This window comes from Callospermophilus lateralis, chromosome 3 (assembly GCF_048772815.1).
Source record: "Callospermophilus lateralis isolate mCalLat2 chromosome 3, mCalLat2.hap1, whole genome shotgun sequence".
In the NCBI taxonomy this organism is placed as follows: domain Eukaryota; kingdom Metazoa; phylum Chordata; class Mammalia; order Rodentia; family Sciuridae; genus Callospermophilus; species Callospermophilus lateralis.
This window is the reverse complement of record NC_135307.1, coordinates 176,632,368-176,693,315: the sequence shown is the minus strand read 5'-3', so window position 1 is coordinate 176,693,315 and position 60,948 is coordinate 176,632,368. Positions and strand designations below refer to the sequence as shown.

Sequence of the window (60,948 nt, the reverse complement as noted above, 5' to 3'; positions counted from 1 at the left end):
TGTTCCTCTCAACTGGTCTCCCTGTACACACACACACCCAGTACTGCAGGCCAGAGTTGGAGTCAAGGGTTCCCACTGCCCAGACACCCAGCACACAATATATCTGTGCACAGACGTGTTCACAGTTACACACAATGGCATGTGACCAGATAGTTAAAGTCAGAAATGCAGGCATACAATGTCCCAGACAGTATGCTATGTGTACATACACACAGGTACAGTCATGCATAGGTATTTGTGTATATATTTTGTTGAACCATATGGAATTGCCAATATTCAATGACTTTTTACTTACAAATATGGAATGTAGTACCAACTTTGTCCTGAAGGGAATACACAGAAATACAGAGCCAAATTTGTAAACCCATTTTCTCTCTTTTTTTTCTTTTTTTTTTTTTTTTTCTGGTACTGGGAATTGAACCCAGAGGGGCTTAACCACTGAGCCACATCCCCAGCACTTTATATTTTATTAGAGACAGGGTCTCACCAAGTTGCTTAGGGCCTCTCTAAGTTGCTGAGGCTGGCTTTGAACTTGCAATCCTCCTGCCTTCAGCCTCCTGAGCCGCTGGGATTAAGGCATGAGCCACAGCATCCACCTGTACACCCTTTTCCAAGTAGTATTTTTCGCAATAGCCAAACGGTGGAAGCAATTCAAGTGTCCACCTGTGGGTGAATGGATATGCAAAATGGGCACAATCATACAATGGGATGTTATTCAGCCCTAGAAGGACAGTTTGACATGCTACAACATGGATGAAACTTGAGGACATCATGCTAAGTGAAATAAGCCAATTGCCAAAAGACAAATTCTGCATAATTCCACCAAAATGAGGCTCCTAGAGCAGTCAAATTCATAGACACAAAATAGAATGGTGGTTGCCAGGGGTTGGGGTGGGAGGGAGAAATGAGGAACTATTGTTTTGTGGGTATAGAGTTTTAGTTTTGAAAAAAAAAATTCTGGAGTCCCACCATACCCTGGGACTCTGGCCCTTACTGGGGAAGAGGTGCCTACCCTATTTTCTTCCCACCCTTCCAACAGTGTGAATGTACTTAATGCCACTGAAGTACACTTCAAAATGGTTAAAATGGAAAACTTTAGTCAGCGTGGTAATGCACACCTCAGCTCTGGAGGCCGAGGCAGGAAGATCACAAGTTCAAAGCTAGCCTCAGCAATTTAGTAAGACTCTGTCTTAAAATTTAAAAAAAGGGGGTCGGGGGTGGGGATGTGGGTCAATCCTCAGTATCAAAAAAAAAAGTAGATTTTTTTGTTTATTTTTACCACTATTAAAAGTAATAAGGGGGCTGGGGATGTGGCTCAAGCGGTAGCACGCTCGCCTGGCATGCGTGCGGCCCGGGTTCGATCCTCAGCACCACATACAAACAAAGATGTTGTGTCCGCCAAGAACTAAAAAATAAATATTAAAAAAATTCTCTCTCTCTCTCTCTCTCTCTCCTCACTCTCTCTTTAAAAAAAAAAAAAAAAAAGTAATAAGGGCCGGGGTTGTAGCTCAGTGGTAGAGTGCTTGCCTAGCATGTGTGAGGCACTGGGTTTGATTTCAGCACCGCATATAAATGAATAAATAAAAAAATAAAGGTCCATCAACAACTTAAAAATTTTTTTAAAGTAATAAGAAAAAAAAGTAATAAGATTCAGAGCCCAAATCATATGCATACTAGGGACAAACACAATTAACTCAGTAACACACTACATGCCTGCCTCCCTCCCAGGAGTCCTTCTATTATCCAGATAAGGTGCTGGTTCTCCCTTTCCAACAAATCTGGAGATAAGGCCCTAATGAGGGCCCTGCCACTTCAGCAGCCCCCACAGCTCATCATCCTCCCACAGTCTGACTTTGTTTACCCAACTACCTGCCACTCACGCATCCTCCCCACCCCTGGGGAAAAGCCTCCTTAGGGGGTCTGGTGCTTCAATTTCTGCCCCTGAACTTGGGATAGGAAGAAAGCATTTCAGCTTCTGGCCTATGGCTTGCCTAGGTCCCCCCTGAACCTCTCGCCTCTAGGCCCCATGTCCCAACTCCCCATGCAAGTTTCTGTTCTCACAAAGCAGAAAAAGCAAGTGCAGTCAGTACTGCATAGGGTGGAGCCCCGGCTTTAGGTCTCCTGCTCTCCCGCCATCCTCATTAGACTTTACCCCTCTGTGGAAAGTGACCCCTTGTGCCTGGCCCACTCCTCGCTATCTGCAGCTACCAGAGGCTGACCCCTCTCTGGAGGGAAGCCTCTAACCATCCTTCTGAGGACAAGGGTACATACCCTGGGACTCTGGCCCTTGCCGGGGAAGAGGTGCCTACCCTATTTTCTTCCCACCCTTCCTGTGTGTCCACACCCTCTGAAACAACCTTTTACACTCTAACCATTTAATACTCAACTCCAAGCCAAGTATCATGGCCCATTCCTGTAATCGCAGCCACTTGGGAGGCTGAAGCAGGAGTATAACAAGTTCAAGACAAACCTCAGAAACTTAGTGAGATCCTGTCTCAAAAGAAATAATAAAGGACTGGGGTTGTGGCTCAGTGGTAGAGCGCTTGCCTAGCACGTGTGAGACCCTGGGTTCGATCCTCAGCACCACATATAAATAAATAAAGGTATTATTTCCAACTACAACTAAAAAATAAATATTTAAAAGAAAAGAAATAATAAAAGGACTAGGGATGCAGCTCAATTGTAGAGCACTTGCTTAGCATGTGTCAGGCCCTGGGTTCAATTTCCAGTGCTGCAAAACAAACCAACAAACGAAAACTTAATTCATCCCAGAGGAGAAGTGGAGGGCTGGATCCTGACTCCCACCAGACCAAGAGCATCCCTGGAATTGAGGATGCTGGAAACATGGCCATCTGGAACAGCATGTCTTGGGTTGACAGACCCTGCTGCACCAGAGCACTTGTTAAGGCAACCTGTAGACCTTCTCAGGATTTCAGGCCTTCTAACTCAGAATTTCAGGGTAGGTGGAACCGGAAAGACTCCATTTAAACATTTCCGGCCATTTTTGGCACGGGTGAGGCTTCTATTCCATATTCTTGGATGGATGGGCTCAGAGCCAGAGTGAGGGTGGGGCAGGGAGCTATGGGCACCACGATTATGGGAGCAAAGAGGCCTAAATGGGGGACAGATGAGTGTTGATGTCTTTGGCTGTTCTCTGTGACACTCTGTTCAGCCCTTATCTGGGGTGTGTGTACATGTGGGCCATGGCATGCACTATCCATGGTGGTGTATTTGGGATTATGGCCAGGGTTTAAATTAGTATTTGGGTCTGGAAACATGAGTGAGTTGGATCAAAATGTGTGGTCTGTGGGTCAGCCTGTCGTCTATGTAATTGGTCAGTTGTGAGTGTTATTTATTGTGTATTCATATCTTTATCTGGGTGTCTTTGAGTCATACATCCATCATAGAGTGTGTGTGTGTGTGTGTGTGTTTGTGTGTGTGTGTGTGTGTGTGTGTGTGTGTGTGTCCCTGAGCAAACCCAGCCTCTCTGGACCATAACCCAACCTCCCTGTGTCCTTAAGTTAGGGTTGGAGACTTGCTAGGAGCTGGTGGGATGGCATTGCTGGGGAGGGGAGGGAGGCAGCAGCATGCACTAAGGGCCTGGCACTGCCGCTTCCTTAGGCAGGCGAGTCCCAACAGTAGGCAGACAGGTGGGGCTGACCTGACAGGTTCCAGAGGCCAGGGGCAACAGGGCGGAGCGTGGCTCTGACTTAGTATGGAAACGGGCTGGGGGGCCCCCACCACACACAGGGCAGGCAGGCAGGAGGTGGTTCTGCCAGTATCTGCTTCCTGCTGCAGCCAACCTAGGTGCAGACCATGGAGCCTGGTGCTGGGTGAGGCAGCCAGCTGGGCAGGCATGTTGGGAGGCCTAGGGCCTGGAGGGACCCAGGACATGGCGGGATACCTGCGGGGCCGGGTGGAGGAGCTGAAGCGGCCGTGGTGGCGGGAGAGCTCACCCTTGGTGCTGCAGCACAGTGAAGCAGCCCGGCTGGCTGCCGACGCTCTCCTGGAGCAGGGTGAGGCGGCTTACCTACGGGTCATCTCTGAGGAGCGGGAACTGCCTTTCCTGAGCACCCTGGACATGGACTACATGACAAGCCATGTGCGTGGGAGCCCTGAGGTCAGCGAGGCTCAGGGTCCTGAGGCCTCAGGACCTGACCGCCTCAGCATGCTTTCTGAAGTCACTTCTGGCACCTACTTCCCCATGGCTTCTGACGTAGACCCCCCAGACCTGGACCTGGGTTGGCCTGAGGTTCCACAGGCCACAGGCTTCAGCCCCACCCAGGCCGTGGTCCACTTCCAGAGGGACAAGGCCAAGAACATCAAGGATTTGCTTCGTTTCCTCTTCAGCCAGGCCCGCACGGTAAGGAATACATCTCTTCATTCATTTCACAAATGTGGAAACTGAGGCCCAAGGAGGGAAGGGACCAGTACAAGCCCATGCAGCAACTAAGGAGAGGACTGGAACTAGATCTCCTGACTTCTATTAGATCCCAATGTATCAGAAGGTGGGCATGTGTTTTATTTCCTTTGATAGCCCTTTGGCACTCAAGAACTTTATGGATAAGCATAGAACAGGGCATGGGCCTCTGGGACTCCCACCCACCCTGAAAATACATGAGGTTGTACATATTGCAGGGAGGGGCCCTTATGGCATTTTTCTTGGGAGAGAGTCCAGGGCCTTCACCAGATTCTCAGAAAGTTTAATGATCCCCAAACTAAAAGCCCAACCTCAAAGAACATCTGAGACACTCCCTTGACTAACAGAGAAAGAGACTAAGGCCAGGGAAAAGCTGGGACTTGCCCAGGGACTTGTCAGGTTAAGGGAAAGAGAAGGGGTCTCTGACTCAGGCCCTTGTCCCCGGCTACCTCTCACCCTCCTGTGCTCTTTCCAACTGGGCCTGAAGCAAGGGAGGGGGGCACTGCGTGAGGACCTCAGCATGCACTAGAGGGCTGGGCATTTAGCTCCGCACCAAGGAGGAACAAGAAGTGGAGGCCTCTGGGCTCAGAGGAAAGACAATGGGAGAGCAGGTGGAGGCGGTCATGCCTGGTAAGTCTCCAGCCACACAGCAGCACAGCTTTACTCCGCAGACCTGGCCTCTACTCAGGAGACAGGAGAATGAACACAATGACCTTGGAAGGATTTGAGGTGGGGATAGACTCCTGCTGCAGAGATCAGAAGCCAGGATGCCAGGATCCTCCGGTACCTCCACAGCCCAACTGGCAAGCCTGTCTGTGCCCCAGGCAGGGGAGGGCCAGGCCTGATTGGCATCAGGAATGGGGTTATTAGTGAGGTTGTTGTCATCACTATCCCCCTTTGATCTTTCCTGCCTGTCCTTGTTCTCTACTTCTGGCCAGGTCTGTGATGTAGACTAGGGCAACCCCAGTGCTTTTCCTATTCACCCCCATTTATACCCTTCCACCCTGGGCCAGAAGCCAGGTTCCTGCACTGGGCTGTCACTGTCTCCCAGAGTGACCTTGGGTAGTACTTCCTTTTCCCAAGGACTCATTTGTTAAGAAGGCAGCAGGAAAGGCACATTTATTGAGCTTCTGTTGTGTGTCCATCATTTTCATATTTAATTTCCCATAACTCAGAATGCAGCTATCATTATCTCCCTTTAGCAGCTGAGGCAGCTGAGGCTTTTGGAGGTGAAGTGATTCACCCAAGGCCCTATCTATCTCTAGGAAGTGGCAGAGTCCAGGTTTTTATCCAGTTCTTCTGGCTCCAGACTCATAATACTGGGATCTTGACTTCCTGCCTCTCAGCCAGCCTTGTACCTACTGTCTCTCAGCCCTGCCCAGAAAAGGAAAATCTCACAGTAAATACATGCAAAGGGAAGAAGGCATGGGAGACTTGGGAGTACCAGAGAGGTTTCAGGGCTTCTCGAGGTAGCCCTTTATATGGGAGAGGGGCACAAGCCCCAGCCCTCAACTAGGCAGAAACTCCATTCCACTTGGCATGAGTGGACGTAAGGGAAACTGTGAGTATAAGGTGTTACATAAGACATATGTAGCTTCACAGAGAAACTGAGGCAGGTTTAGCAAAGGACTTTGGGAAGCCCAGCAACTGACTTATAGCTCTTAGGAGGGGAGCCTTAGTCTTCCAGCCCCTGAGCCAGAGACAGGGCTGGAGTTAGTAGGAAGAGTAAGAGGAACTAGGCTGGGAATCAGGATTTGGGATCTGTTTCTGATTCCTGCCCTCTCTGGGCCTCAACACAGAGTGGGACTTTGGATTAATATAGTTGATCCACAAGCACCTTTGAGTATCTGATGACAGATAAACACAAAGACCTTCATACAACCAAGGTTCAAGACAGTCAATCTCCCTGTTGCCAAGTTAAAAACTCCACGTTAGGGATTGCTGAAAGCCCTTCCTATTCAGATATTCTCACAGGCTCTGGTGGCCTCTGAGTTTCCATAACATTATTCCTTCTTGGAACAGGGCTGGACTGGATAGGATGCAGGCAGTGCTCTGGGCAAGGCTGAGCTTCCCTTTCTTCTCCTAGGTGATAGCTGTGGTGATGGACATATTCACTGACATGGAGCTTCTGTGTGACCTCATGGAGGTTTCCAGCCGGCGTGGTGTCCCTGTTTACCTGCTCCTGGCCCAGGAGCACCTGAGGCACTTCCTGGAGATGTGCTATAAAATGGACCTCAATGGGGGGCACCTGCCGGTCAGTGTAAGCCAAGGATTGTAGTCAGGGGAGGCGGTGGGGAGTCAGGAAGGTAGAAGATCCAGTGGGTGGTCAATGAACACGAGGGGAATCAATGGAAGTGGGGAACTGGGTTACCATAGCTGTTACCTTGGGACATAGATATGGCTTGAGTCCCACTCTCTTAAGGTCACCCTCTACCCTTGGTCCAGAAAATGCGTGTGCGGAGCACGTGTGGGGACACATACTGCAGCAAGGCAGGCCGCCGCTTCACAGGACAGGCCCTGGAGAAATTTGTCATCATCGACTGTGAGCAGGTGGTGGTGGGCAGCTACAGGTGAGCAAGTCAAGTGGGGAGGGGCCTGAAGCTTCGCCGTGGGCTGGAGAGGGCACCTCAGATGACCACTTTGAACTTCCCTCCATCCATGCATACACCCATCCATCCCTTCAGAGTCATACTGAGCACCTTCTGTGTGCTAGGCACCGTGCAGAACTCAGGCCTGTGTGGGAGAGGCAGCCATGGAGGAGTCTCCCCTAAGGGAAGGATTACTTTAATGCCCTTGTAATAGAAAACAACTACTGCACAAGGGAGAGATTTCAAGGAAACCTTCCCCTGATCCATTTTATATATGGGAAAGTTGAGGCCCTGGGGTGGACAGCCATGTGCCCAAGTCTTCCAGCCAGGGCTGAGATGAGCACAAATCTGGAATCACAGCTCTGCCCCTTCACTATGAGCCCTCATGAGGATGGAGTCTTGGTCCCTTGCAAGGCGTGCTCCCCTGATTATGACTCCTGTCAAGTCCTGGGCCCTGTACTTTGACAACTGACTTTGACCCTCTGTCCCCAGCTTTACCTGGCTCTGCAGCCAGGCCCATACCAGCATGGTGCTGCAACTGAGGGGCCGCATTGTGGAAGACTTTGATCGGGAGTTCCGCTGTCTGTACGCTGAGTCACGGCCCGTGGAGGGCTTCTGTGGGGGTGAGGATCCACTGTCTCCCCGGGCACCACGTCCTCCCCCAGTGACCTTGGCCTTTGGGCCTGGTATCCCAAGCCCCACCTGCTCCTCACCCACCAGCACCAGTCTCAGCAGTATCAAGCACTCACCTCTCATGGGCCGTTCTTCCTACCTTGCTCTACCGGGAGGCGGTGGCTGCAGTGACACAGGCATGGGGTCTTCATCCCCAAGTCTTGCCCTCCACGAAGCCAATGGCCAACCTTCTCTGCATCGCCAGCTGTCAGACCCTAACCATGGCTGCCTTCCAGGGTCCTACAGGGTCAACCTGGGCAAGCTGGGGACGGCCCCATGGTCCCAGTCTTCCCCTGCCCTCAACCACAGTAGCAATGGTCCCTTGACCCCAACAGTGGGGTCACCCCTGCTCCCTTGCCCCCGCCCCCTCCTACACTTCCCCCGAGGGGTCCGAGCTCTGTCCCGGCTCCCAGAGAATGGGCTCCCAGGATGCCTAGAACCCAACCCTCCACGAGGTCGCTGGGTACCTGGGATAGCCCTGGAGACAGTGGAGGAGAAGAAGCCATCATTGAGTCAGAGCCATGGCCAGCTGGACCTCCTTGTCCCCTTCCCTAAAGCCCGAGAAGCAGGAGGCCCTGACTCTGGGGTTACACCAAACTCAGCCTCCCTTCGGCCAGGAGAACAGGCCCCAGAGGATAGGAGGTTGTCCCTCAGTCAGAGCTATAGCCAGTTGGATCTCCTGCCCCAGACCCAGAGTCCTAAGGGGGCTCCTGATTCGAGCTCCCTCAGACCTAGTGCCCCAGAGGACAGGAAGCTATCCCTAAACCATAGCTGTGGTCAACTGGACCTCCTGGTACAGTACCCCAAGGCCCAGGACTCCAGAGTGCCCCCTGAAACCAACTCCTTGGCCAGGCCTGGCAAACAGGGTCTAGATGAGCGACGGCAGACCCTGGGCCACAGTCAGCTGGACCTTATCACCAAGTTTGGCCCATTCCGAAGTGAGGGGCCTGGGCCCAATGTCCTCCCAGGACCAAGACCTTCTTGTGTGGCTGGAATGGGCTCTAGGGATCCCCCACCCCGCCTTATTGTGAATTAGCATCCGCATATTAGAGAAAACATTGGGCCTTTGGTTTTGTGGGATTGGCTTATTTTGCTTAGCAGGATGATAGCTGCTTTCTTATATGACTACCTTCTTTTTTTTTTTTTTTTTTTTTTTAAACAGCAAAAATTTAGCCAGGCAAACCTCTGTTGCAATTTTTGTTAATAGGATAAATATGTTGCGTTTGCTTGAATCCTCAAATGATGGATCTGTGCAGATGTAGTGAAGGATCCGCAGTTCTGCTGACCACAGCAGTTCTAAAGCAGCTTGTCAGCAGTGTCCGGCCACCTTGGTAGGAAAGTTGGGCCAAGGACAGAAGTGTGCCAGTAAGTTCTAGTCCATTCTCATTCTCTCTCTCTCTCTCCCTCTCTCTCTCTCTCTCTCTCTCTCTCTCTCTCTCTCTCTCTCTCACACACACACACACACACACACACACACACACACACAGGGTTGCCTACTATATGCTAGAGTCCTGGGCATGTTATATCAGTGATTCTTCTTATCCTTCCACCTCACAACATCCTACAAGATGGACCTCTTGTTGTTAAATAGTTATTAATAGGTATTATTCCCCCTTTTTCACAAATGTGGGAGCAGAGGGCCAGATTTTGGAAGATTTATTTGTGGTCAGGTCCAAGTAAATGGCAGAATATGGCTCTCTGTCAGATCTTATCCTCTTGGTCTAAAGCTTCTGTTTTCTTCTCAGACATGACATTCAATTCACATGTCTCCATGCGCACAAAATATAAACACTAAGAGTTGCCTCAAATGTCCATACAAGGGCTGGGGATGTGGCTCAAGCGGTAGCACGCTCGCCTGGCACGTGCGGGGCGCTGGGTTTGATCCTCAGCACCATATAAAAATAAAGATGTTGTGCCCACCGAAAACTAAAATATAAATATTAAAAAATTCTCTCTCTCTCTTTAAAAAAATGTCCATATAATAGACTCAGCACACTGACTGAATACACACCCACAAGTTGCACACCCATAGATGCATAAAGTAAGTACACATAGGTCCATGTGATAAACCCACTCAGAACTTTAGAGATACTCAATGTCATCTGGCTAAATGAATGGCTACACAAAAATATACACATTCAGCGCACACTGGAGAACTCCTCAGGATCCAAAACTATAAATATGCATACAACCCAAAACACAGACACACACACACCCCAACTTGTATCTGCTTGCACCTAAGCTATATTCCCAGCCCTGCGCTGGGCATGGCATAGGACTGACAGATAAATCAGACTCAGACCCTAGGGGATAAGAATTACATTCAGAAGCCACTGGAGGACAAGGCAGGGATGAACTGAACAAAAGATTAATTAGCAACAGAGAGCGAAAGGACATAGAGTCAGAGAAGTTTCTTGGAGCAGGTAGCCTTTAAGCCAGTCCTTGAAGTATGGGGAGGTTTGGGACAGAAAAGAGGAATTCTTGGTAGAGCGAGCCAAGTGAAGAGAGGCCCAAGAGAGGACTGGGTGAGTGGGTCTGAGGTGAAATGGAGAGGACAAATAGAGCATGTGGATACCCAGACATATACACATGCCATCTCGCTGAGTGTCTCTTGAAGTACTGATTGACAGGTTGTAGGCCTTTTTCCTGAGCTCACTACTTTCCTGGGACAGTGTATATGATACAAATCAATAAAGACAGATATGGCTAGACCCAGCAGCAGCCTGGTGTATGTACCCTGAGGAATGTCAAGCTATAGAATTGCAGGTTGGGGATGGGAAAGGGCACCATTCAGGAGGATTATGGGGTTGGCCTGTGAAGGCTTGAGGTGAGGGGTTCCAAGCCCCTTCTGCCTGCAGTGTAACTTTCTAAGAAATTCTGAGGCTTTTCTAGATTCTAAAGTATGTGAGCCATGTTCATTTTGTCTATGAGAATAGGGCCCTTGTCTGACCACTATCCCAGGAACAGGTGGTGCCAAGAGTGAGGGACAGAGGCCCTGTGAGAGGCACTTTGTTGAAGTCAGCCCCCACATGAATTGCCCACCTTGGACCTCTTCCCCTCTGACCTCTGCCTAAGATCCAGCTTCTTCCATCTTCCCTTTTCTCCAATACCTCCTCCAGCCTGTTTTCTTTGCTTCTCTGGCCACGCCTCCTTCTCCAGACTATATTGGTCTGGATTTTCCCCACTGGATACCCTCTCCTGGGTGACTTCATCTACTCCAGGCTTCAGCCCCAAACCTCATTCATCAGTCTTTCACTCTCGCCTAAGCTCCGAATCTGGATTTTCGTCCGTATGGCCGAAGTAGATTCATCACCTTTCTCAAACCTGCCCTTCCTCCTTCGGCTTCATTTCAGCAAATACCTATCTTCTAGGGTTGGGGATGTAGCTCAGTAATAAAGCTCTTGCCCAGCTCGTGCCAGGAGCTGGGTTCAATTCTTAGTACTGCATACAAACAAAAAAATCGGGGCATCTCTGGCTCTTCCTGTCCTTCAAGCCACACAAGCGACCTGCAGCAGGTTTTGATCGACGGTACTTCATATAAAGCTTCAGAATGAACCAACGAGTAGGCGTGCTGGGGGCGGAGCCGCGGTCAGGTTGGGTCTTTTGCAATCATAGAGCCCGCCCAGAGGGTGGAGCTAGAGTGGCCGCATGCGTGGCGGGGGAGCGCGTGGCTCTCCCGGAAATCTGCCCGAGCCGAGGCGGAAACGGAGAGAAGGAGTTGTCGTGTGAAGGAGTTTTCTTGTGGAGGTTGCCGTCGCTTGGTGAGCTAGTGTGAAGGGCAGCCGTAAGGGTCAGCTCCGGGCCCCGAGTCGGGAGAAGTTGGGGCTGGAGACCCTGGCGTGACCCACTGGGCGGGACCCGAGGTTGCGAGGGGGCCGAGAGGGGGCGGGGTCGCGGCTGGGAGTGCCGGAGGCCGGGAGATCTGCCGGTCCTGAACTCTCCCGTTCTGTAGCCCCCAGGCCTCCCTCATGGCGGTCCGAGCGTCCTTCGAGAACAACTGTGAGATCGGTTGCTTTGCCAAACTTACCAACACTTACTGCCTGGTGGCCATCGGAGGATCAGAGAACTTCTACAGGTGTGGCGGGAGCCCGGGGCCGATGGTGGCGGCAAGGGGGGGATACCGGGAGTTCCAGGCCCCCAGCCCGTGACCATCAAGTCCATGTCCCTACAGTGTGTTCGAGGGCGAGCTCGCCGATACCATCCCCGTGGTGCACGCGTCCATCGCCGGCTGTCGCATCATCGGGCGCATGTGTGTGGGTAAGGCAGGTGGAGGACGCCGAGGGAGAGAGTAGAGCCTCCAAACACCATTAATCACTAATCATATCCCTCAGGAGGACCTGGAATGACCTAGGAATTTTCAGGCTTCGTTCATTATCTGCATATACTATGTAATCTCCCAGGCTGAGTGGGACCTAGTCTGTGTGTCACCAGATCAAGGACAACCTGTGGCAAAGCCTTGTCAAGAATAGTCATATAACAAATAGCAGTAAGTGCTTTCACTCATGTTCACACTCCATCTTCACAACGACACTGGGAAGTATCAGTTACTGTCCTATTTGATGATGAAACTGAGGCTCAGAGAACCTATGTGACTCACCAAGTTCTACATCTAGGTGGAGGAGGATTTGAATCTCTTCTTTTCTCCACCAATTATTATGGGAACGTTGTTTTTTCTTTCTGAGCATCCATTTCTGCCTCTGTAAAATGACTGGCTAATATTCTGGATCATCCTGTTCAGCTATATTTAAATCTTTTAATTTCCTTCACCACATCTCTGAATGGGATTCCTTAATCTCTCAGCACTGTTGATTGTTGACTCTGTCCATCAGTCCTTTTTTTTTTTTTTTTAAAGCGGGCTCTGTATCCCATTACTATCACCTCTTATGTTTTAGTTCTGCACATGTGGGTCATACACTAGTCTATTCCTTGTATTTCTTTACTTGTATTTTAATTTTTTAAAAATCTTAAGTGCTTTCTGATTCAGTTAAAATACCCCGACCTCAAAATAATAAAACACTGATTTATAATTATGGCAGTAGAACTTGAAGCAAATTTTGACATAACAAGAGAATTTAGCCCAGTCTTTGGTATTTTAATGAGAGTAACTTATTAAACTTCAGAATTTTGAAGTTTAGAGTTGTGGCCTTTCAGGGATAGGGAGAGATTTAGCCATAGTTGTCACAGTGTAATTATATTTTGTTAATTCTTCTTGTCCTATAATTACTTTTAGGATGTATTCCTCCATGTATTCTAATGACAGTGGTTATTTGATCAGTTTTTGGCTTGATCTATTAGGAATAATTTTGTATGTAAATATTAACATGTACATATTTCTATTGGATATATTACTACCTAAGAGTAGAATGGCAGAGTTACAGGCTATGATATTCAGCTTAGTAGGTGATGCCAGATAAATTTATGAAGCAGTTAGCCAGTATATACTCCTGTCAAAGGATATGAGTGTTTGAGTTGAAATTCTACACATATTTGATAATCCTTGGTACTGATGGTGTTTTACATTTTTTAGCTATTCTGATAGGTATGTAGTGTTAGCTGAATTTTTCTCCCCCTGGTGCTACAGATCAAACCCAGAGGCACACTCATGCTAGGTGAGAGCTCCACCACTGAATTACATCTCTGGGCCAGCAAAATGAACAACTCATGCCCAAGGCCTTTCCTACTAGTCCTGCTTCCCCCAATAGATGATGATGATGAAGTGGGCAGGGTTTGTTGGGATAGATTTCTGGGCCATCTTGGGACTGCCCAGGGGACCATGGATCCCCTTGAGTGACATATAGATTATTGGGTTGGAGGGCTGGAGTCTGAGACTCCACTCAACCTTGGAAAGCTAATCAGACTGGGCTTGGTTGTATCCTGAGCCCTCAGGGTACAAGAAACATCTCCTATATTCATGGTTCATCTTTGCCCTACCCTTCATTTGGGGTCTTCCAGGGAACAGGCATGGGCTCCTGGTGCCCAACAACACTACTGATCAGGAGCTGCAACACATTCGCAACTGCCTCCCAGACTCAGTGCAGATCCGTCGGGTAGAGGAGCGGCTCTCAGCTCTGGGCAATGTTACTACCTGCAATGACTATGTAGCCTTGGTCCACCCAGACCTGGATAGGGTAAGTCAGCCCAGCTTGGCCCAAGAATCACAGAACCAGCCTTCTTTGGTTAGCCACTGTTCTTGTCCCACAGGTTAGAGGTATCATAGATGATATCTCCTTATATCTGGGCTCTCAAATTTTAGACATTCAGGAATAGTGACACAGCTCATACATGGTATGCTCAATGTCAGAAGCTTTGGAAGGCATTAATCCTTCAGGATCACAAAGATTGGCCCATCCAGTACAGTGGCCTGAATCGAGATAAATGATTGACAGTTGAAATTGAGTGTGGTTTAGAGGAAAAAAGGTGATATGGAGACTGGCCTTCAGCAGTTCAGGGCATGCATGGGTATTAAGTGCTCGGCAGCTGGCCTAGACTCTGCTGTAAGCTCTACCTTCTCTTTTCTCTGAGTGAGGCTTCCATAGCAGAGAAATGAAGTAGTCAGAGCTGAACCCAGAATAGTTCTGGCTTGGAGAACCCCTGGTTCTTGAGCCTTAAGTTCTGGACCCTAATCACAGTACCTTTGGCTAATAGGAAACAGAAGAAATCTTGGCTGATGTGCTCAAGGTGGAAGTCTTCAGACAGACAGTGGCTGACCAGGTGCTAGTAGGAAGCTACTGTGTCTTTAGCAATCAGGGAGGGCTGGTGCATCCCAAGACTTCAATTGAAGACCAGGATGAGCTGTCTTCTCTTCTTCAGGTCCCTCTTGTGGTAAGGATTCCTGCTCTCTAACCTCTGTCTCGTGCTGAGGCAGATCCCTCCCAGTGTTTGGGAATCTGAGTCATTACCTGCACTAGTTTGGAATTGGGACCATGGCCTAGGGGAGTGTGGTTTGGGGGGATTGTCCTCAGTAGGGAAGGGAGAGGCTTTGTTGGTACCATGACTCAAACCAAGCCCATCCCACGGCAGGCAGGCACCGTGAACCGCGGCAGTGAGGTGATAGCTGCTGGGATGGTGGTGAACGACTGGTGTGCCTTCTGTGGCCTGGATACAACCAGCACGGAGCTGTCGGTAGTGGAGAGTGTTTTTAAACTGAATGAAGCCCAGCCTAGCACCATCGCCACTAGCATGCGGGATTCCCTCATTGACAGGTATTTGGGGCCAGGGGAGGAGCATAATTTGCCTTTTGAGGGAAGGGGAAAAAAGATGCCAGTTAGAGTGGGAGCCCTATTGTTTTGTACTAGTAGGTTCTCCTCAAGTGAGACTGTGTCTACGTGCTGCTGTGTAGTCACAGAATATGCAATACAGCCAGTAAACATTTCTTGAGCATCCTCTAATCCTCATCTTTGAAGACTGAGCTCTGTAGGCAGACCTGTGGTCCTTCTTATTTGCTTACTGACCATGTTTTTGTTTGTTTTGTTTTGTTTTGTTGTTTTTGGTACCAGGGATTGAACTCAGGGGCACTTAACCACTGGTATTTTAATTCTTAGAGACAGTACCAGGGATTGAACTCAGGGGCACTTAACCACTGGTATTTTAATTCTTAGAGACAGGGTCTCTCTGAGTTGCTTAGGACTTCCCTAAATTGCTGAGGCTGGCTTTGAACTTATGATCCTTCTGTTTCAGCCTCCCAAGCCACTGGGATTACAGAGGTGTGCCACTGCACCCAGCTCACGGTTGTGTTTTGTTTGCAGTTTGTATTTGCCCATGTGTCAGCATCTTAGCCAGTAGCCCAAGATCTGAAATAGAAAAGAGCTTTTGGCTAGGGAAGGTGGGAAAGCTACTCTTAATTACTGAAGAGACCCCTGATACCTGAGGCACTGGTTGGAGCTGATTAGTGCATCAAAATTCCAATCTGGACTTCTGTGGGTTAAAAAACAAAACAAAACTGGGAGCCCTAACTCTGGAGATAGAAAACTTAATTAAATTGTTTGGGGTCTCTATTTAGGATAGAAACACCAAAAGAAAGCAAATGTCAAATAACTGAGCAACTATTTTCCATGGGTAAAACTTCCCTTCATTCTTCTTCCTTAATTGGTTTGCCTGATGTTCGTTGATCCCTAAGGAACAGACTCCATAGGGGATAGCCAGGCAATTGAGTTCTACATCCTGCCTCTGAGGGGCTTACAATATAGCGGTGGGGGGTGGGGGGGGAGATACAGTGACCACAGATAACTTTTTTCTCCTGTCTTCAGAGGAGAAATAAAAAATACTGTATTTGTCCTCAGAAGTTGACTTGGGTATCTCTGATGAGAAGCCTTTCATATGGCAGTTTCATAAAGGACAGGTTATTTATTCCAGTTTCAAGGAATGAGTAGGTATTTGTGCAGGGACCAGTGAGGAAAACCCTCAGACACAGAGATGAGAAATTATGGAGAGAGAATATGAAGGAGAGAGTATTCTTAGAGAACTGAGAACTTTGAACACCCATATGACCACATCAGGAAATTTTGTCAGCCTGCAATTTTGAGCTTTTGTGTGCTGAAGTAGGGCCTTGTTTTGGTCTGTTTTTTTTGTTTTTTTTTTTTGTTTTTTGTTTTGTTTTTTTTTTAGTTGTAGTTGGACACATACCTTTATTTTGTGTATTTATTTTTATGTGGTGCTGAGGATCGAACCCAGGGCCTCACAAGTGCTAGGAGAGCACTCTACCACTGAGCCACAACCCCAGCCCTTTGGTCTGTTTTTTAAATAAGCTACCCTTGGGTAATTTTGATGGGATCACTTTGGGAACCATACTAATTTTGCTGTTAGTACAGGTGAACAACTGAAAGTTTGTTTTGTTTTGTTTTTCTCTGTGGTGCTGAGGATCAAACCCAGGACCCTCTTGTGTGCTAGGCAAACATTCTGCCACTGAGATATATCCACAGTCTGCAACAACTTTTTATATGCCAGACAATAGTGATAATGAGTAAAATAGATCCCCTCTTGTAAGGAAGGCAGTACTTATACAATTAATCATTTATTTGAAGAACAAAAATGCTTTTAGCAACCCGAGAACAGAAAAGGAATTTCTGTAACATGATAATTGATAGCATAACATGATAATTGATACCTACCAAAAAAAAATACAGCAAATGTTGCATTTAACAGTAAAATTTTAGAAGCTGTCATTAAAGTCATGCAGAATTGCTACACTAGTCAGTGCTTTTCTGGTAGTTCTTGCCTATGCAGTTAGATAATGTAAAGAAGATGGGTATTGGAGCCCGGTGCAGTGGTGCATGCCTGTAATCCCAGTGGCTCAGGAGGCTGAGACAGGAGGATCATGACTTCAAAGCCATTCTCAGAAACTTAGTGAGGCATTAAGCAACTCAGTGAGACCCTGTCTAAATAAAATACAAAATAGGGCTGGGGATGTAGCTTAGTGGCGGGATGCCCTGAGTTTGATCCCCAGTAACCCCCCCCCCCCCAAAAAAAAATAGGTATTGGAGAGCAAGGTAGATCACTCAATTGTCTTTGGTTCTGGGACACATTTTGTTTGAAGCACCCATTAGACCTCATGATGAAGATGCCATGTAGGCAATTAGAAATACATACTTAAGTTTTAAAATCCTATAATGATTATCACTTTCAGTAAGAATGTTTTCACCGCAGTCCTTACAGAGCAGAACTATTTTCCAGCCTAGTATTTGTGACTTTTTGTATTTACTTAGTGCCGATAAGGCAGAATTCTGAAAAAGGAGGCCAAAAGTTCTGGCCCCAGCCCTACCACTGGGGACTTGTGATCTGGCATGTATTTTCCTCTAAACTGAGCCCCCTTGCTTCCTTCTCTAATATTCTGAGACTGCCTTATGATCAATAGCTGAATAAATTGTTGAGAAAACTGGCCCACTTGAGTTGGGAAAGAGTTACTTTTAGTCTTTAAGCACTGAGAGTTCTAAACTAGATTGTGACATGGGATGCAGTTGTAACTTGGATGATGGACCAGGTCATTCTCTGAAAGTGGCTCTTCAAGACTGAGCTCGAACGAAAGTCCAGGAGTAGGGGTGAGGTGTGCCCTGTGAAAAGTCTATTGACAGTGTTCCTTCTTCTCTTTACAGCCTCACCTGAGTCATCCTCCATGCTGTTCCATGGGCTTCAGCCTCTGGACTTTGATTCCCTCTCACACCTCACCTAGTCTGTACTGGATGCTGGCAAGGTGTGGCAGGGAGCTCACCGGAACTGAGTGGATGGGCACCCAGCTCCCTCACTTGTGCCATCTCCTGAATCTGTTTTTACTCTAAAAACCTGCAATGTCATGCTGATTGTTAATGCTGGTTGGCTCCTGGATGAGGGTTCTGCTGTCCTGTGCCACCCCATTAAAGGGCAGCTGCCTCTCTGGTCCTTCTTGTGTGTGTATTTGTTGGGGATGGAACCCAGGACTTGGTGCATGCTAGGCAAGCATTATTCACTGAGCCCCTTGCCTTCTGGCCATTCCGAATGTGCTGCTGGGAGGACCTCTGCCTGAGTGGCCCTCTCCCAGTCATTCTAGGGTCCTGTGAAGGTTGGGTGGGATGGACATACACAGCCCTATCCGTCGTCATCAGGATAGAAGACTTTATCCCAGAGCAAAAGAAGCACTCTTCACTCTAGTTCTTGTATTTTTCACCCAACTTATGCCTCTTGTCTTCTCTGGCCTTCAGAGGCTATGAATCTGTTCTACCTCTCCCAGGCCAGTGTGGGAACCCTCTGAAGGGTCTCGGGCACGCAGCCATAGGGCATTCTTGCCCTCTGACCTGAAATACTTGGAGGTGACCCCTCAGGTACTTGGAGGCTTAAGTGGTACAGGCAGAGGTCTCAGTTCCCAGACGGTGGGGCGGGGCCTCAGGGTGCTGGGGCGGGATTGGCTGGGCGTGTCCACGGGGTCCCGCCCCCGGGTGCAAATCTCTCATTTCCGCTCTGGCGGCTGGCGGGAGAGTGAGGTCAGAGTGACTTAAGTCGCAGCTCCTCCCAAGGTCTGTGAGCAAGCCGGCTCCCCGAGGTGAGGGCGGGGCGGGAGGGCGGGCCGCGGGGGTGGGGCTGATGACCCAGCACCTGGGGGTTTCTTGTCCTGTAGAGATCATGGGCACTCAACTGAGCGGCGGCCAGGGCGGCCCGGAGCCCGCGCAGCCCCAGCCCGCGGCCCCAGAGGGCCCGGAGCGGCCCCAGCCGCAGCCGCAGCCGCAGCCGCAGCCCGAGCCCGGCCCGTGGGGGCCGCTGGATGACGTGCGCTTCCTCATCGCCTGCACCTCCTGGTACTGATGGCAGCCTCCGTCCTCAGCCCTATTCGGCCTGGCTCTCAACGCCCTGTGCCTCCTACACCCCGGCGCCAGGAGCCGGCAGGGAATCCAGAAAGGTCCCGCGGGGCTGGAGGAAATCTCGGCACGATCGCCTGGAGGGCACCCCCTCTCCCTAACCCCGAACTTTTCGCCTCCAGCCTGCACCCAAACCCAGCTCAGACCTCCGTGCTCACCCCTGTCCTCTCTCCAGCATCCTGGGGCAGGCTTCCCTGAACCAGAACCAGAACTGGGCCGGGCCTAGTAAGAACCTGAGGCTTCTGACCTTCCGGCGTGTCTGTCCCATATTACTAGAACTGAACTTGTGCTTTGTGCCTTCATTTCATTCATAGCGACCCTCCCCATCCTCCTATGGGTTGCTCCCCAGCCTGAGATGGGCCAACTGCACTACACCGCAAAGCACCCTGTTCTCTCCCAAGCTTCTTAAGGCCACTCAGACCCTGATGTTTATTCCCACACCCCAGGGAAATGACACACTCTGTATTTCTGTTTTATTTATAAATGATTTAAAAAACATTATACAAAGGCTGATCAGTTTAAAATGTGACCGACACTGAAATGCTGTGATATTCCCCCAGGCTGAGGAGAAGCTGGGCTCTGGGGCCACCAGCACTTTGCCCCTCTGTCTGACTGCCCTGTCCTGGGGTGATGGACACACAGATGACCACAGGCAGGAGAATCCCAGATTGGAAGCCTCTAGGCTGAGCCCTCTCTGGGCCTGGCCTCACATCCCTCACTTCTGCAGCCTGGGCTGCCTGCCTCCATCCCCTGCTCTTTGACAGCTGGCCTTGTTCCAGGAGCCAGCAAGGAGCCTGGGGGGCGGGGGTGGGGGTGGGCACGGCTAGAGCTTTCAATAAGTGAGAGCACCAACCTGAGGAGTGGAGAGGGATTGGGGTGGGAGATGGGCAGGAAGAGATGGATAGAGGAGACACTTATCTCAGACCCTAAAGGGGTCCACAGATGGGGAACACAAGACCCAGCCAGCTCATAGGATGGCTTGGTCAAGTAACAGCCTCTCTGTGCTTCATCTGAGGGCATGATGAGAGTTACCCTTGGCCTCCCAGGGCCTACACGAGTTTCATGTGAGTGGACAGGTGTGAGCTAATAAAGTGCTTTGCAAAGTATAAAACACTGTACAAACCTATGAATCACTAATATCTCTGCAGTTGTTCCCCGCCTGCCCCAGGGAGCCTGCCCTTGGCCAAAATGAGAAAAAACAGGATGATGATGACTGGGGACACAGTGGACCCATAAAGGTGCCTCTGGGACAAGAGATTTTACTCAAGACACTTCCCAGGGCAGCAGGAGTCCCTGTCAGTGCTACAGGATAAGCCGAACCAAAGCCCAGAGGTCACAGGGTGGGGGCAAGGCCCATGCAGGCTCAGAGGACAGGAGTGGCTTCTTGGACCCTGCCAGCACCCTGAAGATTGCCTAACACCTCTTTTTGGCTTTGGCAGAGAGCCACTGCACTCATTGGTCTTGCCTAGGGTTCCTCAGTGACAAGCAGGGCTGCTTCTGCCAGATTGTAGCAAGGCTAGCAGAGCCTGGAAACTCCTGCCAGACATGAAGGGTAGGTCTAAGAAGGTCAGAAAGGGAGGCCCCTAAGGCTTGGGGCTGCTACCATTTGGGGGTGCCCTTTTCCTAAGAGCAATGCAGAAGATGGGCCCAGTGAGCTGGGTTTCCAGGGCCAAGTTCAAGGCCTAAATACCGCTTCTGGACTGAGTTTGAGTTGCCTTATTATAGCTGAGGGTATGGGCACTGAGTGCTTCAGAAGGCTGCCTGGGGCCCCTTACTCCAAGGCCATGACAGCAGTGACCCTGAAGTCATCTCTGCTTCACCTGACTTGTCAGGCTGAGCCTCCAGGCCACAAGCAACAGGATGGAGCAGGGCTAGGGACAGGGTTAATAGAAGAGGGAGTAGAGGACATCACAAACTCAAATCTGCCTCTGGAAATGTGGTCAGCTCCTGCCCCAACTCTTGAGCCTCATGAGCAGGGCCACAGCTAGTGTTGGGATGCTAGAGTGGCCTTAACAGCACCTTGGTTCTTATCACCTGGGGGAGGGCCACCAAGCTGGCTTCATCACCAAAACAGTCACTTCTAATTCACCTAAAGCCTCAAGCAGCCTTTGCAAAATGGGACTTTTAAACAATAGTGACAGGACATTTAAATATTCACGATGTGACAGCTGGGTCCTTGTCAGACCCAGCTGGGCCACAGCCCTGCCTGCAGCATGTGACCCTAAACCTAGGTCTCAAAGGAGACCTGACAAACAGAGCAGGTTTCCTGAGGGATCTGCTGTTTGCCAGCAGGGGAAACCCAGTCTTATGGCCCACTGTGTTGGCAGCAGGGGTCCTATAGCCTTCAAGGACAGTGGGCTGGGTATAGGGGGACATCTGACCAGCAGGTGTTGGCAGAAGAGGACTGGGATTAGTGGCATCTCCCAGATAGGGGATGAGAGCTAGTGCTGGCTTCCCATGGAGGGTACTGGGTCCCAGCCAGGACGAGCTGTGGTGCCTCATGGACACCACAGGATGCAGTGGCCACAGGGATTCTTCTGGCATGGTCCCTGCTCCTGACAGGGCCTGGCCTATTCCCTTGAGTAAAGAGTAGTTTACCGAGGACAGAAGGCTGGCAGCGGGGTGCCAGACACCTATCCTGGGGCATAACCCCCATCACTCCCCTCCCCCATGCTCAGCCTAGGCCAATGCACTCACCACTTCAGCTGTATGACCCTGGCCTAGGGCCCTGCTGGCCCCTGTGGGCAGTGGCCAGAACTGCCCCTCAGACCCTGGTGAGGAAGGGCCTGGCTGGCCAGACTGAGTGGATAGAGAGGGCTCTGGGCTGCTCACACCCACTCCTGGACTGGCCGCTTATAGTAAGTGACAGGCTGAGGGCCTGCCTTGTTCTTGAACTGGAAGATGGTGTAGACCAGCACCAGGATGCAGAGGGACAGGATGCAGGGGATGACCACGGCCACAGCATTCACAGAGCCTGGCATATCATTGATGGTCACCATGATGTCCACATCATCCTGAGGCAGCCGCCGCTCCTTACGCCGCTCCACCTCCTTCTGGTTACAGCCCATCCAGTCACGCAGAATGTTGCGTGGGTAGCCTGGCTCCACACTCAGTTTCTGGTTGTCAAACTTCCAGTAGTCCCGGCCCTTGTAAAAGTAGGTGTAATCTGTAGAAATAGGGCCCAGCATCACTACTCCCGGACACTTCCCAGTACCTGCTCTGGGGCAATGTGAGGACACAGGATACTGTGGCAATGTGCAGAGGGGAGCTCTGAGGGAGGGGTGGCATGTTAGGCGGAAGGAGCAGAATCATGGAGCTGATGGGGTGCAGGGCTTGGTGGGTTGTAGAATAAACAACACATCTGCAGAGAGGGGCACCCAGGACCTGGAACAGCCCTCCTGTAAGCTCAAAGTTATTGAGAAACAACTGAAGGGCTTCAAGTAGAACTGGGACGGGGCTCAATAACCCAGAGAAGACCATTCTAAGCCTTGGAACACAGCTCTTTCATTCTCCCCATGAGGGTCAGATCAAGCCCTCAATTTAAGGCTTTGATAGTACTGTCTCCAGAGCTCTAGGGCCTCAGGCCAGCTCCTACCTGAGCCATGGGAAATGGAGCAATATTTCTTCTGTTGACAAGAGACAACACCTTCCACAATTAAGGGACTTTTCTTTTCTTTCTTTCTTTTCTTTTTCTTTTTTTTTTTTTACTTAGCATTTTTCATTTTTCAAAAGATGTGCAAAAAAAAAAAAAAGTGCCATCTTTGGGATCCTTCTAGGGGAAAGGCTGAAAGGAAAAGAGGGCAGGCTGGGAGCTCTGCTAATCACTCCCTAGGCAGCCATCAGCAGCAACCACCCTATTAGCCCAACAAGTCCACAGAAAGCAAAGCAACTGACTCAGACTCTCCTCATTGGCTGGCTCCCCCCTGGCTCAGACTGTCATTGGTCAAAGTCCTTGATGTCACCTGTCTCTGAGACTCCCCTGAAAGGAGACCACATTTGTAAAGCGCCCAGTACACAAGACAGCCAGCAAATAGTAGCTCTGCCCCTGTGGCCATTGGCTTTCTAAGCTGTGATGCGTCCTTAGAAAACCCTAATGGTCCCTAATATGCTGTCCTCTGCCTGGTTACTCTCTCACAGCATTTATTTCTCTTCTAGCTTTTGTTGCCACCTCATTTGTTTTCTGCCACTAGACTAGGAGCTAGGCAAATGATGTTCACTGCTCTATCGCCAGCCCCTCCCACACACCTGGCTTTCTACTGTGGAGGGAATGAATGAATTCTGTCATTCTATAAACGGAAACACACCAAGATGATGATGATGATGATGATAGCAGCTAATAGTATATGCCTTGTTGTGGGTATTCTGCTAATGCTTTGTGTAATGTTTTTAATCATCACAAAGCTATTACATAAGCGTAAGTGCCATTATTATCCCCATTTTGAGGATGAGGAGACAGAGAAAACTTAAATGATTTGCCCAAACATACAAAGTAAAGGGGGTGGTATATGAACCTACTCAACCTGGCTTAAGTCTATGTTTGTGTGTGTGTGTGTGTGTGTGTGTGTGTGTGTTGTTGTTTGTTTATTCCGTATACTGGGGTCTGAACTCAGGGCCACATTTTCACTGAGCTACATTCCAAATCTGGTCTTGAATTTATGATCCTCCTGCCTCAGCCTCCAGAGTTGTTGGGATTACAGACTTGTGCCACTGTACCCAGCTAGTCTGTGCTTTTGACCAGATCATCAGATAATTATGGATGCCCATTCTGCACCTGGCAAAACTTGACCTGTCCGAGAAGCTTCTAGATTGATGGAGAGACAGGTTGTGAGCACCTGATGACAGCCATGGTGGCTGGTTGCCAGCCTGACCTCTGGGAAAAGCTTAGGAAATGTCCCATAGACTGAAAAAGTACTCCCCTTTCTAGCTTCCTGCCCTCAATCCCTGTGAAAAAGTTCCTTTGAACCACCCCTATATAACAGCTTTTCAGATCTGACCATCAGAGGAGCCCTGTAGAAACTTAAGTACCACTGAAGAGTGCTGTCTGAAGAAAGCCTCCCAGCTGTGAATCATCCTGTAGGTGGAAATGTGGCTCTGGTACCTGGTAAGCAGGCGAATTCACTATGAGTTAGACAGGGCGATTGTCTGCTACCAGACAATCAAACCTGGGCATTTATCAAACCTGGGGATCCTAAGAATATGTTCAGGGACCCCAGGAGAACCACATAAAATCAGCCCCCCATCCCTTTGTGGCCCTGGCCCTTACGTACACCCTTCCTTGCTGATGAAGGCCCCTTGGGGAGCTTGAGGGATGCCCTTCCACACGGTGATGGGCTTGGGATAGCCAGGGTCTGTGGCCCGCCGCTCCTCGCTGTAGCGCCAGTACCGCTCGCCTTTGAAAAAGTAGGTCTTGCCCACAGGTTCCCACCGCAGAGCCGTGTCAATGCCTTCACGAGGCAGGCAGCTGCCCAGTTCTCCCAGGCTGTGGGGGTACCCAGGTTCCACTGTCACCTCCTTAAACACCCAGTATTTGTCGCCTGTGGGCAAGAGATCAGGATTAGTCTTCCCTAGCTACTTGGTGGCAGAGGTTGTAGCTAGTGCCACTTGCTTATCTTCTGCCCATAGAGCCAGAGTGTCAATTCCTTTGGTTCCTTGGCCCCAGCAGAGCTTGGGGGCAAGAAGCCAGAAGTGCAGGAAATTGTCCCAGGTCCCGTAGCATAGGTTACATTACCTTTGAAGAACACAAATCTCCCATCAGCTCTTTCGTAGGCTGCATCTATGCGGGCAGGTAGGCCCTTCCAGAACTGCTCGATCTGCATGGGGTAGCCCTCCTGTACCCGGTTATTGCGCAGGCGCCAAAACCAGCGATCCTGGGGAAACAGAGGAGTAAGGCCCTGCTTCTGAACCAATGATCTCAGCTCTGGGACAACCCCACATTATCTTTTGGGCCAAGCCTCACAACCCTCTATGCAGTCTGTCATCTTCTGCTTCCAACTCTCAGAAGAAAACAGGATGCTCATGTAACTCTTCACTTAAACCTCCTGATGGTTCTTGCTGCTCAAGAGACCATGAGACAGACAGCAGACAGGCCTGGTCTTCGTGAGGAAGTTTGGAAAAGCTGGAAAGGAAGTGCTGGGGCCTGTAGTGACCACAGGAGGGCATTGGAGAGTCACTGACAACACCCAGGCCAGGCCTCAGGCTGGTGGGAAACCCAACACTGGTAAATGGGGGGTGTTTAAATCTGAATTTGACCTTGAATATTTTGAGAGGATTAAGATTTAAAAAAAAAAAAAAAAGAAAAAAAAAACAAGTAAAAAAGGAATATAATTCATAGAAAATGGTACAAAAGCCAGTATTTTTAAAGGTATTTTACAAAGCACTTCCAGGTACAGTTTTCAAACTTTATTTTGACCTCCACAACTCTAAGTCAATCTGAGATATAAAAACAGTCTTAAAGAAGATCAAGTGACATGGAGCCATTCAGTAGAGGTAGATCACGAGCTAACCCACATTGCCCCATTCTTGCTTAGTGCTTGAAGCTTTCTGGGTAGAACTCCAGAAAGTGTGGAGAAATATTCTATCCAGATTTCCATGGGTGGCTGGGAGTACTACCAGCAGGTAGTTTTCAACTACCAGTCCCTTTGGAGTTGGCTTCAGAGAGCATCCCCGAGGTCATACCCTTTCTCTCCAAATGACTGAATGAGGCAGAGGGTATAAAGTTCTGACGGCATTGGATCCAACATGGGATGACTCCAGTGGGCCATTCTGGCTCCAGAGCTCCCTGTGGGAGTGGTCAAGTCTGCAACAGGCTAATGCTGCTGCTCAACTTGCTGCTTTGCCCTGTCCTGCTTCCTGTTCTTCCTGCTCACAGATGTTGATCCTGGAGTTATTCCCTCCCTAATCAGAATCCTTCATTCTGTAAACTCCACCTCAGAATCTGCTCTGCTGAGGACCCAGCCTGCAACACACCAAGCAGGCTAATGTCCAGTCAGATCTTGGCTAAAGTGGCAGGCAAAGGACAGTTGACAAGATGTAGTCTGATCCGTACCAGGCTCTCAGGCGCTGGCAGGCTCTGCAATCAGGCTGGATGTGGTGGCTCACTCCTGTAATTCCAGCAACTCTGAGGCTGAGGCAGGAGGATTGCAAGTTTAAGGCCACTCTCTGCAACTAAGACCCTGTCTCAAAATTTAAAAAATAAAAATAAAAAAGGCTAGGATGTAGCTCAGTGGTAGAGTGCCCATGGGGTCAATCCCCAGTGGAGCAAACAAAGAAAAAACAAGAATCTGCAATCAGATTCAGTCACTCTGGCTCAGCCCCCACTCTAAACTAGCTGTCTGCAGAGCCTGTCACTCGTTTGCTATTCATATACCCCTTGTTAGAGTAATGACATGCCATCCCAGGTTTCAGATGAACAACTGAGGCCCAGAGAAGGGAAGTGACTTGCTCAAGGTCACAGACTAGAAGCCATCTCCAGCCTTTCCCCTAGCGTTAACCCCTGGAAAGGTACAAGATCACCAATCTTCCCTGCTCACCTATTGGAAACAAGTTGTTTTACCCCGCAGCACCAGAAAGAGACCCTGGGTCCTGGACACTAGGCCAGCTCCTGTCCAGTCTCCATAGCAGCTTATTCCAGGGCAGGAGTGATGGAAGAAGGAATGGGAGGGGACCACCTGGATGGTGCCAATCCATTAGCCCTACCTTAAACACAAACATCTCTCCACGGAAGAGGGCCACTGTGTTGAAATTGCCATCACAGATGTTGGGTTTGGTGCCCGGAGTGGATGGTCGGTCCCCAAGAGGTGGCCGAGGAGGTCTGGGCTGGCGCTCATGCTTCCTTTCAGACGGTGAGTGGATCCTGCGGACTGGGAGCGTGGGAAGGGGTCTTGTGGGCTCCAGAGGCTCAGCTGGGGGTCCTAGAGAGAGGGGCCACATCTGAGAGAGGGAGCCAGCTGTTCCCTGCCTCCCTCTGCCATTGCCTCATCATCACCCAGGCAGCTCCAGGTTTATTCTGTCACCTTTTGGCCTCCTGTCCCCTCTCCCTTATTTAACTTTGAGGAAATACATAAAACAGCCACTAGATGGAGACCTCATCTTTCTACCCTCAAATCTAACATCATGGATTTTTTTGTTTTGTTTTGTTTCTTTTTTATAACAGGCTTTTGCTCTCCTGTTAAAAGAGCAAACGTGTCCTTCTTTAGGATGTCTTTTTTTCTCTGCTCCCTTTCACACAGGCCTCACATTCTTATCCATTTCCATTCCTTCAGTCCACTTAATACCACTCTGCCCCATTCTCCACCCAAGCCACTCGCCAATGACCTTTATGTTGTTGAATCCAACAGTTATTGACTCAAACTTTATTGAGCATATGAATCATGCAGGTATCTTGATAAAATTCAGATTATGACTCAAAGGGCCTAGGGTGGGCCTGAAATTCTGCATGTCTTTGAGGTCTCAAGTGATACTGATGTTTCTGGTCTGAGGCTCACATTTGAGTAGCAAGATCCTGTAAACACTTGCCCTTGGAACACTTTCCTCCTTTTCCAGGCTTGGCAGCCTCATGTTTTTCCTGCTACCTCATGAGTTGTTACCTCTCAGCCTCTTTGGGGGCTGTCAGATTTCCTGAGGTTTCTCTTATTCTTTCTCAACATTTTCTTTCATCCCTGCCTCTCAACTTGGGCTGCATATGAGAATCACCTGGGAGATTTAAAACTTTTCCTGCTCAGGAAGCACCCCAGACCACATAACCCTCATCTCTGGGTAAGGGCTGGGTGTCAGTGTTTTTTGTTGGAATCCCAAGGTGATTCCATTGGGCAACCAAGTTGCTAATCACTGTCTTAGGTGGCTCATCCAGGCTCATGGTTTTAAAGCTGTCAGTTAGGACATTTTGTGATGATGGAAAAATTGTTCTCTGTCTATACTGTCTCTAGCCACATGCACTAATTCTTAGTGACTAATTCTTAGTGTGATTGAGGAACTAATTTTTTTTTTTTTTTTTTAAGGTGGTGCGGGGATTGAACCCAGGGCCTTGTGCATGCAAGGCAAGCACTCTACCAACTGAACTATATCCCCAGACCCCTGAAACTTAACTTCATTTAATTTTAATTAATGTACATTTCAATTTCAGTAGCCATTTGTCACTAGTATCTGTTGTATTGGATATTAAAGATTCCAAGCCAGTGTCTCAGCCTAGGTCTTTGGTTGCACTCTGGTAAATCCCATTGTCCCACAATACAAATGCCAGAACCCTTGGTGTTATCCTTGCCTCTCTCCCCCTCCCGCTCATCCCCACACCTGATCTGATAGCAGATCCTGTCCATTCTACTTTGAAACACCTTCCTGTGCTTGCCACTCGCTTCTGGCCCTCTGCTGCTTCATCTATTACAGTCTGGAGCTCTAGTGGGGGCACTTCCTTCAGAGGGAGTCTTGTTCCTGAGCTCCACTGCCTGGGGGCTGGGCTTTGTTGACAAGCATTTGCTCCCATATGGTCTTCCCATCTCAGTTAACTTGACCAGAATAAGAACTTCGCTTGCCAGAGTGAATTGAGCTGGGAGAGAGGCCTGGTGGAAGGCTTCTTAAGATCTCTGGTTATGATACTCATCACACTATATCATTGTTTTTCAGGCAGATGTGTGACTCTCCTTGGCTGGAGGTGAGACCCAGGAGAGTGCCCAGTGGGAAGGCATGGAGTACAGGAGATGAGAGGAAGATGTTTAGAAGAGGGGAGGGTGAAGAAGAGGAAATGGGTGGGCCACTCTTCACTTTTGTCCCTCCCTGTCACAGCGAGGACCCTTTTCTAGGTTTCCCGAGTATGCCAAGGGGAAGCTTCGTGAAGGGTGGCACATGATCAGAAACAAAACTCCCTACCCCATGCCTGCTTCCCACATAGGCAGGGAGCCACAGCCCAGCCCTATAGAAAAAGCCGTGGCCCCTCTCCCCTACCACACACCATAGATCTTCTGGATGCCTTGGAGATCATCCTGGGGCAGCTTGAAGTTGTGCGTCTCCATGTACTGGTAGAAGGGTGCCATGATGGCGCTGGGGTCATTGGAGTGCTCCAGTCCCAGCGCATGGCCCAGTTCATGCACAGCCACCAAGAAGAGGTCATTCCCTGTGCAAAGAAACATGGAAGGTGCCCAGGGCACCCACGTATATATCAGTCAGTCAATCCATTACTTGAGCAAACACTGGGCATATGCCTTGTACCAGGCCCTCTGCTGGACATCGGGGATATACAGAGAAATCAGCCACAATCTTTGGCTTCCAGACTTGATATAGAGAGTAACATGGAGTAAGAAACAATGTAAGCAGTGCAGGGTTCCAGGTGCTTTAACAGTTCTATGAGGGTCAAAAGGAATTCCAAGGAGGAAGGGGGCATTTAAACATGGAGGAAGATGCTTAGGGAAAGTTTCATAAAGGTGAGTCTTGAAAAGTAGGAAGTTGGTCAGAAGAATGGATTCAAGGGAGGAAGTGGGTGGGGTGGCATTCCTGGCAGAGAGAATGATATGAGCCAGGTCCAGGGACAAGAAGTTTCATTCCACTTGGCTCTAGAACAAAGCATGAAGGGAGGGCCAGAGAGAGAGATGAGGTCAGCCAGGCTGGCAAGCAGGGCTCTGTAATGCCCTACAAAGGAATTTGGATCAGCTTCTTGGCTGGTGGGGGTTGTGAGCAGGAGTGGAGGTGGGAGTGTGATGAAATCAGCCAGGCTGCAGTTGGAAGGAGGATTAAAGCAGAATGAGACCTGAGGCAGGGGGACCAGGGGCATCAATTCTGAAGCTGGTACCAGGGTCCAAGTGGAAGGTGAAAAGGGCCTGAGCCAAAGCAGCAGCAGTGGGGATAAGTGGAGGAAGTCCTGGGGGTGGCCGGCTGGCGGTCAACTTCAGGACTCCTCAGGAATAGGGCCCTAGGTGTGGGGCAATTCTCAGCAAAACCCCAGTCCTGGAAGAAACGAACTACTGGCCAAGATCAAAGAGAGGATTCAAGTATGGGTAGAAACACAATCCAGGTGCTGAAAGTGGGACACAGTATCCCAGTGTGAAACTGAGGCGGCAGCATGACGCGGTGATGATGAGCATCTCCAGGGTAGAGAGATCACCTTCATTTCCAGCTCTTCTCTTCCCAACTTTGGGAACTTGGCCAGCAGGACTACCCCCTGAGCCTCCATGTCCCCATTTGTAAAGTGGCAGAATCAAACATACCTCATGGACTGAGCGAGGGGTGAATAAGATGACATATGTGAAGTTCATGGTACAGACCTGAAGATTATTACTGTTGTTATTGTACATAAGACAGAAGCTCAGTTAGCGGAACAAGTTCATCAACCAGAAAGGAAGTGCAAGGCCTGTGAGGCTCCAGCAACCAGATACTCTGAGAGCCAGCTCCCCTGAGCTTCTGTATTGGTCCTAGGACAGAGCAAGGCCTGAATTTGGGGGAGATTAAGTAACCTCAGCTTTGGGAAAGAAATGCCAGAACCAGAGATCCACAGTATCAACAGTCCTGGCTCTCTTCTGCCCTGTTGCAGACCCCTGCTTGCCTTGACCTCAGGCATTTGTATGTCCCTTGAGCCCCGCCTCTTATTTCTCAGCCCCAGGCATGTCTCAGCCTCTTCTAGCTACCTCTACGTCCAGGGAGGCTACCAGGGCCTGGGAAGTAGTCAGAAATCCTGATGCCCACTCTGGCCCCAGCATCCCTGGCTAAGCCCTTTAGCCCTATCCCAGTCCAGCCAGTTCCTATGAGGGTCAGATGGGGGTGGGAATTGCTCGACTTTTCTGGTTAAGGTCTTGGGAAAAGAGAAGAACCCCTGGGGCAGACCCAGGCCATGGGAAGCACGAGCCTGCAACTCCACTGGCACCACCAGTGTCTTCAGCAAGGCTGATTTTGAGCACCAGAGAGGAAGGAGGATGGGCAAGATCAACACAAGGTTGGCCAAAAGCCTGGGGCTGGCCTTCTGCTGGGAAGGGCAGGCTGGCAGGAGAAGGCCAGGCCGCCCCCAGCTCCTTCCTTAGGTCCTGGTCCCTCTGGCAGCAGGGAGGCATGAGCTCATCTTTGAGCTTCATCCCAAACAGAGGCGGCTGCTAGAGCCAGCGGAAGGCAGCTCTGCTTCCTGGGGTCCAGTATTGGCTCTGCTCCTGGCCTGTTCCTCGCCCTGGGACAAGCTGTTCACTGCCTGTCTCCTGACCAGGTTTCTCCCTGGGGGTCATCTACAGGGATCTCAGCCGGGAGCAGGGCTCTGAGCACATGGGCGGACTCAGCCTCTGTCCTCTGCCTGAGCCTGCGTCTGCAGAAAAGAGGAAGAACCCCTTGAAGGAAGGGGGGCTACAGAGTTTTTCCAGGGATCAAGGGAAAGAGAAGCACTGGGGAGCCAGTACCTTACTGCACAAAAATCCAAGAGAATTCTAGGGAGGAAAGGGAAGGAGACGGGCAGGAGGACTACTTGAATCTGTGAGCAAAGCAAAGGTACTAGCCCAGGTTTGCTACGGAGAAGACTCTAGGCAGAAGGTTCTTCAGGGTCTTCTCTCCCCAAGAGGTTGGAGGCAGGAGGCAGAGTGGTCAGGAGTGTGGTCTCTGGCAGCCAGATAGCCTGGCTCTGAATCCCAGTTCTGCCATGTCCTAGCAGTGTGACATTTTAAATCTCTTCCTCTGTTAAATGAAGGGAATAAGGGTACCATCTTCCTAAGAATGGGGTAAAGATGAGGCAAGGTATGTCAACTGCTTATACTGGCTCCTTGCACAGAGGTATCACATTAATTAGGAGAGCTGTGCTGAGCTGTGTGAGGACCAGCTTCCTCAAGAGCAAGTGCTCCCAAAGTCCCTGAGCCTCCTAGAATGTCCCTAACAGTTCACCAGCTACTTGTTCACTTCCCTCAGGACTTCCCTATTTGGCAATCCCTGTCTCATTGACTCCCCCAACCCTCCAAAGGAATCCCCTTCACCTGTATTCTCTTGCCAGTGCTGTTGCCTGCACCTGGAATACCCTCTCTTCTTCAACAATGAGCTCAACGCCTATCTTCCAGGAAGTCTGCCTGGAGTTCCCAGCTGGCTGTGAACTCCTCCGCACTCTGGCAGCATTCTCTCTCTGAAGCATCTTTAGCTGCTGGCTGCTCTCCAGCCTGCATTAATTATACCACTAGTGCACACTCTCACTGCCCCAGGACTGCGAGCTCCATGGGGCAAACTCTGGCTTGGCAGGCCAATCCTTCAGACCCAGGAAGCATCAGTGCCCAAATCTCAGTATTTTCCTAGGAGTGATCTTTGGGCTACCTGCAGCAGAAGCCCCTGCATGGGGAAGGATGTTAAAGACATACAGAGTCCCAGATTCACACCTGGATCTGCCACTTCCTTACAATTGGGGAATTTCTGAACTCCTCAGCAAAACTTCACTTTTCTCATCTGTAAAATGAAGGTTATAATCTCTGCTGCCCTGCCTCCGCCTCCTCCCCACTGTGGGGAAAAAGTTAGTGACCTAAGTGTGGAAGTTTGGTAGAGCTCTATCCGGTGAAGTAGGGTTTGGTCATGATGGCTCTTCCTGTCTTGTCACCTTTCCCAATGCAGGAGCAGCACAGGGCTGGGCTCCTGCTCCAGCAGAGCTTAGTGAGTGTCTGCTGACCTCACTAGTTGACTCATTTGAAAGAAATGAGGACACAGTAAGTTTCTGGAACTAGCACCAGAAACTGGCTTAAAGGTGTTGTGGGTAGCTTTTGCCCCTTCACAGACTCCAATGAGGTGGGGAATTAGATAGAACCAGTATCATAATTCAGTGGTTCCACAGGGAGCCTTTAAATACCCTGGGACTGGGGGATTCTGACAGTACAGCCATGTGTGATGTGTGAATCTTGATTGAATCCTGATTCAAGCAAACAAATGTAAAGGAAGTTTTTGAGGTAATTTGGGAAGGTGAAAACATACTAGATTTAATTTTGTTTGGTTTGATAATGGTTATATTAAAAGAAAGTCTCTTTTAGAGGCATATACTAAAGTATATACAGGTGAAATGATATTACACCTGGGATTTTCTTTAAAACACATCAGCCAAAAAATAAAAGTGGGAGGGGATAGGTAAAATGAAGTTTTACAGTGTTGATCATTGAAGCAGGTGGTGGGTACCTGGGGATCATAATCATTCTTCGTCCTTGTATGAGTATGAAATATTCCATAATGACATTTTTAGGAAAAAAGAAAACCAATAATCAGAAATTTCCCAGGAGACCCTATTCCCCACCTTCCCTTGCTGAGTCTCTGTGGAAATTTTATGAGACAATACACAGGTACTCAAAAAATCTTGGTTTCTTTCCTCTCATTCCAAAACCCATCTTGGGGCAATGTTTACCAGCTCACCAGCCAGGGGTCTACTGCTATATTATGATCTGCATCTGGTTCATGCCTGGATTTCAAGAGCAAAGTCCTGACTCTTGTCCAAAGAAGATGTTAGCTGTTCTTGGAATGAGGTGGGTGAGGTTCTGTGATGGTACCCATCCACAGGTTCTAGGACCTTCCCACATATGCCATTAATTCTTGGGATCTGGGGTCTGGGGCCAATAAATTGTCCAATATCAGGGAGTAAGTATGGGAGTGCAACTCCCAGAACCGGGCAGAAGGGGAGCCAAAGGAGTAGGATCTCTTCCCAGCACTTCCTTTGGACAACAACCCTTTGAAAATTCTTTTGTCTCTATCAGGGCTCTAACTAAAACCTTATCAGCTAACAGTGCCTGGCACATAAAAGGGGATCAGAATATTATTTTTCTTCTCTTCACATCTTATCAGTTAGCACAGATAGCCATTTGTTGACACCAGTCAAAATATAAGAATATAAGAATGAGATAAAAAATAGGTATGCAGAAAGCCAGGAAACTTTGGGGAGAGATACCAGGGCAGAGGAAACAGTGCTTCATGGGAAATAGTTCAAAAATCTGAAGAGAAAAAAGGATGAAGAAAAATTTAACAGTTTCATAACTCTGTTTAGGCTGAGCTCTGGCTAAACCAATTTATGACAGATTACCTGAGTGGCCAGCCCCTGACCCACACAATAACTTGGAATGTTCTCAAGCAGGCAATCCCTACCTATGGCATGGACTCTGAGAAAATAAGCCTTGGAAAAGTCTGCTTGCAGCCTGAAGCAGCACCAAGGGCAGAAAACAATGCCCACTGTTTCCCAAACTTGCTTGAGCTTTAAAATCAGGATCTCCAGGGGAAGAGCCTAGAACCCATGTTTCTACAAGACCCTCAGTCAGTTCTTTATGATTGGACTGGTTAGGGAAACGCCAGGGACGAAGATGGTATTTCTCAAGGTGGCAGAACACCTGCATCAGAAGCACTAGGGGAATTAACTGATCAGGCCATGTGCAGACTCTGGACCCAGAGAATCAGAATGGCAAAAGGGTAGGGACCTGGAGCTTAGAATCTGCATTCTTAAAAGTGGTCTCTAGGTAATTTTGATGTGCCCTGCACTTTGAGATCCATGAAAACTTAGCATGGTGGCTTAGCGTATGGACTCCAGAGTAATAATGCTCAGGTTTAAAGCCTTTATTTCACCACTCTCCATCTATGGGAACTTAATGGTTCTCTATGCCTCAGTTTACCTATCTATAAAATGGAGATGATAATGTCTACTTACGATATGAAAAATACTTGTTATGGGCCTTAAAACGTTAACATATCCACTGATTGTTATCTACTATAATTTAAAAGGTGAACCATCTCTCTTTCCTCCAGACTCCCACTGCATTTTCTTGGTATGTCAGTCTCAGCCTTCAGGAGGGTCTGCCTTGTGGCTGTCATTATTTCTCTGGACATATTGTCTCGACTTCAAGAGAACAGAGACCATGTCTATTTTTATTATTATTTTTTTAACATTCAGATCCTCTTGTGGTCTTTTGTATAACTTTGTATCCTGTCACATTAGAGTAAAAGATCACCTACTGCAGCTCTTGCTTTACACACAAGAATTCTAAAGGTGAATTTTTTGTCCCTATAACATCATCAGGTAGTTGAACTAGTGTTTGATTTCCAGTGCTTCCACCTACCACTTATGCCATTTGAGCCCTGAATTCTTCATCTTAAAATTGGGTATAATCAGGTGTCCTTGCCTATGTACTAAGCAAGTGCCTTGTGAGTAAATATGTATAAGGAACATTAAAGGGTATTTTTAGTGTTACTGCACAATTTTGATTCCAGCTTAATGAATATTTATTGAATCATAGTGGTGCTGGGCAAGTTGTCCAAGGATCTGGAGTAATTATGGCGCCTGTTAGAGTAACTGGGGCCAGAGCTGGCTGCTTTCAGCATCAGTGCCTTTTTATCTTGTTCTTCAGCTTCTGAAACATTTTATCTTATTCTTGACTTAACCCTGCCTGAGCTCAATTAGACCATCTCCTAAGCAATCTGACCAATCTCTGTGGCTCTGGCCCTAGCAGTTGAATATCATCAGAGATCACAGTTCCCACCCACTTGAGTTCTTGGTTCTTGGACAGGAAGCTCTAGAAAGCAGGAATTTCATCTATGGTGGTCACTGAGCTCTTCTTTGGAGCTTCTTTCTCTGACAACCAAGCAACCACCCATCCCCTCATGGCCTTACCATCATGGTTGGCATTTCCTAGCGTCCATGGCTCATCTGAATCAAAGTGAGTGTCTCCTCCAATCCCAGGGCCAGGGAAGTAGGCGTGGGCCAGGAATCCTCCTTCCCCATCAAATGGGGAGCTATCACCATGGAATCCAGAAGCAAAGAAGATCATGATGTCTGCCTCCTTCCGGTCACTTTTGATCTCATGGTATGGCACCTCTTCAAAGGTCAGTGGGGTCACCTTCTGCCACACATCAAAAGCCTGGCGAATAGCTTTCCGAGTGTCTAGCTCACCCACCTTTGGGGTATAGTTGTGAATGCTGGCAAGAAAGGGGAAGATTATTAGGTGGGGACAGAGAACCAGGGATAGGAGAGCTAAAAGAGATGTCAGAGACAATACAGTCTAGTGATCCTCACCATTTGTGTCCTAGAGTACTGATAGCTGCTCCAGGGGTCAAAGAAGGGCCTAAGTAGATAGAATTCTGAATACCCACCACATGCATCAGTCAGAATAGCTTTGTTTTAATCATTGTTTTCATTTTATCTCTGACAAAATTTGTGATGAATAAAGGATTTCACTCCACTTTGTAGGAAAAAAATAGGTTGGTTGATAGCATTTTCTAAAGTTTTAATTTTCCTCCCAACACATAACATAGCTACATTTATAATAGTTATAAAAATATTTCAACATTAGAGAGGAGTTTAAGAGAAAAGTCTCTCTAAAAAAATCTTGGGCACCAACTACAGCTTGTCTACCTAGAAACTGGTATAGGGCGGTATCTAATTTAATCCATTATAGATTTAGCTATTTAAGGTTACTCTATCCATATTGCATGATTCTCCTCAAAGGAACATCGCTACTTATGAATACTCTGCCTCATGAAAGTCTGGGGCACCAATTACAATACCCTTTTTATAAGTAAGGAAAGAGAGGCCCAGAGAGGTGAGGTAATAAAAGTTAAAAATCAGAGTTGGGTTAGAATGCAACTTCTTTCTCTTGATCCACTTAATCTCTTCAGGAGACCCAAGAACCTAGCCACTTTCTAACCCAGATTCTTCTTAAATTTATTTTTCTTGTCAGATTTCTTGGAAAAATTCCTATTCTCAACAGCTTGTCAGTAGGAGAGCCCTTAGTTTAACTCTAAGGATTGCTGTCTTAGGTCCTTCCCCTGAATCCAGGGAATCCACCAAAATGGAATCAGCACTTTGAGAGGTGCCATTGAGAGCCCCCCCGAGCCTGCCCTATGCCTGGTCCTTGCCCCAGTCCCACTTGAATTCTGGTTTCTGAATTTGCTGTGATGAGCTCCATCATCTCTGCTCTCAGTCCAATTGGTCTGACTTGGATACTGATCCTGCTCTTTTTGCCCTGACCCTCCCAGACAGTCAAGGAATGACATTGTTGTGATTCAGGTTCTTATTTTTTATATTCCTTAAGAAACAACTGGGATTCTGGGTTGGCAATCTCGAGTGAAAACTATCAGGCTAATTTGGGGTGGGGAAGGGATCTAGATCAGAGGAAGTGGAGTTTGACAAGCACTCACAGGGAGAACGAGTTCTGCCATGGGTCCTCATATAGCTGAGAGTTACTGGACAGTCCAGACTCCACTTTCTGTAACTAAATACCTCAGGTGTCTCAACAGAATACAATTAATGAGCCCCCAAAGAATGAGGTCAATTTGAAAACCTAAAGTCGGAGTCAGCATCCTCTAGAAGCCACAAGGAAGGAAAAGTCACAGGCTCTCAACATCTGGTCCTAATGCCCATGCAAATGGACCTTGTCCAAACTCTGAACATCTACTGTGTAAGCTTCTGATATTCAGACAGGAAAAACAGAGTGGGCATGACACCATCGCCAGGGATGGAGAGGGAGTCAAGGCACCTGTAGGTGATGTGTTTTTGCCTCCACTTCTGTCCAGTCAGGGCATAGCGCTTGTTTCTCCGCCTTCGGCTCAAGTGGGGGTGATCAGGGACACCGCATCGGGGTTTCTTCATCCATCTGGGCAGAGAGAAGACATGCACACAAATATATTGTGGTCATTTCACTCTTGAGGAAGGTACTGCATAGTCCCCAGTCCCAGTCTGAAAGGCAGTGTGCATCCCCATCCTCTGGGATCCTGGCTCAGAATGACCCCCAACAGGAATTTGATTGATAGATTGATTCATTCATTCATTTGCAACAAAATATGAAGAAACATTGCTGAATAAGAGATTGGGAATAAGGAGAACTGGTTTAAGTTCCAGAACTGATAAATTTTCCAGCTCCACCCCTAATCTAGGACCAGGCAAGTGACTGGATCAATGAGAACTTCAGTTTTCTCATCTGCGACTTGAGAATTATAGTTCTTGCTGTTTGTAGGTTGCAGAGAGTTTCAAAGGGAGGATTGTATGTGAAAAGTCTCCCTAAATGCAATTAGATCACGGCCCTCCATGGGGTAAAGCCTTCAATGACTTCCCAGAACATCTAGAACAAAATCCAAACACACTGGCCAACAGGTCTGGCCCAATCTAGCCCTGCCTACCTGTTCAACAGCCATCATCCTTTGCCCCTCATACACTGTCCTCAGTCATCAATCTTCTTGCCGTTCCTTGGACTTGCTAAGCCTATTCCCACTCCATAGTCTTTGCATTTACCATTTCCTCCACTTGCAACACTTCTTCTTCATTAGGCCTCTGCCCTTCGAAAGGACTTTCCTGCCCCTCTTATCGGAAATAACCTCCCCATTTCACCCTATCCACTTATTTTGCTTAATTTTCCTTCATAGCATTCATCACCATCTGAAATTACATATTTGTATTCTTTTTTATTCTTTTTCTCTCCCATCAGATTCTGAGCTCCATGAGGATGGGAACATTTTTTGTATCCCCAGGGCTGGCACAGTGCCTAACACAGAAGGGGCTGAGTAATGGTTTGTTAAGTGACTGACTGACAAAATGAATGAATCAGAACTCTCCACCAGGAGGATGGCAATCCGCTAAACTACACCTCAGCATTGCTGGAAGGAAAAACAGTCTGACCTCATTTCCAGCTGTTAAAAGCAGTTGCCATTGGCAATGTGAAGACAAGAAAACAGGCTATTTTGATCAAATATTACAAGACCCTTGATGGAATTAACCAGGTTTTACTCGTCTTTGTATGCTTTACATTGCTTAGAGAGTGAACCATACTCATAAACCAATGATAATAGATATAATGATAGCAATACTATTCCTTGATCTAGACATTTATAATTTTCACAGTATTACTATTCTTTGAGAATTTTATTTTTATGAGACATAGTTGCCCAGGCTGACCTCAAACAATGCTACAACTTCTTTAGATTTTTATTTTCCACCAGGTGAGGTGGCACGTGCCTGTAATCCCAGCAGCTCAGGAGGTTGGGGCAGGAGGATCCCAAGTTCAAAGCCAGCCTCAGCAACTTAGTGAGGCCCTAAGCAGCACAGAGAGACCCTGTCTCTAAATGAAATATAAAAAAGGACTGGGAACCAGGTGTGGTGGTGCATGCCTGTAATCCCAGTGGCCTGGGAGGCTGAGACAGGAGGATTGAGAGTTCAAAGCCAGCCTCAGTAAAGAGCAAGGTGCTAAGCAACTCAGTGAGACCCTGTTTCTAAATAAAATACAAAATAGGGCTGGGGATGTGGTTCAGTGGTCAAGTGCCTCTGAGTTCAATCCCCGGTACCCCCCCCCCAAAAAAAAAATGGCTGGGGATGTGGCTCAGTGGCTAAGCCCCCCTGGGTTCAAATCCTGGCACCAAAAAAAATTTTTTTTTCCTATACTGGGGATTGAACCCAGGAGCTCTCTATCACTGAGCTACATCCCTAGAACTTTTTATTTTATTTCAAATTTTGAGAGAGGGCTTTGCTAAATTTCCCAGGCTGGTTTCAGTCTGCAATCCTCCTGCCTTGGCTTGCAGAGTAGCTGGTATTACAGGGCGTGTACCACTGTGCCTGGCTTGGAAGTTTTGATTCTTAAAACAATCCAGTGAGGCAATGAGAAATTATTATCCCCATTTTTAGGCAAAGATATACAAAGATAAATCAAGTAACTTGTAAAACATTGAAAACAGCAAGGCAGGACTGGAACTTAGCTGAATGATCAAGCTATTAATTAATTAATGTAATTTATCAAACAAAGACTGGGGTTTTCATTTTTTTCTCTTAAAACCTAGCACAAGGTTGAGCTAGATGAACTATTCTGTTGACAGAATGAATGAGGGATTGAATAAATGTGTGACATTTCCCAAGGTAGACATTCAAAAATAGTACTTGAAATTGCTAATCTAGCTTTCTTTTACCAACAGTCCCTGGGAAGAGAACCAAGAGCCACCTCTACTGCTGAAAGGCTGGGCCAGACTGGAAAGACCCCAGGGAAGGAAACAGGCCCAGAGAAAGGCAGCAATTGCCCAAGGTCACAGAGTTGGAGCTAAAACTCAGGTCTCTGAATTCTACCCCAAACATCCATCCCACTCTGGTGTGGATGGAGAGCAGCCTCCTCCTTCACATGCTTCCAGAACACTGCTCCCTGCCTTTCTACAAAGAGTTGCAGGAAGAATTGCAAATGGGAAATGCCATCCTCTTCCCTCAGATATTTCCCTCTGCCTCCCCCTTTCCCTGTCCACCTGCTACTCTCTGAACCTCATCCAACAGGCCTGGGGTGTTCTGGAATGTAGCAAAATCTAAGGCCAGGTGGTGCCTCAGCAGAGATACCAGTGCTCCTGGCAGGATGCACTGCCATGAGGCCTGTGCAAAGCCCTCAAAATAACCTCTGCCTGGAAAGACAGTCAGGTTTTCTAACCAGCTCACTCGTGAGACCACAGGACCAAAGGAGTCCACACACATCATAGGAGTCTTCAAACATACTATCTCAGTCTCACACAGTCTCTTCACAGTCTCACAATCAAAAATCCTAGGAATAGTAAGTGTTTGAACAGAATTTTAGGATCATAAAATCCCAGACTCATCAAGTTTTTAAAGCTTAGAAGCTTAGAATAATGGAATCTAGAATTTGAGAGCCATAATCCAACACTCCCCTTTGCAAATGAACATGCTGAGATCAGAGAGATGATTCGGTCACAGAGTGACTTTCCAAAGGGATGAACTGATCCTTGCTCCACAATTGGGTGCATTGCCTATTCCGATCCTTGCTAACTCTCTTGTCATCTGCTTCCACCTGAGCTTGGGCTCTGATCCTTTACCACCACCTTTGGAACTTCACTCCAGTTCTTTCCAATGGAGTGAATGGCTTGTTGTCTTCTATACTTTTTTTTTTTTTTTCTCCTTCCCAGTATTGAGAATTGAGCCAGGGGCACTTTACTACTGAGCCAGATTCCCCACCGATCTTTTTATTTTTTATTTTTCAACAGGATCTTGCTAAGTCATAGAGTCTAGTTTCAAGCTTGTGATCCTCCTGCCTCAGCCTTCCAAGTTGCAGGAATAACAGGTGTGCACCACCACACTGGGGGTGAATTGGTCTCTCAAACAGCTTGAATAGCTTCTGTAGATATTTCTCAAACAAACAGAAACATACTCAACTCTCTCCCATCTGAAACAAAACTTCATCCCTCTCTGGCTATCACCCATTTCTCCTTCCCTTCACTCTTGGGCTTCTCAAAAACTTCCCCTCCAGTTGCCGTCTCTGCTCCTCACCTTCTCCTCACTGCCATCTGACTTTGTCTCCAGCATTCTGCTGATCTTATTGATAATCTCTTTATTATTAAATCCGGCAGATGCCTTTCGGTCACTGTCCTCTTGGAGTACTCTGTAGCAGCTGACCCTGCTGACTGTGTCTTCTCCACTGCTACACCATCATGTCACTGAGGGCTTCCTCCACCTCTCTAGCTGTCCACCCCCCATCTCTTCTCTCTACTCTTTGTGCCTTCCCTAAGTGAAGGCAACCATCCTCATGGCTTGATTGATTTGCTCCCACCTCCTAAGTATCTCCCTGAGACTGTTCCCTAGGACAGGTGTGGCCAGATGACTATGTTTTTCACTACACATTAAGCCTCTGGAGGGCAGGATGCCAGGGCTAAGCATACTGTGTGGCACACACAGGCACTCAGCATAGGTTTGGTAAATGGGAAAAGTGGAACAAGAGTTGCTAACCCATTATCATCCAAGACTTTTCTGTATCAAGTGAGATAGGTACATCTCAGGGAAGTCCAGTAGAACCATGAGTTATTGAAACCAGAGGAGATTTAAGAAACCTTCCATAGCACAACCCTTCAGTGTACTGACAAAGAAACCCAGTCCCAGAAGGATCAAGCAACTTGTCTCCGAGGTCACACAACAAGTTAATGGCAGAGCTGGGACTTCCATTCCAGAAAACCCCCAGCTTACACAGGAAAGGGCTTTGGGGTATTCCCTCCCAGGATGGCACTGCAGGAGTAAAAGATAAGAAGGCAGGATGGTAATGGTGTGTGCAAAAGGCCGTGACAAACGGGAACCCAAATATAAGTCCAGAAAGTTCAAAGGCACAATGTCCTATGCAAGTCTTACTCGATCGTTGTCTGATCCAACACACCGGTGACTGGGATCCCGTAAAACTGCTGCATAGTGGAGACTGCTGACTGTAAGGCCTTCCCTGAGTGCAACGCAGATGCCCGTGAATCATAGGGAAGCAGATAGCCATATGACTTTAACCAGTTCTGAAAGACATGTGAGAGAAAAGGATGCATTATGGGGAGAAGGCTCTGTTCTACCTGGGCAGAGTTTTGCCCTTAAAACTAGGGATCATTTTACCCAAGCCACTTATGGACTCCTGCTTTGATTTCTTCCTCCTTCCTCCTCCTATCCTGGAGACAATGTCAAATTAATCTCCAGAAAACACAGCTTTTGTTGGCTCACTCCCCTGCCTTCAACTTTTCATTAAATCTCTACTGGCTATAGAACAAATTTGCATTCAAAGCTTTCCCCTGCCCTGCCTCTTCAATGATTCAGTACTTTCCACTGATACAAGATTCACATGCAGGAGTACAAGAACAGTTCATTTTCTGAAGTAGAGTAGTCTGGGGAAATTTTTGCACCAGAAATCCTTCCTGTCTCAAGTCAGAGTCTGATGAAGAATTACATTGGTAGAGTATCTATTGGCAGGAAATTACATAATTTTTTTTATTGCTGAACCACCTCCCCTCTAAAGCAAGTCATTATAAATAAATATAAATAAATAAAACAAAGCCTTCTTTGGTTTAAGTATAAATAAATAATAGATGCATAGAAAAAAACCTATTATGTAAGAGAATTTCTTGTTTTTAGAAACTATACACTGAAGTATTTAGGCTTACATAAGGGTGCATGATGTCTGCAACTTGTTCTTAAATGTGTTCAGAAATAAATACATAAATACATTCAGAGAGATAGCTAGATAAAACAAATATAGTAAAATGTTAACAGTTGGGGAATCCAGGTGAAGAAAATTTAGGATTTTTTTCCCATTCTTGAAAATTTTTCTGAAAGTCTGAAATGATGTCAATGACATTTCTTATTTTTATTTTTGCAGTGCCAGGAATTGAACCAAGGGCCTTGCACATGCTAAGTGCACTTCTATCACTGAGCTACACTCTCAACCCCCTTTGAAAGAAAAAAAAGAGAGAGAGAGAAAGAAAGAAAGAAAGAAAAAAATTCAGACGGCAGGAACAGAGGAGGGAAAGAGGAAGTAGTAGGGATTGAAATGGATGAAACCATGTCATATGCATTTATGAATGTCAAAATGAACCCTATTATTATGTATAGATATAATGCACTAAAAAATTAAATTAGCTGTGAATATCTTTGGTTAGAGTATCACGGGGAACTGGGAGTGTAGCTCATCAGTACAGCATTTGCATAGCATGTGTGAGGCCATGGGTTTGAACTGCAATACCGCAAAAATTTTTAAAAAGTTTTTCAATGGTAGAGTATCAAGAAGCTTCTGACTTTTGTTCTTTTTGTTTTTTTTCTGTTTTTTAAGTTTTATGCATAGAGTCATTTTTTTTTAAAGGAGAAAAACTTTAAGAAGGCAAGAGAATCTAAAAGAAGTTAGGGTGAAAAAGCTCAAGCAAGCAATGATTCTGAAAGATACCAGAGTAAAGATGGTTATTCCCATCAAAAAGATAAAGGAGCAAAAACCTGAAGAAATGGGAGCATTAGGAAATATTTGTGGTATCCATTAGAAAATGAGGAAAATATCCATATGTTTGCAGAATCCACAAGCATTTTCAGGAGCGTTTTTAAAGCCAGACTTTCAGCCAGAAAACCTTATTCTCTGCCCATCTTCAGAGGAACATCTCCATACTAAGTGAGTGAATAAAGGGAAAGCCCCCTGGGAAATGGTATCATTCCCTTTCTATCTATGATTTTTGTTTCTTGTTTCTATATGAACAAGCTTACTGTGGCTATGTCTTTTATTATAAGTCAAATCAAATTATTTTTGGAAGAAGGCATACCGGAAACTAGAAATAAGTTATTCTTTATTTCACCAAAGGTGACTATAATATCTTCACTGCCTTGTGATAAAATTCATCTGACTGATTAGAAACAAAATTGTCAGAATAATAAAGTCAGAGTGACAACCTGACTTCTCTCGCATTTGGAATTGGAACATGTTTTTCATTCTGAGTGATGACACAGAATTGCAATACTTTTTGCATTTCACCAAACATTGATTCTTTTTTCATGTCTTTGTACATGTTTTTCTCTCTGCCTAGTATTCTTAATTTGGTCAGATTTTAATGTTCAGCTCATAAATTACTACCTCTGGAAGACTTCCCGGGCTAAGTTATTTTTCCTCTCCTCTGTGCTACCCAAATTCTCTATTACAGATTTTATGGATCTTATAATGCTAGGCTCCAATCATTACATATCAATCTCCACCAGACTGTGACTAAGCTCCTCAAAGAAAGGGTCTATGTCTTATTCATCTCAGTATATCCAGTGCCCAGGACAGTGCTTGGCACACAGTAGCTGTTTAGTATGTCCATTCAACAAATATTATTGAGTATTTATTACATGATAGGCACTGTACAAGGTTCCTTGGATACAATGATGAATAAGGGAAACTCACTGACTGACAAATAAACCCATACATATAGTGCTGCAAAGCAGGTGTGTTCTATGGGAGAAAAGAGAGGAGTGTCTTATTGTAGGGGCAGAGGGGTAAGGAGAGCTCAGGGAAGTCATGCAGATGGAGATGAGATTTGAGCTAAGTTTTTACAGCATGTGCAACTCCCTGGAGGTCGGGGAGAGTGTGGCATTTAAATTCTGAGCAGTATTTAAGTTGGCTAGGACTTTGGGGTGGTGGTGGCAATGAGCGAAGAGGTTGTAAAGGAGGAAGTAGCAAGAGATGACATACAATTACCTGTTCACAAAGTAGACACATTACAGAAAGTCCTGCTGTGCACTGTGTACATATTACAGAGAATTGCTTGTGACTTGAGTATGACCCAGGACCAGCCAAAAATCTCAAGTGAAATATCAAAAAAATGGAAGTTTGGGGGCTGGGATTGTGGCTCAGCGGTAGAGCACTCACCTAGTACAGGCCGGGCGCTGGGTTCGATCCTCAGCACCACATAAAAATAAAATAAAGGTATTGTGTCCAACTACAACTAAAACAAATTTAAAAAGATGGAAGTTGCAGGGAAACTGACAAGTTATCCGTTTATTCACCTGCATTCTCCAGCTCCCATCCCTAGATTAAGTCATGTCATCAAAGCATTAAATCCTTGCACCAGATTCTCTCTGCCCCTCCCACTCAGAATGTCATATCATATCCCCTTTTCTATGTAAACTTTAAGAATTTTCAGAACAAAAAACCAGGGTAGTACAGTTAGAAAGACACACAGACCTGAGATGGAATCCTGACATCCCCACTTCCTGGCTGTGGCCCTGGGCAAACTGAGCTCCAATATCCTTATTTGGAAAACTCTTCCTTCCCAGAGTTGTTGTTAAGATAAAATGAGTGAATGTACTTGCTACCTATAACCACCCGACATGTATTTGTTATCCCTTCAGATGGTGTTTCTGGTATATTTTGTAAATTTGAATGGAAAACATGGTTTGGACTCCTTCTCTGTCTTTTGAAATCTAGTCATCCTGCTCTGGACCTGGACCAAGAGTCCTTGTGGGTCAAATGGAGGTTAGTACATCCATCATGGTCAAGACTGTTTTCTATTGGGCAACTTATGGACATTGTTAGGTCAGTGGTGGCGACTTGGTGGCGATTTAGAACAAAGCAGCTCCTGTGGGGAAAAGAGCATCAATCAGATGCCGGCAGAAACACCTGTCAATCAGGAGGACCCCCTGGCCAATCCTGGAGTTCAGCCAACTCCCCTGACCAACTCCAGCAGGACAAGGGACCCTAAAAACACCTTTTCCTGTCCCAAGTCCTTCCCTTCCTGCTGTAAGCCCCATAAAAGTCCAGCCCGGTCGAGCTCCCACGCGGTTTCTCCTCAGACCCTTCCCCTGTCCACTCTGTGGGTCTGATTGAGTTCCACCCGGGAGTGACATCTCAATAAAGCCTTGATCAGCGGCCCTTTTAAATCTGCCTCCTTTGGTCGCTGCCCACCTGATCTGACAGACATCACTATCTCTCACAAAGACCTGCAGCCTTGCAGAGTACTTGGTGGCTGAAATGACAGCTAACTTGGATTACATACTCTTCACCCTGTCACTAGACTTTCTTAGGACTAAGCTTTAGCTCAAGGAGAATGTCTTCCCTGAGGAGATTCTGGAAGCTTTAAGGTGTAAGAAAGGGAATACTGGGTAAACCAATGGATTTTCCTTTTGGCTTTTCTGCCAGGAAACTTTCAGTCAGATTTATAGCTCCACATTTATAGCTTAAATGTTGAGCATGGTGATGCTTGAAAGTAATGATTACTTTTTTCATCCTTCAGATTACCAAGTTATGTTTTTTCCTTGAAAATTAAGGCAAACATCTGAGCCAGGACCAAAAGCTGGATTGGGGGCAGTACCAGTGCCTTCTTTGGATTTTGTTGCCCTCCCAAGGTTACCAGGAACAATCTTTAGAGTTTGGGGCAGACCTCTTAAGAGGGGAAATGGGAGAGGAAGGGCTGGTCAAATGACAGTATGGAAGCCAAGGAATAGGGCACTGACCGAGCTGGTGAGGTGTGGGGAGAAAAAGTGTGTGTGTGTGTGTGTGTGTGTGTGTGTGTGTGTGTGTGTTTATTAGACGGTAGGAAGCCAAGAAATATGATCGGGGACCAAACAATTCTAGTTTCCTTTGCTTACCTGTTTCTGCCACTCACTTGCTCTGTGTCCTAGCAATTCTCTGACTTCTCTGGACAGAAGCCCCTGAGGTTGAAGCAAGTGTTCTACACCCCATTCATACCAGTTCCCAAACATTCCTTGCCCTTTCACACTCTCAGACTCTTCCTGCTGTCTCTTTTTGGTACTGGCGATTTAACCCAGGGGTGTTTTACCACTGACCTACATCCCCAGTCCTTTTTATTTATGTGTTTATTATTTTGAGAAAGGGTCTTGCTAAATTGCTGAGGCTGGCCTCAACCTTGCAATCCTCCTGCCTCAGTCTCCCAAATTGATGGGATTACAGGGGTGCACCACCCAAGCCAATTCTCTTTATCCATGTTAGCAAATTCCTCCTTATCCTTCAAGTCCTAGCTTGTATCAACTCCTGTGTTAAACTCTCCTTAATTCTCCCTTACAGAGGTAGTGGGTAACCTTCTCTCATTCTGCTTTGCTTTGTGTACACCACTGTTAACACAATGATTACATGTCTCATACCTATTCATTGATGTCTATTTTCCCTTGCTAGATTAAGTTACAGGAGAACATAGAATGTGTTTTATATATATATATATTTGTATTTGCTACAACATTTAATGCAGTGTCTGGCACAATAAATAATCGCTGAGTTCATGAATGAATAAATGAATGAATGAACAGTTGGGCTGGGAGGCGCTGTTGGGTATCAAGGAAGGATTTCATCTTGGGAAGGCTTAATGAGTAATACACATGAAAGCACCACGCATAATTCCTCATGTCTATTAGAGGTTGAAAAATCATTTGCTGAGTTTCAACCTATTGTGGTTTGACTTCTTTGCTTGATGATGCAATAGGCTCCATTGTCCCATTTGAAAAAAGATAAAAATCTACTAAAGGAAGAAAGTCTTATTCAGTTTCAGACAGAATGACCTACCATTTGTCTTTTTACACCTGGATCCATTAATCAATCACCGGCTGCACAAGTCTAACCTTGACAGCTCAGTTAACCAACTCTAAGATGTCTGTCACCCTCTAAGTGCTGAAAGAGGTGTAAACCCAGAGGAAAGTGAGAAGAATCTCAGAGTGCAAGCAGGGACCAAAATAGCTGGGCTGAAGAGGGCGTGGAGATGGAAGGCTAAACTTTGATTGGCGGGTTAGCCAGAAGGCGGGATTTTGGTCGCTGAGAAGTCAAAGCTAAGACAGAGAATAACAAAGAGAAGGAAAACATAAATAAAAAGAAAGAAAGAAAGAAACGTAGACAGAAGAGGGAAGAGAGTGGCAGACAGCAGAGGCGGTGGTGAGATTAGAAGTGGCAGTGGGGGTGGCAAGAAGCAGATCCCTGGCAGTGCCAAGGAGTGCACTTGGAAAACAGAGATGCCCAGGCGAGGCGGGTGGGGGGGCAGTTGGATTACTTAATGCAGGTGGTCTCCAGGAGCATTAGAGCAACACCTGGGTGACCACAGAGCCTAGAGACAGAGCGGGGAGCATGATTGGGATCAGATGTTTGTAGTTGGTGGGATTGGCAGAAAGGCCAGAGGTGAAGTCCATGAAGGAGCAGGCAATAGGGTGTTGAATTTGGAAGCACGTGCTGGAAGGAAGAAGTATAAAAGGCTCCGAGAAAAGAGTCTGAGCAACCAAGATCATAGTCTAAGGTGATAATGTGAGAAACAGGGATAAGGAACTGGCCTCAGCACACACAGGGGTTTCAAGTCCTGTTCCAGAGGTTTACCTGTAGTGGACAGTGACAACTGGAACTTGACTAAGAGAGGACAGCCAGGAGAGCAAGGAAACCAGGCACCCTGTCCCGCAAAGGCAGATGGGGGATATTTAGGCTGGAAGAGGGAGGATTGCATGAAAAAGAATACGAACATGAAGGAGATCTATCTGTTCTGCTGGTACAGAGAGCAAAACTCAGACCCAAATGAGAAACTGCAGGACATAGATCTCGAGTCATTGCAAGAAACAACTTTTTAGAAGTCAGAGATGTTCTAATTATATTAACAATAATGATAGCTATGATTATTAGAATGACCACTGTGTACTTGGCATTGTTCTAGGCACACAAGAATGCAACAACCCCATGAGGTAGAAATGATGATCCCCAATTTGCAGATGAGGAAACTGAGGTTTAGACAGATTAAATGATTACTCAGAGCCATGAAATTCATCAGTGGAAGGATTGAGGCAGTCCCCACTGTCAGACTGCTGGGACTTCTTTACTCTTAAAGTCCTAAATCTTATCTTAGATCACAGTGATCCAAATACCCTTATGCTTTGGTTTCTGCATCAGAGTATGGCACCATTGCCTACCCAGTTATCCAAACCAGAAGCCTCATAAGACCCATGACTCCTCCCTTTCCTTCACTGCCCACATTCAGTGTTTTATCAAAGAACTGTTGATTCCACCTCCTAAACATCAAATTGGCTTATTTCTGTACATTGATGCATTTAATAAGTATTTCTTGAGGACCTACTATATGCCAGTTACTGTGTGCTAGGGCTACAACAGTGAACAAAATGTTCAATTAAGTCGGGCATGGTGGTGCATGCCTGTAATTCTAGTAGCTCAGGAGTCTGAGGCAAGAGGATCGTGAGTTCAAAGCCAGCCTCAGCAACAACAAGGCATGAAGCAACTCAGTGAGAAATTAGAAATTATTTAGAAATAATATAAAATAAAATAATATAAAATAAAATAATAATAAAATAAAATAGTGAGAAATTATTTAGAAACCCACCCTGTTTCTAAATAACATACAAAATAGGGCTGGAGATGTGGCTCAGGGGTCGAGTGTCCCTGAGTTCCAACCTAGGACCTGCCTACTCCCCCAAAAAATTACTTTCTAGTTGCATTTAGTGGAAAAACCTTATAATAATAAATTCTATGAAGAATAAAGAGATAGTGATGGGACAGCTATTTTATAGAAGGTGGTCAAGGAAAGTCTCTTTGACATTTAAGCAAGAGACCTGAAGGAGGTGAGGGAGTGGGTTATGCAGCTACTAGGAAAAGAGTTTTCCAGGAAGAGGGAACAGTAACTGTAAATATCCTCCAAGGGAATTCAAGGGAATCAAAGGTTTTTCATCTATTTTGTCAAGAGCCTTAGATATTTGGTCCCTGACTCTCTGCAGCCTCTTTTACCATTCTCCACGGAATGTCCTGTGTACTTTATTTCTTTCAGACCCTTCCAGATCTTTCTGGCTAGATCACTCTCCCTCTCTCTGAGGAAGCCTGCCTTGACCCCATAAATCTACACCAGGAATTCCTCCTCCATCCCTTGTCTGTCCCCCATCCTTCTTCTTATGACAATCCTTACAACACTATGTTGTAATCACGTGGGAATTACTTGCCTCCTCTTGACTGTAAATGCATGAGGACAGGGATCATTCCTGTCCTCCTTATCACTGTAACCCCAACATCTAGTACAGGCCCTGGCAGAGCCACGAAGAAATGGATGCATTATGTTCATTATCATCCATAATTTCCTAAGGCAGGAAGTACAGTATTCATTTAGAAAGTCTTCTGTTAACCTTGGCTCCATGTCCAGCCCCTGTCCTCTGTGCCTCAGCTCTGCTGTCATCTCTAGGTCCCTCACCTATCCAATCCTCACTTTGGCAAATGGCCCATTAGCAGCTTCAACTCCAACATTAAGAGTCTACTGTGTTGCTGTGTACTGGCAAGACCATCCTTTCCCATCCATTGCTTTATTAGCTTAGTCCTTACAATTGGGTTTTGGCCTCAGTATATCTGGTGCTCAAGTCCAAAACTGAGATTGCTGTGACACTAAAACTGAGATCTGTTAAGCAGGATGATGAAAGCAGTGTTGTCAGGATTCAGTGAGAGGATGCACTGTGGTAGGTAAAATAATGGCCCTTCAAAGATGTTCACATTCTAATCCCACAAACCTGTGAATATGTCACTTTACATGGCAAAAGAAACTTTACAGATGTGATTAAGTTAAGATCTTTAGAAGGGGGATTATCCCAGATTATCCAGGTGGGTCTAATGGAATCACAAGTCTTTATAAGAGGGAGACAGAGGGTCAGAGTAAGAGAAGGAGATGTGATAATAGGAGCAAAGATTGGAGTAATGCCACTGATGGAAAAGGGTCCCAATCCAGGGAATGTGGATAGCTTCTGGAAACCAGAAAAGAAAGGATTCTCCCCAGAGCCTCCAGAAGCAACGGCTTTGCCAACACCTTGATTTTAGTCCTATAACACCCATTTTGGATTTATGACCTTTATTTGTGTTTCTTTTGTTGTTGTCTGCAGTGCTGGGGATGGAGCCAGGCCCTTGTGCATGCTAGGCAAATGCCCTACATTGAGCTGCGCTTCCAGCTTGGGGTTTTGTTGTACTTGTTGTTTTGTTTTGTTTGTACTGGGGATTGAGTCCAAGGCACTTTACCACTGAGCTCCAACACCAGCCCTTTTTAATTATTATGTTGAGACAGGGTCCAACTAAGTTGTTTAGGGCTTTGATAAAGTTGCTGAGGCTGCATTTGAATTAGCAATCCTCCTGCCTCGGCCTCCCTGATACTTGGAAGTGTGTGCCACTGCAGCTGGCCCAGTTTTGTGGTTTTAAGACACTAAATTTGGGGTAATTTGTAGAGCAACAATAGGAAACTAATACAGGCACATAAAGCATTGAGCTGATTCTGGCACACAGAAATGTTCTTGTTCCTACAGTCCTCACAATAGACTACCACCTTTGGTCATTGCTTCCAGACCAAATCACTGGTCTCTCTGGGACTCCTTAGAAATTGGCACTGTTTCTGGGTCCTTCTGACTGCTGTCCCACTAAAATCCTGGTTTCTCCCCTACCCTGACAACCAAGGTCCCAATCTTGCTGCTGAGCCCAACCTGAGTTATGGCTCTTTCAAAAATTGCATCCTCAAGGCATAACCATTGAGGGATCTAGGAAATGCACTGGTCAATAATACTTAGAAATCATGTAATTTAACATGCTTATTTTGCAGAAGAGTAAAATAAAGCTCAGGAAGGGGAAATGACTTGTTCAAAATTGCAGAACAAGTTGGCAGGGGGGCCAGAAATGGAGCCCAGTGTCCCTGCCTCCCAGAGAGGGTTCTTTCTGTCATGCTACACCCCCCCACACTAGCTCTGGTTTGCTTCCAACTGCTGTTTCTTTCTTTCTTTTTTTTTTTTCTTCTTCTTCACTTCCAGCCAGTCTAAAAAGGGCCCTCAGGATCGCCCACAATGCCCAGCTTAGCTTCTTGACAAACACCTTAATGGCGCAGCATTGCCTGTTGGCTGCCATCGGCTCTTGAGTGGGTGGTAAGTGCACTAGCGGGAATTCCCTGGCGCTCCGCATGATGTCCTTGGCCCAATACCAGGAGGCCACCACAAGCCAGACAATCACCAGGACCGGGAAGGTGGCACATTTGGGGTTTTGGGTCAGCAATGGGATGTCTGAGTTTTCCAATTCTGGGGAGGCCTCTGCCCAAGGCCAGGAGTGTGGCTGTGCTCTCATTCACTCTGAGAAATCTTCCTTCTAATCGTCTTCCTTGCCTTTTCCAATACCCTTCTGTCTCTTGGGCTTAACTTAGTGATGAATTAAGAAAGGGGAAAAAGGCAGACAAAGCCCAGCAGTCAGGCCTCAGCCCCTCCCCCATCCTTTTCCCCTAGCTCCAATACAGGGATTGAACTCAAGAGTGCTCTACCACTGAGCTACATCCCCAGCCTTTTTATTTTTTATTTTGAGATGGGGTCTTCATTAGTTGTCCAGGCTGGTCTCAAACTTAGGATTCTCCTGTTTCAGTCTTCTGAGTAACTGTGATTACAGGCATGCACCCCTGTACCCAATTAGGCCTCAGTTTCTTAACCGTAATAAGATAGCTGACTAGATGACCTCTAATTAATTACAGAAGTTTCATTATTTTAGCTTAGGTGGACTGAGTATGAAGCTGATCTTCTAATTCCTCACTGCAAAGGTCAAGTTCATGAGCACAGCCCTCACTTTTTTGCCTACCCCAAGTTTCCCATATTTGGTATATAACATCTATTGTATTGCCCGGAAACATCCTTCATGTGTACTTTTGTGTCTTTATTCCATTCTCTCTCTCTAGAATGCCTTTCTCACATGTATTCTGGCCTAATCCTGATGAACTCTTAGATACCCTCACATGTACTTCAAATGCCACTTCATGGGGAAGGGCTCTCTGTCCCAGGTTAAATGGAATTTCTCTGTGCTTCCAATGGCATTCTCACATCCCTCATTTATGGCACATGTCCGATTACATTATGAATAATGCTTTTTATCCCTGCTGTCCCCATTGAACTCTTCCTCATGGAGCTTACAGCCTGGTGGGCAGATGGATATGAAAATATTAAGCATTTCATTGCCACTGTGATAAGTGGAATGAAAGAAAAGGACAAGATACAGAATGGTGGCCTCCTACAAGAGGTGGCCTCCCTGAGGACATGACATCTCAGTCGAGACCTATGAATGAACAGAAGAGGCTAAGTGAAAGCCAAAGAATAAGCATTTTAGGAAAGAGTATCTTATTCAATTCCTGAAAGGGAAGGAGCCTGCATATTAGAAAAAGAGAAATAAGGCCAGGGTGATTAGAGTCTAGTGACCAGCGGGGAGAGTGGGTGGAATAAAAGGAAGCCAGAGAGTGGGAAGGACTTTCATGGGCCACCTCGTAGGCCATATGTAATGGCCTGGTGGGCACTTGCTTCAAGGGCATCTGTAATACTGTTCTTTCTACTTTCATGTGCATTTGAAATTTTCCCATAATAAAAATCACTAGTCTACTACTACAGCTGGTACTTTAGCCTTTGTCCTAAAAGCCATTTTAAGTAAGATAAGGGTGGGGTAACATAGAATTTTTTATATGTTTTAAATTTTTGTTATTATTGGAGATTTCAAGCATTCAGAAAAACAAAAATAATAAAACAAACACCAGATAATCAACAGCCAGCTTTATCAGATACTAGTTTTACGACATTGGCTTTAGATAGAATGCCGCCCCCCCCCCCCCCGCCCCGTAAGACTTATTTTTAAAAGGTCCCTCTAGATCCTGCCTAAAGAGGGATTACAGGAGGGCAAGAGAGCTGATCAGGTGAGAAGTTTTTGAAGTCCAGATGACAGATGACCTAAGTTTAGTCTAAAGAAGGCAGTGGAGGTGGAGAGAAGTGAACATAGTAAAGATCCACTCTGCAGGTGGAATTGCTGGGGTGTGGCAATGGCTCTGAGGCAGAGGAGGAGAGAAAGAGGTGAAAGATGATTCCTGTTTTGGGGGTATCTAAGTGTGGCATAGAATCAAATATTTAAAATGTTGCTAACAAAAGTTTAATAATGCCTTGCTTTTTCTACTTACTTTGTTATAACAACATATATAATCTTTGGGAAAATATTATTTTTCCATCTACACACACACACACACACAACACACATAGATATACAAATATGTATATTTACACAGATGATTTGCTATTAGCCTTTGTATCTCTAAAGCCTAAGTCAAAGTTAGCTTTTTTCTTCCTTTTTTGTTTTGTTTTTGGTAATGCTAGTATTGAACCCAAGGTCTCACACCTGCTCACAGCACTCTACCACTATGCTACACCCTCAACTCCCTTTTTAGTTTATTTTATTTTGAATCAGGGATCGCCAAGTTGCTGAGACTGGTCTCAAACTTGCAATACTTTTCCCTCAGGCTTATGAGCAGCTGGGATTACAGAAGTGCACCACTACACCTGGCTCAGAGTCGCCTTTGAAAGCAAAAGCATGCTGTAATGAGGAGGTAGAACTAGTGAAGAACTTGAATGAATATATCCAGAAGTCCAAAGAAACAAAGTGATTGATTCCAAAACCTTTAAACTAGAACTGGGGGTGTAGCATGCATGAGGCCCTGGGTTGAATCCCTGTACTATAAAACAAACAAAACTTCTCAAGGAGGAGAGCCAGAGCCAGAATTCACACCTTCATTCACATACCATTCCCTAAAATGGGTACTCAGGTCTCAGTTGTGCTAAGAAAGCCTAAAATTCATACAGCAGGAATAAGCACTCAGAACAAGTCTAATCCTGCCCTTCCTCAGCACTTTCTGAGCAGGTTGCTTCTGTGCTCAGAAACCTTTAATGACTCCCCTCAGCCTTTGGACAAAAGCCAATTTTACAATCTGCTCTCAGCCTCTCTTTCCAGCCTCTTCTCCTACATGCTCTTACTGGAAATGGCAAGCAAGTCAATTCTCCAGGCACATCCAGTGACCCACTGTTCCCTAAACATGCCATGAGCTTGTATGGAGACATGCTTCATGCTTTCCCTTCTGTTTGGACTGCTCGCTCACCATTCTCCATCTTTCTTCTCCCTCAACAGTTCATCTTAGATGCCATTTCCTTTCTGAAGCATTGACTGCCTCAACCTCAGCTGGAGAAACCTCACCCCTCCCTTTTTAGTGTTTCCCTACACCTTATTTATATCATTAGCATGCATTAATTTATTCTTCAAAAAAGCTACTGACTCTTGTGCACCAAGCACTATTCAGAGAAGTGTAAGGGATACAGACAATAAAATTAATTTAAAAATACTTATCACACATCCTGAAGGTGTCAGGCTCAGAGAAGACAATGGACACAGAGTGTCTCTCCTTTTTGGAGTTCAAATGATACCATATTAAAAGGTTAGGCATTTCCTAAGATTAATCTCTGTGGTACAATTATACTTCTTTCAAGAACTAGAAAATGCTGGTTAAAAGGCCATGCCAATAATTCCGGACTGGACAGTGTAGTATAAAGGGGAAAGCGCTGAGCCCAAGGACAGAAAATAAGCTTCTGGTGTTCAGTTTACTGTTTATTAGCCACATGTGGGTCCCTGGACAAGCTGATGGGAAAGGCACATCATCTCTCCACCTCTGTTTACTCACCTATAAGATGAGGACATCCTCCCTAACTCACAGGTTGTTGTTGCAAACACACACACACACACACACACACACACACACACACAAGCATTTGGGAAGTGCAGAACACTTTACAGACACAAGGGGCTATTAAAGGATCAGGAAAACCTCACCATAATAAGAAAAAATAAATTAAAAGCACAGCAGACTAGGTTCAGCTTATGTAAAATGAACTTCCAAACAGATTTTTCCCCCCAGATATAATGGGGGCTATGATCACACTGAAAGAATTTGGGGGCTTAGAAATATGTTAGTGCTTCTTAGTAGGTCTACTGCATCCTCTAATCATTGGACTTTACCTCCTTGGCTATAGGTGCAAACCAAAGAATGGTCTTCATTTGTCCAGAGCCAATCATTCAAAACCAATCTTAATGGCTAGACTCCATTATGCCCTGGGCCTTGGCGCCTCACTGTCTTCCTCATGTGGCTGGGACTCTTTCTGCCTGTTCTGACCCTCGTTAGAATCAGATTGGAACCTAGGAAGGCCAAACAAACACACACACAAGCAACAACAAAAATTTGAGTGGCATTCTCCCCAGCTAAAAATAAGAAAAGGGGTGATTTAAATAAATCAAAGACAGGAGGCCAATTGAGAGAATTGGTAGGATCCCACAGTGTACAAAATACAAAAGAAACACTCAAGAAAACATACTGAATCACCTTTTTTTTGGTGTTTGTAATGAAAGATTCAAGTTATAAAATCAACAAAGATAATGAAAAATTCTTTCAATTTAGAAGGCAGGAGACCAGGGAAAAGTTCAGGTTCCAAATCACCTACTATAAAGGTTTGTGCTCTTAGGTGCCTCATTTAAGGCAATTCAAGAAGTATCTATTAAGTGCTACTGTGTGCTTACTTGGTGATCTCCTCTCTCTTGCGTGTCCCTATCATTAGAAGACATCCTACCTAAAGAGTTATGAAAGAACTCAAGGGTTAAATTGTGGAATTACTGCCTGAAAGAATAACCTCTATTTCCACTGAAAGAAGGTCAAGCAATGAGTCTCATCTTAGGAAGGATTTTAGAAGGGACCTTGAGACCTGCATGCCCATGAGTGCATATTTCAGATCCGTGAAATTTCCGGACATAAAGACTAAAGAGTAGGCTGGGTGTAGTGGCGCACGCCTGTAATCCCAGCAGTTTGGGAGGCTGAGGCAGGAGTATCGGGAGTTCAAAGCCAGCCTCAGCAATGGCAAGGTGCTAAGCAACTCAGTGAGATCCTGTCTCTAAATAAAATACAAAATAGGGCTGGGGATGTGGCTCAGTGGTCAAGTGCCCCTGAATTCAATCCCTGGTACCCCCAAATAAATAAATAAATAAAAGACTAAAGAGTAGAATCACTGAATGTTCACTGAATGTTTAGTGGTGAGCCTTGAGGGCTGGGGACTATGTTAGATCCATAAACAAAAAGTGTCTTTTTTTGGGCGGGGGGAGGCCTTGCCAAAGAATCATAACTCATCTCTCTCAAATAATGTTTAAATATTTAAAAAATTAAATGATACAATGGCTGGAACTGCCTCAAAGTGTTCCCCTGAGAAGAAAGAAATAAAGGATGCCTAGAGACATGAGAGAGAGTTTCCTGGAAAGGCAGGGCATGAGCTGGAACTTTTACGGTTTGTTGGGTGGAGTGCAGCAGTGAACACGTGACTATGTCCAGAGAAACGCGGGTAGCTTTCTTAGGATAAAGAAGAAAAAAGCTAATCTGGGGCAGGGATGCATATCGATATGCAGTGGGAAGGATAGCCTGCTAATGGGGAAGCAGGGTGCAGTCAGACTTCAGGGGCCTTAAAAACAGAAAGAGGAAAAAGCAACTTTATCTGCTGGCTGAAAAGCAACAATATTTCTATAAGGTTTCAATCACATGACCTGCTAGTCTTCAAGGAAGGGATAGTTAGGCAAAAATTGTTGAAAGAAACAGTGGATATAGTGTGTCTGTCTTTCAGAAAGTTTTGAACAATACATTAGACAATTTAAAAGGAATGGTATGAAAAGAAGGATAGGTGTTTTCATCATGGCTTAAGAACTCAGACATAGGAAACAACAGATGGAAATAAATGGCCACTTCTCTAAGTGGAAGAGTGAAGGTGGTCCCAAGAGACCATGCCAGGACCTGTCTGATTTAAATTTTTTATAAGTAATCCAGAAGAAGTAGAGCCAAGTGAAAATTCCAGGAGTGCAGATCATATAAAGTCCTTTCAGATAGGAAAATGCTATGTTGAAGGAGAGGGGAGGGAGGAAAAGAGAGTGAGTGGGCTGCAAAATGGCAGCTGAACGTCAAGGTGGGGAAATGTAAGGCGATGCACTCTGATAAAAATAATCCACATATATGGTGTCATGTTCCAGGCTATCAGCTTTGACCCAGGAAAGGGATCAGGGAGCTATTGCACAATGTTTCCTAAAGGCAGTGGCCTAATATGTTAAGGTCAGGACAGTGCAGAGGTGAGCAGAAGCAGGACAGACCTGGAAAACCAAAGGTGGGGAAAATCATTCTTTCTTTAGGCAAAACCATAGGGTCCTACAATGGTCAGGTTGAAAATTAAGACCCCAAAACATCCAGAAAGGGAAACTAAAATGACCCAGAGGATAAAGATGGCTATTCTGGGGGATGGTCTGTCATAATGGGGAAACTTAAGTTTGAAAATGAAAAGGCTAAGAGAGGTGGAATAATCAAAGTATGAAGTAAACATAACCTTCTCTCCAAATCCTGAAATATTTAAATGAATTGCCTCCTCTTAATGCTTAAAATGCCATGAGAATAAAAAGGTTTCAGAGTTGAGATCAACCAATCCTATCTCTTTGTGTGAAAATCAAGTGAAAATCAAGCCTAGAGAGAGCAGGGAAATGGCTCAAGGTCACAGAAACCACCAGGGGCCAAGGTCCTGATTAGAGCCCAGGGCTCTTAAATCCTGGGTCAGTGTCTTTCTACTTCACCCTGTGCATTCAGGGAGTCTAACGGAGCCTTACTTTTTCTATGTTAACTCATTACTTTGATGTGTGATAAAGCTAATACCCAAACAAACTAGGGAAAGTTTTCACCAAAAGTCAGCCAGGAATTGTAAAATCTTTGGAAGCTGTCATCTGGGGCTTTCTTTCTTTTTTCTTTTTTTGAGAATCTGAAGAAATCTAGGGATTCTCTCCTAGAAAAACACATACTTGCACACACAAACACAAATTTGCACAGAATTTCAGGGAATATATCCCTTTGGGTCCCATGCCCAATTTACTGCTGTTTCAGCAGATTGTCCTGAACAAGCAGACTGCCTGCTTCAACACAGACTCTCTTTCTCTTGGGATAATTCAGATAATCACTGATTTTCCCTAGCAAAATTCCCAAGTCTCAACATTGTCTTTAGGATTGCAGACCTCCAGGTTGGAAGAGATCAGAGAAATAACAGTCCAACTGCCCCTCTACCCATGTGATACAGAATAATGTCAGGGTTAAATATAAGGAGACTAGAGTCAGCCAACTCCATCACCCACTAGCTGTGTGACCTTGGGCAAATTACTTAAGCTCTCTGGGTCTATATTCTCAGCTGTAAAATGGGGATAATAATTGCAACTATCTCATAGAGTAGTTATGAGGACTAAATGAGCTAATTAATATAAAACAGTACCAGTCTTGGCCCATAATGAGTATTCAGTAAATGCTAGCTGGCATTATTGTTATTATTATGCATGTATCCATGCAGGTATTATGCATGCATCCATCCAATCCCTCTGCTTGCACATGCCAGTGATGAGCAGCTCACCGCCTCCTATGTTGGCTGAGCAGCTCCAATTGTTAAAAACTTCTTCCCATATTAAGCCGAAATTTGCCTTCTTGCAACCCCACCCCCACCCCTATTTGCCTTAGTTCTGTCCTGTGTGGCCACGCAGAGCAAGTCCATCCTGCCTCCACCTGATAGCCCTTCAAATATGAAGACAGCGAAGAGTCCTTCTTCCGCCCTCCCCCTCCCCCTTCTCCAGCTTGAACATCCTCGGTTTCTTCTCCCAACCCACAACAGACTGGCTGCGCTTACTATTTACTCCGAGGCGTTGTACGGTTTCCCTCACACACAGTCAGGCAGGCCACACACCCCACCGCCACCAAAACAATCCCGACCCTCCTGCTCCGCCCCCGCCCGCTGCCCCTGTCCGCGGTGCTGAACAACTCCCAGCCCGGGCGGCCCTCCGCACGGCCCTCCCCAGCTCCCGCCTGGGCCGCGGGCCCGGCCCCCAGGCGCTGACCCCAGGCGGCCAGCGCGGCCCAGACCCGGCCCGGCGACGCCCCCTGCCCTGCCCGAAGGCCCCGAGCCCGCGCCCCTGCCGCGCGCCAGCCCCCACCTGCCCAGCGAAGGGCGCCTCCGCCTTGGCCGCACGCGCCGCCGCCACCGCCGCCCGGTCCCTGGCCCCAGCCGCCGCCCGCGCGGCACCCGGGAGGCAGCAGAGCGCGGGCAGCAGCAGCAGCAGCCGCCCGGGCGCCCGCCAGCAGCTCCAGCGCGGGGCCTGGCGGGGCGGCGGCGGCGGCCCCGGCGCGCCCCGGCTCCTCGGCATCCCGGCGGCGGGGCCCGGCCGCCCGGCTGCGATGGCGGCGGCGGCGGCGGCTCCGGCCGGGTCCTCCCGCTGCAGCCGCTGCGGAGCCGCCGAGTCACGGCGCCGCGGACACGCGCCCGGCCCGCCTGCCTTCGCCGCCGCCGCCGCCTCCTCGGCCGCCAGCGCGCCCCCGCCTCCGCGCGCCCCGCCCCGGCGGGGGGCGGCCGGGGGCGCGGGGGCAGCACCCGAGCCGGACCTGCCGCGGAGCGGCTCCGGGCAGCCCTGGGGCAGGGACCGAGCAGCCGCGCGGGGAGGAGGTCGCCGAAGCTACCGGAGCAGCTCTAGGACCCGGGTCCAAAGCGGAGAAGTGGAGGAGGGGGCCTGGGGGCAGCCCGAAGGAAGGGCGGAGAGGCTAAATAAATAATCCTAGAGACAACCATGGAATGGCCTGGGGAGGACAGCCGGGGTTGGGGGTTTGAACCCAAGGTTACCCCTGGGGGAGAAAGTCTGGGGGGCAGCCCTGGAGGAGAGGGGCGTCTGAGATACAGCTTGGGGGAGGGGATTGAGGCGAGGCCCTGGGTAAGGGCTGGCTAGGAGGAGAAAGAAGTAAAGAAACAGCCCTGGGTCTGGCAGGATGGCACCGGCGAAGGGGGTCTCTGGGACTGCCTTGGGAGAGGACTGGTGAGAAGCTAATAGACCTGAGCAGCGTTTGACGGGGTGCGGTCCTCGGAGGCGTTAGGTAAAGTTTAGGTGAGGCTCACTCC

General features: G+C 47.0%; 4 protein-coding genes across 7 annotated transcripts; 3 read left to right on the top strand and 1 right to left on the bottom strand.

Moving 5' to 3' along the window:
• The first annotated feature begins 3,856 nt into the window (after positions 1–3,856).
• Fam83c (family with sequence similarity 83 member C) lies at positions 3,857–8,716 on the top strand. Its single transcript, XM_076849477.1, has 4 exons — positions 3,857–4,363; positions 6,507–6,674; positions 6,866–6,990; positions 7,501–8,716. The coding sequence occupies exons 1-4, from the start codon at positions 3,857–3,859 to the stop codon at positions 8,714–8,716; spliced, it is 2,016 nt and encodes a 671-aa protein (XP_076705592.1).
• A 2,604-nt stretch (positions 8,717–11,320) lies between these two features.
• Eif6 (eukaryotic translation initiation factor 6) lies at positions 11,321–18,051 on the top strand. 3 transcript variants are annotated; one of them, XM_076849065.1, is made up of 7 exons: positions 11,321–11,441; positions 11,633–11,755; positions 11,852–11,937; positions 13,633–13,808; positions 14,326–14,502; positions 14,701–14,882; positions 17,769–17,861. In XM_076849065.1, exons 2-7 carry the CDS (start codon positions 11,649–11,651, stop codon positions 17,776–17,778), a joined length of 738 nt encoding a protein of 245 aa, XP_076705180.1. In that variant the 5' UTR covers positions 11,321–11,441; positions 11,633–11,648; the 3' UTR covers positions 17,779–17,861. The 3 variants fall into 3 exon arrangements, with proteins under 3 accessions (XP_076705180.1, XP_076705181.1, XP_076705182.1); XM_076849066.1 differs by having other exon boundaries at positions 11,321–11,470; XM_076849067.1 differs by lacking the exon at positions 14,701–14,882 and having other exon boundaries at positions 17,769–18,051.
• Positions 18,052–18,599: 548 nt separating this feature from the next.
• Mmp24os (MMP24 opposite strand) lies at positions 18,600–19,508 on the top strand. 2 transcript variants are annotated; one of them, XM_076849063.1, is made up of 2 exons: positions 18,600–18,662; positions 18,764–19,508. In XM_076849063.1, exon 2 carries the CDS (start codon positions 18,769–18,771, stop codon positions 18,946–18,948), a length of 180 nt encoding a protein of 59 aa, XP_076705178.1. In that variant the 5' UTR covers positions 18,600–18,662; positions 18,764–18,768; the 3' UTR covers positions 18,949–19,508. The 2 variants fall into 2 exon arrangements, with proteins under 2 accessions (XP_076705178.1, XP_076705179.1); XM_076849064.1 differs by having other exon boundaries at positions 18,643–18,688.
• A 2,321-nt stretch (positions 19,509–21,829) lies between these two features.
• Positions 21,830–60,205, bottom strand: Mmp24 (matrix metallopeptidase 24). The gene is made up of 9 exons (XM_076849475.1): positions 59,996–60,205; positions 42,043–42,191; positions 37,430–37,546; positions 35,566–35,870; positions 28,945–29,106; positions 26,697–26,911; positions 24,730–24,868; positions 24,269–24,535; positions 21,830–22,167 (listed from the first exon to the last, which is right to left on the bottom strand). Exons 1-9 carry the CDS (start codon positions 60,203–60,205, stop codon positions 21,830–21,832), a joined length of 1,902 nt encoding a protein of 633 aa, XP_076705590.1.
• Positions 60,206–60,948: the final 743 nt, after the last annotated feature.

Coding starts and splice junctions, on each gene's coding strand:
- Fam83c (XM_076849477.1), top strand. CDS start 3,857: ATGTTGGGAGGCCTAGGGCCTGGAGGGACCCAGGACATGGCGGGATAC. Junction 4,364..6,506: donor TCTTCAGCCAGGCCCGCACG/GTAAGGAATACA, acceptor TTCTTCTCCTAG/GTGATAGCTGTGGTGATGGA. Junction 6,991..7,500: donor GTGGTGGTGGGCAGCTACAG/GTGAGCAAGTCA, acceptor CTCTGTCCCCAG/CTTTACCTGGCTCTGCAGCC.
- Eif6 (XM_076849065.1), top strand. CDS start 11,649: ATGGCGGTCCGAGCGTCCTTCGAGAACAACTGTGAGATCGGTTGCTTT. Junction 13,809..14,325: donor TCCACCCAGACCTGGATAGG/GTAAGTCAGCCC, acceptor TTTGGCTAATAG/GAAACAGAAGAAATCTTGGC. Junction 14,503..14,700: donor TTCTTCAGGTCCCTCTTGTG/GTAAGGATTCCT, acceptor ATCCCACGGCAG/GCAGGCACCGTGAACCGCGG.
- Mmp24os (XM_076849063.1), top strand. CDS start 18,769: ATGGGCACTCAACTGAGCGGCGGCCAGGGCGGCCCGGAGCCCGCGCAG.
- Mmp24 (XM_076849475.1), bottom strand. CDS start 60,205: ATGCCGAGGAGCCGGGGCGCGCCGGGGCCGCCGCCGCCGCCCCGCCAG. Junction 37,547..42,042: donor TTGGATCAGACAACGATCGA/GTAAGACTTGCA, acceptor CTCTCTGCCCAG/ATGGATGAAGAAACCCCGAT. Junction 35,871..37,429: donor CAAAAACACATCACCTACAG/GTGCCTTGACTC, acceptor CTTTCTTGCCAG/CATTCACAACTATACCCCAA.